The sequence below is a fragment of the Pezoporus flaviventris genome, unplaced genomic scaffold, assembly GCF_033815535.1.
Source record: "Pezoporus flaviventris isolate CSIRO_AGI_PZ_B2104156 unplaced genomic scaffold, CSIRO_AGI_Pfla_v1 ptg000002l, whole genome shotgun sequence".
Taxonomy (NCBI): Eukaryota; Metazoa; Chordata; class Aves; order Psittaciformes; family Psittacidae; genus Pezoporus; species Pezoporus flaviventris.
This window is the reverse complement of record NW_026892550.1, coordinates 50,817,829-50,875,046: the sequence shown is the minus strand read 5'-3', so window position 1 is coordinate 50,875,046 and position 57,218 is coordinate 50,817,829. Positions and strand designations below refer to the sequence as shown.

The 57,218-nt window shown below is 41.2% G+C and overlaps 1 protein-coding gene across 1 annotated transcript; it reads left to right on the top strand.

Annotated features, from left to right (window-relative positions):
- Positions 1 to 9,538: 9,538 nt before the first annotated feature.
- PPA2 (inorganic pyrophosphatase 2) lies at positions 9,539 to 48,589 on the top strand. Its single transcript, XM_061478245.1, is given in 13 exon segments — positions 9,539 to 9,595; positions 9,598 to 9,802; positions 12,038 to 12,102; positions 13,755 to 13,799; positions 24,992 to 25,045; positions 26,565 to 26,684; positions 29,060 to 29,146; positions 30,592 to 30,718; positions 38,886 to 39,013; positions 40,762 to 40,847; positions 42,337 to 42,406; positions 47,341 to 47,380; positions 48,411 to 48,589. Coding segments are annotated over 13 exon segments (1,098 nt in total). The 5' UTR covers positions 9,539 to 9,553; the 3' UTR covers positions 48,440 to 48,589.
- Positions 48,590 to 57,218: the final 8,629 nt, after the last annotated feature.

Below are 57,218 nucleotides of genomic sequence, written 5' to 3'. Positions count from 1 at the left end.
TAGGAAACGCCTGGCAGGAGCCCCGTGGTGCAGCCTAATCGGTGTCAGCCTCATGTACGCTCATTGCTGCAGCATCTGCCAGGGGACACAGCTAATGTCCCTCTGACATACACTGGCAGAGCGTATTGCTTCAGTATTGCCACGCTCTGTCCCTGAAGGACATGTAGTAAAAAATAACAAACAGGGATGCAACGTAGTAGCACAAACTTGTTTCCGACTTTTATTTTCCCTGTGATGCAAGCTCCTGATCAAAGCCCATCATTTCTACCCAATAGTGAAAGGAAAAGGTTATGAAACTGTTTAGCAATTTACTGGGTCAAACTGCAGCACCATGCCAGTGCTGCACAAAGTGTCCAGCCCAAACACAGCCTGGCAGAGGAATAAAGCGGAGAAGGGAATACTGGGAAGACTTTGTGCTCGCACAGAGAAGTCACATATTACGTAGGCAATTCATGTGTTATGTCTTGCCTCCTCTTTGGTATTCCCTAAGAAACTCTTTCTTTTGCAAGTCAGACCACAGAAGTTCCTTGAAAGAGCAGTGGTGACAGCGGGGAGAGGCGGAGGCAGGGACAGACGCAGTGATGGCCTTATGACAAGAATGAAAGCCCCAGCAACAACTACACAGATGAAGGTGGGAGTTGAGGGAAATCAGCCACACCATTTCCTTACACTGGGGACTTCCTGAGGGTTTTGTTTTTTTTTTTCCTCTAAGCAATGGCTTGGCATTCAGTGAGCATGGTAAAACTGGTTTAAACAGTCACCGCCCTGACTGCCCCCCTTCCCCAGATAAGTTTGTTCCCACTATTGCTGCAGGGTGTAAACACCTGCATTTGAGAAGAGATGGAGGAACTGATCTGTCTGGAAAATCCCCCCCTCCCCCCTTTCCCCCTGGGCTATTTTCCATCTGGGTCTGTGCTTGTATTTAGTTCATCATCCAGCTACGCAAGCAGTTGTGGCAGCATGAGGCAGGGGAAGATAGACTTTTTGGACTTGATGATCTTAAAGGTCTAGTTGATTCTATGATTCTATGATGCAGGGGCACGTGTAAGCAGCTGAGGGTAAAACTGGTGGTTGCTTAAGCCAGGAAAAGTGTAACACAGGGAAAGTGATTCCACCAGCCAGGATTGTACTGTGCTGTGCTTTTCAGAAGACAGAGGTCCCATCATTTATATGCGATTTCATTATATTTATTTAAATTAAGGTGGTTTGGGGGAGAACTGGGGAATACATTTTGGAGGCGGATGAACAAACTTCAGGAAACTCTTGGCTTTGTAGGCACTCTGCCACATATGCAGAGTTACAGCCATGATAGGATATTGTAGAGTTTGCCCAGGTGTTTATTACGACAGCAATCTACCCACATGCAAAATTTGTCTTCCTTTTCCTCCTCAACTCGGTCACAGGGTGTGAAAAGGTATGTGTTAGTTCAGCAAAGGAACAGTTGCAGGGAAAGCTGACTGCGGTTTGCTGCTGCCTTAGTACTTGCTATGGTTTACCTGGCTTTACCTGGCAGCACTATTCCTGAGGCAGTCAGGAGCCCAGAGCTAGCTTACACCACAGTTTGGAAACGTACATGGGTACTTTCTGCAACCTTAATATTTCTCCTTTGTGCCACTCAGCATGGAAGAGGCTAAAAATAGCATGTCTTCTGTAATACTCCAAGTGAGGGGGACACATGTAGGACCAGCAGCCTCCCCATCCCCTCTGGAGGTAGGGAGGTTTGAGCCATGTCCTGGTTTATCCGTCATCAGGTTAAATCCAGTGATCGTTTTACACTAGTGGGCTGTGCCACTGCAATCAGTAGGAGAAGTAGGTAAAAACAATCAGATGAGTATTTGAGTGAGATACCCCTATAAACTCTTATTACTGGGCTCCTTGACTCTAACAAATGTCACAGAGAGCACAGTCAAAACTGCATGTGAAGTACTTGAGCTCAGCTGCCCCTTGCCATGGTACCAGCAGCCTTCTTTCAATTTCCAAATCATTCGTGCTGCCTTCTGCCCCGGTAACAACTGACAGTCAAGTGGTATCAAGGTCACTAATCCATAAAACAAGAGGGAATATTTGGCATCTATGTGTACAAAATGCTCTTTTTACAATCAATGTGAAAATCTCTTTAACCACTCTATGTTGCTCTCATTTAACTCTACAAAGCTAACTGGAATCCAGTTGATGTGAGCGCTCGCATAAGAGTTATTTGCACGGAAGCCACCCTGCTTAAGAGACAGAACAGGTGCTGGTGTCAACATGGAAAATATTAGCATTGTGTTCCCAAGCAACTGTATTAGACACATATAAGAGCTTATTGTTTTATGGTCAATGCTAACCTTTATCTCGGTCCCCAGCCATAAAGGAACCAGGAGCGCCATCAAGACTGATGGCCATTAAGTAAGCAAACAGCTATTTGCTTCCTTGTAATACCTCACAGCTGTTACAGAAGATTTCTTTATAACTTAGTATCCCAGAGCATATATGAAAAATACTGGTGTGGGTTGACTTCCATGTGTGTTCCTTTTGAGTGAAGGCTGGAGTCATGCGGCAATGACACCACACTGCCATTTTCAAGTTTGTTTACTGCTATGGTCAGCACTGCCACAGAGGGAAAACAATCATAGAATCACAGAATGGTTTGGGTTGTAAGAGACCTTGAATATCACCCGATTCCAACCCCTCTGCTACGGGCAGGGACACCTTCCACTAGACCAGATTGCCCAAAGGCCTGTCCAGCCTGGCCTTGAACACTGCCAGCGATCTTGTATCTATCTAAAAGAGAGTCTCAATATACACTGAAGAGTGACTTTAAACAGCCAGCACCAATTTTGGCTGCGTGAAGCGACTACACTTGACAGGCAGTGGAGAGGCAGAAAGGTGCCATGCTACTGCTGCAGAAAGTCCTACCCTACTCACAGGTGAAGCATGACAGCAAAGAATGTAGATGTCTCTACAGCTCCCCACCTCCATACAAGGAAGACTAGGTGTGTGTAATAGTAAGCCTGTATCTCTTGTCACTCTGCCGTATGCATGAGCTGCAGCAAAGATGTCTTCTGAGGGACAAACAGTTGAGGCTTTCATAAGAACAATCATGCATAAGGCCCACTGAGGACTTTGAGCACTGGAAAGCTGCTAGTATGTACACCCTACCTGTTTGCAGCTATACTGGTAAGATAAGAACAAAGTGATTGCTGAGGATAAAAGCAATAAAAAGGGAAGGCTTAAGGACAGGTAAAACTGGAGTCTACATATTGATTTTTTTACAATGAATGAATGAAAACTACTTTGAAATATACATAGACAAAAAAACTTCAAACACCTTTCCACAGCAAAAAAGAAAAAAGCCTGTCTTGCAGGTGAAAAGTTACTTAGTGTGCCAGTGTCACTTTCACTCCTACTGTTGATCTTGCCAGACTGGTGATTCCTGTAGAGAAGCAGGTCTTTAGAAGTAAGTGCGCAGTGATAATTTCTTTTAGCTGTGTCTATGGTGTTTCTTGTCTAAATATTTGTAGGCAAAATTAATAAAACATATGACTGCTGGGGCCCAGGCAAGGCTGTGGATTTTTTAAGAAGGGATGGTTCAACCTGTCAGGCCATGCAATACACCTCGTCTGGCTGCTGTACTGCTTTCTTACTCTGAACAAAGCCCCTGCCCCAGTTTACACATACAAAAGGCTGACATATTTTCTGCCTGCAGGGAGGGACCGGCTCTCAAATGAAACACCCGCTGGAGAGAAGAGGGGATGCTGAGAGAGGGTCAGCAGCGCCTGAACTGTCCTTGCAGCGCCAGTGGATCTGCCACTGTCCAGCCAGGGCTTTGTGTTAGACTGTGAAAACAGCCTCAGAACCCATCCAGCTCCCAAAGGCACACATCTAAGTGCAGTGCCGCCTTGAAAGGGCTTGGAGGTGCAGAGGAGAGGGGAGCTCACTAAGAAAGTGAGCAGCCCTTTGATTTCTTCAGGGTTACAGCAGAGCAGTTATCTTCTAAGGAAAATAACCTGACTCTGTTGATCAAGTAGATGGCACTGTGATATCAAAGCTAATGAGAAAAGACAAGCAAGCGAGTGAGGCACAGATAAAAAGAGGGGGAGATGAATCTTCATTATTATTATGTTTCAATGTAAAATAGGGGGGTGTAGAAATTACCAAAGAGGAAATATTTTCTGTGGGATTCTTTGGAACCTTATGTCTGGCAATTCACAAATCAAGAGGGGAATGGAGCCTAAAAAAGACTATCACGAGCAATAGGCAAGATTTTCCTTCTAGATCCCTATTTAGAACAATTACATATTTGCAACTTCGCACTAAAACTTCATGCTTTCAGACAGTGTTTTTATAGCTGAACTGGAACCTTTTTTTCTCTCTCTCTTTTTGTGTATGTCATGTATGTGCAAGAACAAATGAAAGAATGAATGAACAGGAAAGATGACTGTTGGGTAACTTCTGGTTTGTAATGGGAAGTTGCTTTGGAGTAATAAAGATAAGAATCTAGAAAAAAATAACAATTTTAGCTCATACAACCAAGTTTTGGTGGGACTTACGGTTGGTTACAGGGCTTAAAGTAGAGATACTCAGGAGGGAAGAAATGGACACAACCTGCAAAGCTTGACTCAGCCACAGTGTCTCTTACTAGGCAAATGACTTTCTAGGCAGGGGTCTAGAGAAGTTCATCAGGCAAGTGAATCCTAACATACATTACAGGGAGCCTAATGAAAAGCATGGTTAAAACTGAAACTAACAGCTCAGACAAATAATTTATTCAGAAAAAAAAACCAAAACCCAGGCTGTAAACTTGACATCGTCCTATATGTGAGAGTGAATATTGCAAATAAAACTGAATTTTGCATAAATACAGAGGATCAGTCTTTTTAAAGCAATAAGGTTACTGAAGTGAGTTCAGCAATGCAAAAAAAGGTTCACAGTCTGACCTAACGTACTTCATTGGGATAGGAGCCTCTGTCTTTATTCACAGTAACATAACCTGATAAACCTAGTTCTAGTTACTGGAATACATAATTTGTTCCTCTTAGTTAGATGATGTAGTCTTTTGCTGCCATCAGGCATTCATCAGCGTGTAAAATGCAAATACATGTGTGAGTATGCTGTGTGTAGACATCCTCTCCCAAACCCAGCTGTGCCAATGAAAGAGGTTATTGACTGTAATGACTCATCATCCTCCTCTGCAGACTGTCAGTGCAAGGACCTGCAGAAGGACTTGCCCATGCTCCTTAACTTGCTTTAGCTGAAAAGCAGCCTGACTAACAGCCTAACACCCCTGAACTGCCTCAGCTAGCCTTGCCTGAAGTAGGCAGGTCTGAAGTAGGAAGCACTGATAGGAGCTGATCCATCAGCACGCTGGTGAGATGGTGATGGCTGAGCGAGTGAGCACTGTTAAACAAACACAGGCAGTGACCTTTTCCACTGAGGCGGCTGGACAGGGAGGACAGCCGTCCTGTGACTGCTGGGACTTTGCACACAAGTAGCAGCAAAACAGAAGGGTGGCAAGAATAGATTCCTTCAGATTAATGGTCTTATAAACCATGGAGATAAAAGTTATATTACAGCAAAATGTAATGATAATGATGTGATCACCAGTCAAGAGCAAATGCACTAAAATAGCACATAGTGGTACTAATGAAATTCTTCAAAGCCTTATTAGCTGAAAAGATGAAAATGATTTTCATCCAGGAGGAAGGGAAACTTTTTGTTTGTTTGTTTGTTTTTAATTATAGTATGTTTTCTGCATTTAATTTTCACAGTATTTTCATAGGAAAAATATTTAATATATATGTATGTGTATAAATATATATAAAATAAAAGTAAATATACACTGCAGAGTACAAACTTTTAAAGCAGAGATGTCCTTCAGGCTTAGGTGATTATACTGCTGCTGAGTTTTTGTTATACTCCAGTGGCATTCTGCTGGAATGAGACTGACCTCTGTGCAAAGGGCAAGCATAAAACCTAAGTACCATGTAAGTCCTACTTAAGTCTTAAGGACCTGGTTCTAATTCCATTGAAATAAATAGCAATATTTTCATTGCCTTTCAGTGAAAGCTGTTTCAAGGTCAGTAAATGGGATCAGACCTATACATGCCTTTTGTTGGCCCAATTAGAGTGATACCTCAAGGAGCTGGATGTAAATGCTTGGGAATAAAAAGAGGTGAAATAATACCCTGGTAGTAAAAGCCTTGGTAATTCTGGAGAATTTGCTAAAGTAGATACTGGGACCAAAACATTTGTTTCAAAGATTCAAGAATGCTAGGTAAATTTATTCTAACCAGGAAGCTGGTTTTACCCAAATCTGACTTGAGGATTATCGTGCATACTTCTGCATATACTGTGTAATATAATGCATATTACTGTAAAATCTATTTAAAACTTTATTATTATTTCTGTAGTACTAACAGAATTTTGGATACCTTAGAGTACTAAAACATCATGTTCTCTGCTCTGGCAGCATTAACCCATTTTCTCTGCTACATCATCCGCCCTTGCTAGGTTAACAGAGTGGCATCTATTTACACATCTAAAAAGTGCCTGCACAGAAACTTATAAATTCCAAGTGTATCACAGCTGATTTCTCATTACAGGTGAGAAAGCTTTAGATAAGACCATGTTCACAACGCAAGGCATTGGAGAACTCTGCACTCACTTTGTGCATCTTACAGGGCCTCCTGGCCACAGCAGTGTATTTCACTTCTCAGCTTGTACAGGGAAATAGATACACATTGGACTCCTTCTAGAACAACCTTACACCTAACTGCCAACTTTGCAAAGTGTAAAAACATCGTGTGTGTGCTCAGCAAGTGATTTTCAAAGGCTCTGACCTTCCATAAATAAAATCCAGATTCCTCAGAACGAAGCACAGGTGGAAGGCTAGGCTTATGGCACATGTTTATTCTTACAGAATCATAGAATAGTTAGGGCTGGAAAGGACTTTAAGATCATCAAGTTTCAACCCCCCTGCCATGGGCAGGGACACCTTACACTAAACCATGGCACCCAAGGCTCTGCCCAACCTGGCCTTGAACACTGCCAGGGATGGAGCATTCACAACTTCCCTGGGCAACCCATTCCAGTGCCTCACCACCCTAACAGTAAAGAACTTCTTCCTTATACCCAAAATTTCTTCCTTATATCTTCCTTAACCTTGCCTCTTTCAGCAGCAGGCCTACTCTAGGAAAGGGCAGAACAGAAAAGATTTTTTTTTTGTAACATAAAAAATGTCTCTACTCTTTTTGATCTGTCAGAAGAGATTGACTTAGCCTTTCTGTTGTAAACAATCATTCCCAGTAACATTTAAAATACTGTATAAAATAATCAGGGTAACATAGAGTTACCCTGCAGAAATCTGCCAGGGTAATTCAAATCAGAGCTAAAATTCAAAGCTAGTATTACCACCTTCAGAGGTGAATACACAGGATGACTGGGTTGGGATTTAAGAGTGACAACAGCAATGAAAGTTGTTCTGCCTCAGTTTTTCTGTCAGTAAGATGCAAATAGTGGTATGTGCCCCTTTTCAGTAGCTTTGAAAGGTCCATGAATAAGAAGCACTACTCCAAACTACCAACTGTATCAACAGGTGAAATTCATCTGAAATACTCCTCAAGAAGCAATGAAAAGAGAATTGAAAGGAATCAGATCATACGTAGGGGTAGTAAGCTTTAAAACCAGCACCGCCTGAATACAGGTGAGAACTGAATTTAAGCATCAGCAGGGCTCAATACAAAAATGCATCCACCATTGGGAACCAGTGTAAATAGCCCACCTGTAAGCAGTGCAGGCACAGACTGGCTCTGGTGGCTGGAGCAGTGCAGCAGGGTGGGGTCTCCATACCAACATGTGTCTTGGGTGTGCGTAACAACCCTGCCACCATCACCCCTAACCCTGCATCCACTCTTTTAGTAGTGGTGGTGGCCTGGAAGCACCTCAGCATGGGTACAGCTGAGGTACTGCCTGCCCAGGCTCACCTGGCTAACACTTGGGAACACCACTTCAAAAATGCTGGTTTTATTATTTTAAACCAGGTGGACATGTCTCTTAAGGCTGGGGCTGCATGGGGAACCTACAGCGACTCTTCCTCCGAGATGCTGACCCTGGCGTCAGGAGTGGAAGCAGTCACCTGTGGACCCCCAGGGAAAATGAGGCTGATAATCATGGCATTCAGGTGAAGTTCCTGATGACTGGAAAAAGGGAAATATAACCCCCATTTTCAAGAAGAGGAAAATGGATGACCCAGGGAACTACAGAGCAGTCAGTCTCACCTATGTGCCTGGCAAAATCTTGGAGCAGATTCTCCTGGAAGGCATGCTAAGGCACATGAAAATCAACAAGGTGCTTGGTGACAGCCAGCATGGCTTCACTAAGGGGAAATCCTCCCTGACCAATTTGGTGGCCTTCTATGATGGGGCTATGGAACTGATGGACAGGGGTAGAGCAGTTGATGTCATCTACCTGGACTTGTGCAAAGCGTTTGACACTGTCCCACATGACATCCTTGTCTCTAAATTGGAGAGACATCAATCTGATGGATGGACCACTCGGTGGATAAAGAACTGGCTGGCTGGCCACACACAAAGAGTTGTGAGGGAAGGAATGCCATCCAGAGGGACCTTGACATGCTTGTGAGGTGGGCTGATGCCAGCCTCATGAAGTTTAACCATGCCAAGTGCAAGGTCCTACACCTGGGTCGGAGCAATCCCAGGCACAGCTACAGGTTGGGCAGAGAAGAGATTCAGAGCAGCCCTGCAGAGAAGGACTTGGGGATGTTGGTTGATGAGAAAATGAACATGGGCCGGCAGTGTGTGCTGGCAGCCCAGAAAGCCAACCGTATCCTGGGCTACATCAAAAGGAGTGTGACCAGCAGGTCAAAGGAGGTGATCCTGCCCCTCTACTCTGCTCTTGTGAGACCTCACCTGGAGTATTGTGTGCAGTTCTGGTGTCCTCAATATAAAAAGGACATGGAATTGTTGGAACAAGTCCAGAGAAGGGCCACGAGGATGATCAGGGGACTGGAGCACCTCCTGTATGAAGACAGGCTGAGGAAGTTGGAGCTGTTCAGCCTGGAGAAGAGAAGGCTGCGTGGAGACCTCATAGCAGCCTTCCAGTATCTGAAGGGGGCCTATAGAGATGCTGGAGAGGGACTCTTCATTAGAGACTGTAGTGACAGGACAAGGGGTAACGAGTTAAAACTTAAACAGGGGAAGTTTAGATTGCATATAAGGAAGAAGTTCTTTCCTGTAAGGGTGGTGAGGCACTGGAATGGGTTGCCCAGGGAGGCTGTGAATGTTCCATCCCTGGCAGTGTTCAAGACCAGGCTGGACGAGGCCTTGGGTGATATGGTTTAGTGTGAGGTGCCCCTGCCCATTGCAGGGGGGTTGGAACTGGATGATCTTAAGGTTCTTTCCAACCCTAATTATTCTATGATACCGCCATTTTGGGCCTCTGGGGCTTAGCGGTCGTGCCCTTGCCCAGGTGGCAGCCGCAGCTCTCCGTCCCCGCCGGTGAAGCAGGACGCGACAGGCAGCACTCCCGAGGCCGGCAGCACCTCGGCGCCGCCATGCGAGGTTTCCCGGCGGGGCCAGGCGGGGCTGGCGCGGAGTGGAGCGGAGCAGCGCAGGCCCGGCAGCCGCAGGAAGGGGAGGGAAGGCAGCCGCCGTCGCCATCATGCGTGCGCCGCCGGGGCTGGTGCGCCTGCTGGCGGCGCGGGGTTGGGGGCGAGCGCCGCGCCGCTACCTCGGCGCCATGTCCCGGTACGTTACGGAGCAGCGGGGCCGGCCGAACTCTGCCGATTACCGCCTCTACTTTAGTAAGTAGCAGCCCCCGGGCTGTATGAATCCCTTCCTTCCCCGCCTCCCAGGGTGCACGGCGAGGAGAACGGCGGCTCCCCGCTTCCGCCGAGGCCTTTCGAGCTGCCCGCCCCTGGGCCTCCCCCTACCCCCCAGTGCCGGAGGCAGGTTCTCGTGGAGAGTGGGGTGGGGGTTTCCTGGCAGATCCGCATTTGGAGCGGATGCTGGGCCTGCTCAGCGGTGGGGGTGGTGTGCATGGCACAGCCGTACCCTTCCCAGCCCTGCGAAGGGCCCTGCAGAGGTACTGAGAAGGCCGGAGTGAAGCACAGCCGTGGTGCACTGTTGCAGTAGTCTGCCCGGGAAGGCCATGGCGTGCTTTGGTATCCCAAAGACGGCCTTGGCCACGGGGGCGTCTCCTGGCCTTGCCTCATCTCGCCTTTCAGTGTGACAGCCCGGTGGTAGCATTGGCTGTCCCCAGTGACCACACCAGCCCTCCCGCCACAAACCTCACAGTGAGGGGAGGCTGGCATCCAGACATGGGGCCTGTGGGGCCAGCAGCAGTAAGTGGCAGCGGGAGGGCGTGGGCAGCACTCCCAGGAGCACTCCAGCAAAACCCAGTGAGAGCTGGTGGTGTGCAGGCTTGGTGTTGCACGTTTTTGTAATAGTGTTGTATATTTGCCGCTTCTCCAGTAGTGGTATTGTATGGTTTTGGTTCATTGAGTTACAAGCAGTTAATTCTAATGTCTGCTGGTGTGAGAGAAGCGGAGGCGTAGCGTGCCCTGTCAGCAGTACCCTGCCAGAGCTCCCTTGTGCTCAGTCCCCAGGGGCTGCCAGCACAGGAGCTCCTCTAGAGAAACTCCCTTTAGTTAGTGGGAATAAGTAGCCTACCACTAAACTTTGTTTTATTTGGGAGGAGCATCTGGGAGGCTTCCAGGAGTTGCAAAAACCATTTACTCCTCTTTTCTGAAGTGGTCCAAGTACAGTCCAAAGCTAAATGAAGTCCTTATCTGCTTTCCCTGTTACTGTGAATAAGGGTGCTAGGAGAGAACTTCCTTGGGAGTTGTGTTAGCACCTTGGATTGTTGTTGATATTTCTGTTTTGATGCACTGCTTGGGTTTTTAGTATGTTGAAAAAATTCTGAGTAGATGGAAAAGCTTGAGCATCCACTCCAGTGAATTTTGTTCCTTTCTGCAGTGTAAGCAAGGCTGAGGGGCAGATTTGGTCACCATTGAGTTTAATGCCAGCAGGTTGCCAGGTGTGGTGTTTCATGTCTAGGGCCTGAGCAATTATCCCATCCCTCGCTTATTCTTTTGGTCAGTCTTTGGGGGCTGGAGCACCTTCCGTATGAAGACAGGTTGGGAAAGTTAGGGCTGTGCAGCCTGGAGAAGAAAAGGCTGCTTGGAGACAGACCTCATTATCAGCCTTCCAGTATCTGAAGGGGGCCTACAAGTGTGCTCGGGAGAGGGACTCTTCATCAGGGACTGTAGTGATAGGACAAGGGGGAATGGGTTTAAACTTAAACAGGGGAAGTTCAGGTTAGATATAAGGAAGAAGTTCTTTACTGTGAGGGTGATGAAGCACTGGAATAGGTTGCCCAAAGAAGTGGTGAATGCTCCATCCCTGGCAGTGTTCAAGGCCAGGTTGGACAGAGCCTTGGGCAACATGGTCTAGCGTGACGCATTCCTGCCCATGGCAGGGGGCTTGGAATTAGGTGATCTTAAGGTTCTTTCCAACCCAAACTATTCTACGATTCTCTTTGTGGTCGTGAAACTCAGTTTATTAGAAATGAGAAGTCACAGGGGCAGCATTGCTAGAAACCCAGATAAATTATCTGATTGCTTATGGAAATAAAGTTCCCTTGCTGTGGTGTTTTTGTTTTGTTTTGGTTTTTTTTTGTTTGTTTGTTTTGGTTTTTTTTTGTTGTTATTGTTTTTCTCTGTTAATGTTTTTTTATTGGTGGGGAAAAGGAGAAAAGAGAATGAAAGCATCTCATCTTCACATAGCTTGTATTGCCAGGTAGTCAGAAGAGAAGTGTTGAATAGTAAAGCAATAATTTTGATTCCGACGAATTCTTACCAGTCAAAATCCTAGTCCTGCATGTAGGTTGTTTTTTTAGTCCTTGGAATTAAACTTCAGGAAAAGTTCATCTGATGCATAATTGTGGCATATCATACATTTCTGTAATGCAGAACAGTCAGCAATACTAACGTGTCATATCTTTAGATTTGTAATGCTACTTTTTTGTTTTTTTTCAGAGAATGCAGATGGTAAATACATTTCCCCATTTCATGACATTCCACTGTTTGCTGGATCTAAAGAGGTATGTATTTATGCCTTGAAACACTATTATTTTAAAAATAACAATAGTTTTGTTGGCATTCTTTAGGGAAAAATACGGTTTTGTAGAAGCATTTTTTTAAAGCAATTAGCAGACAAATGTATAACACCAGAAAGGACCACTTTAACCGAGGCTGATTCCTTATGTAATATAGGCACAATAACCTCACCAAATTTTCTCTGCTGAGTTCAGTAACTTGCAGTGAAACAATGTGTAGACAAGCCTGGGTGTCTGTTGAAGTCTCCTAGTGACTGCAGGCTGGGGGAAAACCTCACTGTATCTTGTGTTAATTCTCCTCTGTGTTTTAAGGTTTATGTGCCCTTCAATTCATTTTCTGCTATTACTCCTTTCAAATTGGCATATTCCTACATCTGCAATTGAAAGTACATTTCCTTGCAGGAGGAGATGTACAGCACATGCTTACGTAACTTACAGTGTATTTCTGTAGATCCCAAAAGGAGCATTATAATTGGAAGCCAACAATAATGCCCAAGAGAAAAGTGGTAATCACACCTTTGGAGAATTACAAGGCTTGAGGTGCAGCTGAGCACTTTCACGTCTTGTTAGCCACACTCCCTGGAGTTTCATTATACCAATAATGAAATGCCTGGTTTGTGTGTCACCAGTGGGAACTGCCAGTCTTTGGTTTAGGCTTAGGTTTGCTTATTATGGTATGGTTGTTACACAAACAGGTTGGGAGGGTTTTGGCTGTTTTCTTGATTTCTTGCTGGATTTCTATGGATGATACAAATGGTGAGGAAGGTCAGCAGTTGTAGCATGTTCAGATTGAGACTTCTGAACTAGTGAACCAATCTCTTGAATTATTTAAACCGTGAGATTAAAAATAGCCATTAAACTTTTTGATTGGCAGCCCCTGAGCATGCTAGTCAACAAAGAGGTAAGTTTCAGTCAGAGAATCATCACTAAGATGCTCTGTTAAGTGGGTGTTGTTGCTATAAAAGTAATCCGTATTACCATCACATGTTCCCTGGGGGCCTTACTGTCTCTGCGTCTAGAGTTTAAGCTTTGGAGGCTTGGATTATTGTCTGTGATTTTTCTGTAGACTAAGTTACAGTACAGCAATGTCTGGTCAGTGTGGGGAGGCTTTCATTTAGGTGTGTGAGCAAGCAGAGAGCATTCCAAAGGATACAAGGGGCTGACAGGAGAGCAAGAAAGAGAGTCATTATGAAGATCTTTGTTAATTTTGCCTTCTTCGCAAGAGGATGACTTATGGAGTTGTTTGTTTTCTTCCTACCCTGGTCTAAGCTTTGTGGACTTCTATGACTTTGTGGACTTCTTGTTTGCTTCTTTAGTTTCTTTATCCCTTTCAACCGGCTGTATGACTGTGTTTTTGTTCAGTTGAGAACAGGCCTAAATTGCCATTTATTTTTTTCAGTAGCTGGGAGAAGTGGATGTGTCCTTGTATACTTCTGTCTTCCTCTGTTAACATCTGGAAGGTTATAATTTCACAGTAAAACAGAACTGAGTACTTTTAAAATTTACAATTTGGGTCTTTACGTTCACGAAGGGATGTTTCAATTGCATTGAAAACTACCATTGTCTGTATTTATAGGAATACAGGATTGTGCTCTAATGTTCTTTATACACTTCTTTACTTCTTTCTTTCTCTATAGGATAAAGAGATTCCTGCAAAGAGGTCAAGAACTACTGGATCTGAGGTACTGCTAATTGTTTATTTTTACTGTTTTAAAAACCCACAACAAAAATAACCCCAAGCCAACCCTATTCTTCTATTTCCATTATCAAGAAATCATACATTATTAAGAAATTCTTCTATTTCCATTATTAAGAAATCATACAAGAAACCATACGGAATGGTTTGAGTTGAGTTGGAAGGTACCTTAAAAGTTAGCTAGTTCTAACCCCCCTGCCATGGACAGGGACACCTTCCACTAGACCAGGTTGCTTCAGGCCCCATCCAGCCTGGCCTTGGACACTGCCAGGGGTGGGGCAGCCACAGCTTCTCTGGGCAACCCATGCCAGTGCCTCACTACCTTCACAGTGAAGAATTTCTTCCTAATGTCTAATCTAAATCTAGCCCCTTTCAGTTTAAAGCCATTACCCCATGTCCTATCATCTCATGCCCTTGTAAAAAGTCCCTCTCCAGCATTTTTGTAGGCCCTCTTTAGGTATTGGAAGACTGTTCCAAGGCCTCCCTGGAGCTTCTCTTCTGGCTGAATAAGCCCAACTCTCTTAGCCTGTCTTCAGAGGAGAGGTGCTCCAGCCCTCTGATCATCTTCATGCCCACCTATGGACTTCCTTGAGCAGGTTCACATCCTTATTATGTTGGTGGTCACAGAGCAGAGTGCAACACTCCAAGTGGGGTCTCACCAGAGCAGAGTAGAGGGGGAGAATGACCTCCCTGAGCCTCTTGATCGCACTTCTTTTGATGCAGCCCAGGATGTGATTGGCTTTCTGGGCTGCGAGTGCACACTGCTTGGTCATGATTTAATATTCTTGTCTTTGCATGGACCAGAAGCGTCAGCATTCTTTCATTCATCAGTATGTTTTCAAAGGGAAACACTTCCATACCACTCTTTGAAAAGTTCGTTATGACTATTGCAGCATATATATGTAATCTTTTTTGCTATTGCATTCAGAAACATTTGCAATAAAACCTTTGTTAATGAAATTTTCATTATGCTCTGAGTATTGGTATATCTACAAATCTTCAAAAATCTTAAGAATGTTAGGGCAGGAATTAGGCTTAGTATCTGCTTTTTAGATCTGAAGATACATTTTTTTCTATACTCATTTGGAAAGCCCAAGGAGAAAAATCACATCTGCTAATAGTTCAGCATTAACCAGCACTGGAGTTAAGCCTAACGGAAGCCCAGAAAAATGTGGAAGATCTACTGAGGCTTTTGCTGTGAAACAGCATTTGTTTATGCAAGTGTCTTTTCCAAAACATAGCATTTTTTGCAATACTTTCCTTGTCATAGGAAAATAAAACTTTAAAAAATAAAACTTCATAGAAGAAAGTCAAAGTGAAACAAACTGTGCTTGAAGTCTATGATGTGTGGGCGTGTGTCCCCCCCCACCCTTTGTCTTGTATCTGTTTGACCAGTCATACTGCAAAACTCTTAACTACACATCCATGTGAAAGAACTGCCCTAACTGTCTGGGTTCTCATAGTTTTGCAATTAGTTTGTGATACACTGGTGATTCTACTTTATAACAGTCCCCAAGCAATCCTGCTCTATATATTTCCTGTCGCTCTGCCCTGTGATTCATTCAAGCTACAGTGCCTGGGTACCGCTTTTCAGATTTTCTATTGCTTGATGCCCATTGAAGTACTATTTAGTAGATGTGAAATCGTGCCTGAAAGATGAATTGCTGAGGAGAAAGACTATGTGCCAGTAGACTTTCTCAAAAATCATTGTTGTGAAACATGAATTCTTAATTACTGCTTTCTGGAAGCCAAATACTGTTTCTTACCTGCTTATGAATACTGTGAAAATGCCTGCCAGTTGTGAAAATGCAAAGATTGTTTTATGCAGACTCTAAAACTGTTCAAAACTGCATTTTCTGTGTAGTGTGAAGCATTATAGCTTGTTGAAAACCATGTTTCTAGTACCTTTATTCTGATCTCTGGATCAGCCTATTGAGTGTGTGTGGGGGAAGTGCCAGTGAGGCTGAGCAGCTCTTGCTCTGTAGACTTCAGAACTGCTTCACATAACTCCTGCTGTGAGAGAGCTCTGGATTGTGGTTTAATAGAACTAGAGAAAATGAGCAAAGGCAAATGTACATTCCATTCTGATGTAAGCAAACAAATGTGTAAGCTCTAGGCTTCCCAAATAAGCTTGGTCTTTACTTAGATGGTGAAATGTGAGAGTGCAAATCATTTAGAAAAAACTTTTTTCAATGTGATCTGTGAGAGCTGGGAAGAAGAGAGAAAATAGATCTTTGTGTTCAGGAAAGCAGTTTCTTCTTACACTGGGCTCTTTAGCAGCTCTCCTCACACTGGCTTTATGAAAAATGCATCCCTGTGTGCTTGTATGTAGGGAAAGCATAGGTTAATCAGGAGATAAAAGGAAAATGAGGAATTTAATGCTATGTACTGATTTCTGAAGAACTTTGAAGCACTGCACTCCATACTCTTGTGTAGGGATGAAAAGGCTACTTTATATATATGGTGTTCAGTTGATCCTTGCACTGAATTTGGCCAGAATTCAAAGTTTCCTCTTGCCCTGGAAACACAGTGAAATATTTAAAACTTGTGCTTTTAGGGTGGCAGTTATATGTTACTCTTGACAAGGGCAAGCTCTCTTAAGTGTGCGTTAAATTATGCTGAGCTGGTGATCATCAGATGGCAGTTTAGTTATGGAAAATTAAGATAATTCTGCATGAGTCTCTTCAGTCTGTCTAATCTACTTCAAATTGTTCTTGGCATTCCTGATGCCAGAAAAGAAGGTCTGAAAATAGAGGAGCTTAAGCTTTCAGCATTCGTGGGATAGGGGAATGCACACTGTACAAGTCTCTGTGTGTTGTTTGCAGTCTTGGCTTGTAGTTCTAAGGGAAATGCTGTGGTTTTTCTGTATGAACTGTTCTCAGTAGTGCCGCCGTTTCTTGCAACATTTTAGACCTTCCCAAATCTCAGTTAAGTTTAAACCTGCAGCCACTGCTGACAGCTGACCCTTTTGCTTTCACAGATGTTTTGGCTGTTTGAAGACTAGTGAGAAGTCATTTTGAAGGAGAAACTCTGCTGAAAGGAATCATATTGAGCTTCAGTCTCAAAATCATTACCAGCTTGCAGTCTGAACTTCTGCTTTTTCTTAAGCATTGCAAGCACTCGAAGTCCACTTCTGACCAAGTAAATCTCTGTTAAAGGTATCAAAAGTTTCACAGCTCTGTCTGGAAGAGTGAATGTTCCCAGTGTGATTAGAGTCAAAACTGTCAAAGGCTGATTGTTGAATATGGTCTTCCATGTCTAGCAGGAAGGAGGTTTGAAGAAGTCATAGTTTTCTTTTCAAGAAAAATTTGACATGTTGCTTTCCTGCTGTAGTGAAAGGGTTTCTAATCTACTTGTCATTGTATGGCTCATTCAGAGGACTCAGATGTTCTTGAATATGAAGCTTTATTCCAGATGTTGGCCTTGGTAAGGAATCTCCCTTGTTATAGTCCTCTGATTTGCAGACATCCACAAGAGCATTTGGGGGAAAAAAAAACAACCAACCAACCAAAACCAACCAACCCCAAACCAGCAAACCTCAACCAAAGCAAAACCAAAAAAATCTCGTCTCAAAACCTGAACAAAGAAACTGGATGCTTTTGTTGCATCCTGTGGGTTGCACAGTGCTGGAATACCCCTGCAGATTTCAGCTGAATTGCTGTCAGGCAAAGACTTCTGGTAAATTAACCAGTTAGGTGAGATACAAGGGATCATCAAAGTGGTCATGCAGTCTGAATGGATGATCTGGTAGGGAGCCTCATGCTCAGAACAGTATTCAAAACTGGTGTCAGAGTTGTCTTGTGGAAAAGTCGGTATGTTTCATAAGAAAGGAAGAGCTGTCATCATTTCCCATGCAGTATAGGTACAGACGTTGCACTGACTTTGTATTCTGTCTTAACAACAGCCTCTGTAACCTTCTTTGGTCATGTCAGGTGTTTTTTTTTGGTTTATCTAACCTGGGCTGTAGTGTGTTCATTATGTCTGGTCAGGGACTTGTGTGTTCTGAATTTTTGATTATCAGTGAAGCTTTCATTCTAATGCTTGAACTTGCCCAGCCTTTTTCTGTGAATGGGTCCAATAGCTGTAAGCCTTGCTTGGTGTTCTTGTAGTTAAACAAATACTGAGAATAGAGGTAATTTTCACTCAGCGATCCAGTTAAAATCTATGGGAGTAGAGTTAATTTACTGAGAAAGTTGCATCATTGATTTGGTCAAGCTTAACTTCAAATTAAAGAGTCATTAAACTTGAGAAAGTCAGTGTTTTGTTTTCATTCACGTCATGGTTGTGCACTAAGTAGTTTTGCAGGTGTCTGGTTTATCAGAGTATCCCCGACACCACTTTTGAGATACCTGTGGATAAAAACAGTGTTTGTGGTTCCCTTTTCACTGTAACATCAGGGAAGTACACTATGAAGAGGCTGCAGGCACTTTGTATTTATGCTGGGCACATCATATTCCTTTTCTGCTGTGTGGCATGTTAATTTATTGGAACAGTTCCATTGACTTCTCATTTAGATACAGTATATTTGGTCTCCAGATGTTGTTGGCATCTGGTTTCTTGTTTGCATTGGCAAATACCTTGTAGCAAGTGTTACATTCGGAATGCTTATAATATAGGTAGTCATTTTGTAAGGAAGCCCCTCTCCAAGTATTTGTGGGTACGTTTTATGGCAGTCCTTATTTTCTTCCTTTTTTTTTCTTCTCTTCCTTTTTAGCTTTTAGCCATCACCCTCTGTTCACCCTGCTGCTGGATTGCAGCTCATCTTTTCGTGTTAGTCGTCAGGCGCATGCTGCCATGTTCGGTTGATGGCTAATGAGAATCCCTGCAAGACTGCAAATGAACAGACAGAAAATAAATGGAAATTATAGCTGCTTTTTCTTCTCTCTGTCTTGTGAGCTCAGCGCTTCTCAGTTGAGGAAGGGTCAGCAGCTCCCATATGCTGCCTCTAATGCCTTTGGATTTTTATTTGTATTTTTAAGCAGTCTACTGTAAAAGCCACTAAAGTAATTGTAAGTGCTAGCATTTTTCTTCTTCCTGTTATGGTGAATGGTAATCAGGCCATAAATAGTGGTGGTGTTTGTCATTTTATGAAATTATGCTGAGTTTCTGTTCCTCTCTTTATCTCTCGTTTTGTCACTTTCCTCACTGCATAGGTTGCTCCACTTCTGCTTCAAATTAGCTGAACCTCCAGGGTTGAGCGTTAAGTATTGCAGCCCCTGGGCAAAATCATACCTATTCAAAACCCATCCCTCAAATGCACCAGCTAAGGAACTTGGGAAGACTGGGTAAAGAAATAGTTGAACAAGAAAGGGAAAGTTAGGTAAGGAAGGATTGCTTCTGAGAGAGGTGTATGGGAGTCCAGAAGGGCAGGTTGCAGAAATAGTGTCAGAAATGTGCTTAATTTTGTTTTCCTTCTGGTAATACTCAGGTTTGTAATAGCAAACTCTGATAAAAATGAGTTAGCTTCTGTAAGAATCTGTACAGCCAGAGCTAGCAGTTATTTTTGGCCATCAGTCTTAGTGGAAAGAACACTGACTCACAGTTTAGCTGGGTACAGTAGTCTGTTTTCCTTGCTTTGCGCAATACATACTGTAGGAATATGTTGAAGTATATTTGTGTATCTTTTTATCTTTCCATGGTTTTCCTATTTAAAAAAAATGAAAACTGTTTCTGTCCTCTGTGAAAGACAGTTTTGCTTGTCTGATCAAAACCAATGTCATGATGCATTACAAATGATGTTGAACTGAAATGGAATGTTGTAAGTTGCCAAGCAGTGTTAAAGGAAACACCCGATAAAGCAAACACTTACATTCTCCGTCAGTTCCCATGTAATGTACTTAGTGTGTAGTTCTTAGGAAATAAAGGCTGTAATTTAGACGTACTGGTTGCTCTTTTTGATGTAATTTTCTGCTGATTTTCATATTCAGTTTTAGGGGTTAGGAAATGCAGTTTTGACTTCTCTGTGTTGAGCAAATGAATTATTTTTTCTCCCCTGTTGCCTCCTCAAGGTATAATAGATCACAAGTACAAATGTCTGACTTGTGTTCGCATTAACCCGAAGTCAAACAAGCTACGTAATACCCTGAGTTGTAAGTCCCTTGTGCTCTGTCAGGTCATTTCCCCTAGCAGATGGGTTCTGTCCCTTTTCCTGAATCTAGGAAACTGTTTCCTTTTCTTTTCTTGCATGCTCCTGGAGGCTGTCCTTCTGAAGAAGCTGTCAACCAGCAGTGTTGGCATGAGGCTAGACTGTAGGAGCTGCTCCATCTGGCCTGTTGTACAGTCTGTTGTCATGAAGTGGAGTTCCTTCTACATTAGGCACTTGTAGAATTGGATTAAATCTGGACTGCAGCAAGCAGCAGTCTCACAGGCAGACCAGTTGACTGCCCTCATACTAAGCCAGTTAGATGGCAAACTTTCCAAAGCAATACTTTTTGTTTCATGAGAGATGTTTTTTTTCCTAGCGCTGGAATGTGTGTCAAATGTTGAAAGTCTCACCATTCCTTGAAGGGTTTGGTGACGTGGAATTTTTTGTTTTACTGATCTAAAATAAAGATAAAAATATCAATTACCAGATGCATTCACCATCCAGAGCTAACCACTGAATATCTTATGCAGATGGTAATCTCTGAAGACAGGTGGTGCTTGACACTTGCTTTTCTGTTTGCAGCTGAGGCAGGGACAGTTTTGCAGCAAGCGATGGGGGAGAACAGTCAAGTGGTCGGAAGAAGTAGGTGCTTGGTCTGGAAAAATAAGAATGATGGAAAAATTCCAGGGTGACATTTAGGTAAGGAAGGAAATGAGATAAGAAAGAGGAGGAAAAAAAAAAAGAAGAGAGCCAGAGAAGTATACTTCTTCTCTCTTTCTATCTGTCAAACTATCTAGTGTTTGCTCTACTTTCCACACCAGTGAATCTGGTCTCAGCACTGTGAAAATGTGATTGCCCTATAAATAAAACTTCTTATTTTAAAATGTAAGCACTGCATGAAGTTATTAATCTCTTGTAAATGCCTGTGGCAGCTCAGTATTAGAGAGAGTACTTTCGGGGATTTTTTTTGCATACAAATTAATCTGTCAGGCTGTCACATTTAAGACTCTTGACAATTCACATTTGATTGATACCACAAATTATGAAGGCCTGGGCTTAGAGCTGTGTTAAATCCAAGTGGGTTTTTTGTTTTGAGAGCAACATTGTATTCATTTCTGTTCAGTTGTTGGCCAGCCCTGTGAGTTGTTTTGGTGAAGACCTGGAGTAACCCTTGACCATTTAAAGCTCAAACCCAAGATTTATAGGCTGTGGAAGCCATTGTAATAGACTTGGTCAGGAAAAGGTACAGTGACATCTAAACAAAAAAATTACAGGATGGTGGTAGAGGGTGTCTAACCCCAGAGTAGTTTCTAAGTTTTCTACCTGTAGCTACCAGTCAGAACAATTCTTTGACCTGGTTGGCAGTTCCTGAAGAGTTTCTTGTCAGCACTGGCTTTCATGCTGTGCACTCTTTTTTTCTAAGTGTTTCCCAGATGTGCAGACTTTATTTGGCTGTCTTCCAACCCTTCCGTTACCTGCTGCTGCACGTATGTTGCTTTGTTCTGACTGCTTCCTTAATGCTGACAGCTTTGAGTTCTCTTTCTCATTACTTGTCTGTTTCAACTGTTCTTCTGTATGTAAGGTATACCTTATGAAACTGATATGAAGCAGTTTTGTCTTTTTACTTCCCCTTCTGTCTCCCCCCCATTTTATTTGGTTATGACCTGATTGCGAAAAGTGATTCCATCTGATATGCCACTGATTGCAGTAGGGGCACAGTACTTGTGGATGGTGAATATAATTTAAATTTACTGGGAATTTGTGCAGAGCTTATGATCTCATGGGAGAAATACTGAGTAGCAGTTGGGATTTTTCCTTTGCTTTCTTGCTTTTCACATTCCAGGTTTGTTTGGGAGGAGAAGATCATAGAACCTTTGGAATCACTTTAATCAGACTGTGGTGTTGAACCCGGAAATGTTATTTGTTTGTTGCAGCTGCAGGATACAAGGAGCAAAAATACAAATATTTTAAGAGTCCTCTGGAACATTAATTGCACTGTAGTTAAAGAGTTAGTGCAAGTTTTCAGTTGGTTTAACTTTTCCTCCTACAAAACTCTGCAAACACGTATCATATTTTGTCCTTCCTGTAGTGATTTTTAATACCAGTGCAAGTTTTCTTTGGCTGTGAAGAGAAGTCCCAAACAACATGATATTTTGGGGTTATTTTAGTAATCTGGGAGAAGAGAGGTTGTAGACATTGCTGAGTGGTTTGGTCTGGTTACTCATTTCAATAAATACTCCTTGGTAGTGCTTAACTCCTTGCAGCTTCAGAAGAAACCTTATGGCAGTTACACAGTTTTTCCTTTGGAAAATGTCACTTTAACCCCCCATTAAGAAGGGCATAGATTACTTAGTTTCTTTTTCTAAAAATACATGGAAGTTTATTCCTCGCACACCCTCTTCACTTTCTTGAAACAACTTTCACTTCATTTCTATTAGGAAGAAGGCTAATGCAAACATGAGGTGTCTGTGTCCATGTCCTTCCTCTGCCATCACTTTTGGATTCAATTTGTCTAACTTCAACCAGATTTGACTGAGAATCAGAAGCGTCAATTGTTGTATTTGCATGGGGTTTTAGAAAATGAATGAGGCAAAAGAGGAGGGCCTGAAGAAATAAATCCTCACGGGAAAAAAAGCCCCAAAACATTGTCCTTTCCAGTGCTTGGGAAGCTAATGCTATCCTGTAGATATGTCCAGTCCTCCTTGGTAAATTGAACCACTGCTTTGTGGCAAACCATTCCATGGACTTTCTGAGTGTTTTGTGAGGAGTAATATTGATAGAGGAATAAATAATGTCATGTAGATTTCCACTACTTAGAGTTGTTCATACTCTCAAAGGGGCAAGGAAAGGATGAACCAAGGAGGTTGAACATAATTGTGTGTAACTAAGCAAATTGTACTTACCATAGAATAGTTAGGATTGGATAGGACCTTAAGATCATCAAGTTCCAACCCCCCTGCCATGGGCAGGAATGTGTCACACTAGACCATGTTGCCCAAGGCTCTGTCCCACCGGGCCTTGAACACCACCAGGGATGGAGCATTCACAACCTCCCTGGGCAACCCATTCCAGTGCCTCACCACCCTGACAGGAAAGAATTTCCTCCTTATATGCAATCTAAACTTCCCCTGTTTAAGTTTTAACCCGTTACCCTTTGTCCTATCACTACAGTCCCTAATGAAGAGTCCCTCCCCAGCATCCCTATAGGCCCCCTTCAGATACTGGAAGGCTGCTATGAGGTCTCCATGCAGTCTTCTCCAGGCTGAACAGCCCCAACTTCCTCAGCCTATCTTCATACGGGTGGTGCTCCAGTCCCCTGATCATCCTCGTGGCCCTTCTCTGGACTTGTTCCAACAGTTCCATGTCCTTTTTATGTTGAGGACACCAGAACTGCACACAATACTCCAGGTGACGTCTCACAAGATCAGAATAGAGGGCCAGGATCACTTCCTTCGACCTGCTGGTCACGCTCCTTTTGATGCAGCCCAGGATACGGTTGGCTTTCTAGGCTGCAAGCGCACACTGAAGCCGGCTCATGTTCAGATTCTCATCAGCCAACACCCCAAATTCTTCTCCACAGGGCTGCTCCTAATCTCTTCTCTGCCCAATCTGTAGCTGTGCCTGGGATTGCTCCGACCCAGGTGTAGGACCTTGCACTTGGCATGGTTAAACTTCATGAGGTTGGCATCAGCCCACCTCACAAGCATGTCAAGGTCCCTCTGGATGGCATTCCTTCCCTCCAGGGTATCAACCGAACCACACAGCTTGGTGTCATTGGCAAACTTGGTGAGGGCGCACTGCATCCCACTGTCCATGTCACCAACAAAGGTGTTGAACAAGACCGGTCCCAACACCGATCCCTGAGGGGCGCCACTCGTTACTGGTCTCCAGCTGGACACTGAGCCATTGACCACAACTCTTTGTGTGCAGCCATCCAGCCAGTTCTTTATCCTATGAGTGGTCCATCCATCAAATTGATGTCTCTCCAATTTAGAGACAAGGATGTCGTGTGGGACAGTGTCGAACGCTTGGCACAAGTCCAGGTATATGACATCAACTGCTCTACCCCTGTCCATCAGTTCTGTAGCCCCATCATAGAAGGCCACCAGATTGGTCAGGCAGGATTTCCCCTTAGTGAAGCCATGCTGGCTGTCACCAAGCACCTTGTTGTTTTTCATGTGCCTTAGCATGCCTTCCAGGAGAATCTGCTCCAAGATTTTGCCAGGCACAGAGGTGAGACTGACTGGTCTGTAATTCCCCGAGTCATCCATTTTCCCCTTCTTGAAAATGGGGGTTATATTTCCCTTTTTCCAGTCATTGGGAACTTCACCTGACTGCCATGATTTCTCAAATATGATGGCCAGTGGCTTAGCAGCTTCATTCGCCAGCTCCTTCAGGACCCATGGATGGATTTCATCAGGACCCATGGACTTGTGTACATTCAGATTTTTAAGATGGTCTCGAATCAGGTCCTCTCCTACAGTGGGCCCAAGGTCTTCATTCTCACAGTCCCTGCGTCTGCCTTCCAAGGCTTGGATGAGTCAGGTCAGAGCCTTTGTGAGTGAAGACTGAGGCAAAGAAGTCATTCAGAACCTCAGCCTTCTCCAAATCCTGTTTAGCCAGTTCTCCTGAGAGCTTCCTGAGGGGGCCTACGTTCTCCCTTGTCTGTTTTTTATTTGCTATATACCTGCAGAATCCCTTCCTGTTATCCTTAGCATTCCTTGCCAAGTTTAGGTCTAACTGGGCCTTAGCTTTCCTAACCTGGTCCCTAGCTTCCCGGACAACATCCCTGTACTCTTCCCAGGCCGCCTGTCCTTGCTTCCACTTATGATAAGCCTCTTTTTTCATTTGAATTTTCCTCAGGAGCTCCTTATCCATCCAAGGAGGTCTCCTGGCCCTCCTCCTGCATTTCCTTCTAGTTGTGATGCAACATTCCTGAGCTTGTAGTAGGTGATCCTTGAACATAAAAACAGCTGGAGCAGAGAGATGTGATGTATGTTGCTGCTGAATACAGAGAATAGAATTTGTCTAATTATAAAGTACTAATTGCAAAATGGATTTTATTTTCAGTCTGTCACCGTTTTTTGTTTCAGGTCGTGTTTAACATGATTGTAGAAGTGCCTCGTTGGACGAATGCAAAAATGGAGGTAATTGAGAAAACACCTTGATTAGATAGGTATTTGTGAAAGCTATGACTTCCAGTCATCAGAGTTTGATCAGAGTGTGAATTAGTTTTTGCACATAAATTTTTCTGTGTTAAAAAATGAATTTCAACTTGTGCATACAGACAATTTCCTTGCTATTATAAAAAATGTAGAGGTTCTAATTTAGTTTCCGTTCTACAGGTGAGCACTGTTTCTTGACAGTCTTCTGACTGCAGAGTGCAGCATACCTGCAACAGAGTCTAAAGCAGTGCCTTGCAGAACATTGTCCAGCATTTAGTCTTACTTTTGCTCGCTCATAGAGCGTTCCACTCAGAGGATTTAAATTCTCTCATTTCTGCTATACAGTGTGCTGTAATATAGCGTGCTAGGCCAAATCCTGACAAACGGGGCCGCAAATGAAAAGGCATTTCCTTGTGTTAAAAAAACCCAAACAAACAACTTGGGGACCTCACTGATTGAAAGTATCTGCTCCTGCAGGGGCATATTTTAAAAGAACCTAGCAGGTTGTTCCTCTGCAGTTACAGTACAGAAGCTGAGTAATAATGCTTCAGCTGTTGTGTTTGTGAAAAAAGGGATCTCACCAGATATGTCCTGTCTTTCTGAACGTTTGTATTAATTTTAGGAATGCTTCCTGGATGCTTTCAAGGAAGTTTATATTGGAGCCATTAAGTGTTTTGAGTATTAAAAATAACACCAAAGAACCTCCCCAGCCTTTTATTTCAGAATTTTGTTTTCTCCTTTCCCAGATGCTGGAAAATAATTGGAACTGTGTTTACCACACTCTGGAAACAGGGTTACCTTGGATATTTACCATGTATTTTAAGATGATACTGCAATTGTGGAAGCTTAGTTCTCTTTTGCACGTTTCCCTTTGACAACACTATTTTAACTCTGCGTAAAGCTCAGATTGCTCTCCCCCCCCTTCTCTCAGCACATTACATCAAGGGTAGAAAAGTTTGCTGTCCTGTTAGGTTCAAAAATTGGAGGGTTTAGACTTCTGTGGCTTGATAGAAGAGACCAGATGTAGTTCTCTACTGTGTAAGCTTTAATATTCTTGAAATGTCTTACTTATTAAGGAGGTTGCCTTGTTATTGTGTCCTGGCAGTTCTGCAGTCCAGACTATGGTAAGGTTGCTGCCAAAGCCCCTATTGTCAGAAGAATTTGTGCCATCATTTGCGCATCTGTTGAATTGTTCTATAAAATGCAAGAGCTTCTAACTTAAGTTCCTTTTAATATTTATGTTTGATCATGACAGTCTCTTTACAAATTTAGGACTTTCTCTTTGAGATTCGTTTTTTCTTGCATACTTCACAACGTTATTTAAAACTTTAATAAGCTGCTTTTTGAACATGACCGGTGAGATTTTGGGTGCAGCCATCACACTTTTTAAACCACAAGCACATGCTCCCAGATGGATCTTTCTAACTGGTTGTGTACAGAATGAATTGCTTTCCATTTTACCATTCTCCTTCTCTCTCTCTCTTTTTCACAATCTGCTTAGATTGCCACTGAGGAGCCGTTGAATCCCATTAAACAAGATATAGAGAAAGGCAAGCTTCGATATGTGGCAAATATCTTTCCTCACAAGGGTTATATATGGAATTATGGTGCCCTCCCACAGGTAACATTTTTGTTATAATGGTGAAAGTTTTCTGTGTTCTGTGTAAATTGCCTTGTAAATCTTGAGTACTGCCTGAATGCAAATCAGTTGCAAGAAGGATGTTTCTCTTTGATAAATTTGCAAATTAGGATTTTTTATGTTGAGCTTTATTGTTTCCATAAATTTGGATCAGTATTTAGGTAAGGGTTTATATATGTACTGTATTTCAGGAAGGAGTTAAATGATCAAGAAATCTCAAATCATTAATTAGCATCCCTGTACTGTAGTGACAGAACTGAGCTGTCTTGATCTGCCATTCAAGAATACGTTGTCAGGTAGCCCTTTTTTGCTCAAACAGGGCATTTAAAAAAAAAAACAAAACAACTGAATTTAGGAGTTTTGGGAATTGCAGCATAAATTTTAATTGTGATTTCTCAATATCTTTAACAAAGAGGAATGCAAGGGCTGTTCTTTTTTAGATTAAGCATTAACTGCCTTAGTTGACTTTTCTCTGAACTGTAAGACTTTACTGATCATGACAGATTTGAAACTTTGAGCCATGAAAAAGCCCAAGTAATGGCTGAAATTTTGAGCATAATGAAAAGTTCTGACTTTTTTTCATTTCTCTGAATAACACATTGGACTTAGATTAATACTGAAGAACGTGATGGAGTTAGAAAAGACTAATTTATTTTCTTCACACTTAACTACATAAGCAATGAGAGTTTACTCCTGAAAATGTGCTTTTGATGTGTGTGATCCCTGAAGAGGAGATACCAGGCAGATGCCGGAGTATAGCAATGAAGTTCTTATCCAGTCAGCAGTCTCAGTAGGCAAGGTTTCCAAGTAGGTATAGTCAGGAACCTGAAATTCCATTTAATATTTTGAAATTCATGTGTGCCTTAGTATAAAGCCAAAATTAAACATTGAGTATTTTCCTGCACAAAGTGCATCATTTTGGACTGGTGACAGTTTCCCCAGGAGAAATGTTCAGCTTCACTTGTTACCTTGTGAGTCGGAGAGAGCTGGAGATAGTTGTCACTTTCATTTTCTGTAATTACTTTAAAATACCAGTTGGATCATTGCATCTCCAGTTGCTGAAGTCTAGATGATACTCCAGATTCTGACCAGCAACTGTAGCAAACAAAATCCAATTTAGTGTCTCCATTATCATAAAAGGATTCTTCATGAGGATCAGCAATTGGTAGAAGTTCAACCCTAGTATATGGCTTAAAGATACGTGTTTGTGTCTGCTTTTTTATGCTGTGGAACAGAGAAGAAAAAAAATGACAGCAGGATTCTCATTGCAGGAGTTGCTGTACTGTCCAGAGATCATACCCTTCCTAGCGAGCTTTCCTGCTAACCTGCAGGTAGAGGGATGCAGTTGGCAGGAGAGTACTACTGGTATAATGCAGCCTTAGATAAAAAACACTTTGGAAGAGTGTTGGAAAAATAGGTTTTTAAGTTGAAATTCTCTCTTGACTCCATTTCAACATTTTTTTTTAGTAATGATTCTGCTACTTAAACACCTGAGAGTTTAGGTTTCACTGGTTTGCCTTTTAGTATCAGTCATGTTCTCAAGAACAAGTTTGAGGTGGGGGTGTGACCATGGACAGCAGGAGCTAACAGTACAAATCCTTGGAAAAAGTTTTCTAACACCTTTTCAACAAAATTTCATTGGACTCCAGGAGAACTTCCCGACTTGAGAATGAGTTACTCATTACTAACCAGTAGGAGACAAAGCAAGCACTAGTCTAGTAATTGAGTTAGTATAACTTGGCTATGATTCCTTGGTTGTACAGAGCTTGGAGCAGGGATTTGAACTTGCCTCCTGGAGAAACTGCTTTGGTTTTAAGATGTTGGCTGTTCTTGGGAATGTGCACATCTCAAAATAATCAGAAATATTTTGTACCTAATATAAAAACTTAAAAAAGCTAATTAAGTGCTGACAAATCCAAACCCAGGAGTTTGGTTAGTTCAAAGTCTAGATATTTTTTGAAGGCAACTTATGTTAGTGCCATGGTATTTAAAGAGCATAAGAATGTAATTATAGGGTGTCTTAGTTTAATCCCATAACCACTTGTAACCAGAAAAATACATATTCAGGGTCCTCTGATGCCTTAATCACTGCCATTTGGAAAAGTGTATCTCTTGAGTAGGAATGCAGTTGATATGTTTGTTACCATGTCCTCAGTAATTCCCATTGTCCTGAGTATGAGGATGAATTACTCAACATCAGTCCACTGCCTGTTTGGTTTTTCTTTTCCCATTGAGCAAGCCTGTTCTCAGAAAACTGATGTTCTTATTGTTGTTTTTGTTAGTCTTAATAATTTAGTGGTTAGTTGAATTGTAATTGCAGATCAGCTGGTAACTGATAATTCTCTTTCCTTTAACAGACCTGGGAAGATCCAAACCATACAGACAACAATACAGGATGCTGTGGGGATAATGATCCTATTGATGTTTGTGAAATAGGTTCAAAGGTTTGTCTTTATCCCCATGAGTTTAACTTACCACAGTTAAGTTAATAATATGGTAACAACTTTAGGAAGAGATGGACAGATGATAAGAGTCTCAGGGAATGACAAAAGTAGGATTAGAGAGTCTGAGGAGGGGATAGGTAAGAAAATGGTGAATTTTTAAAAAGGAGAAAACAGGATTTGGTAAAGTCTGTAAAGTCTCTTTGGTAAAAGTTTGTAAAGTCTCTTTGGTAAAGAGAAGAGGCCTGAAGTTCTATGGCTGGACAGTGAATTTTATGTGAAGGAGAACGGGGTTACATTTTTGAAGATTTCTCTTTTTTTTTTGTCCTCTTAGAGGTACTGAAGCTAGAAGTAAGTTTCTGAAAGATGAAGAGGTATGTCAGCATCTGCACATAAAATTACAAGGTCAGGCACACAAAGGAGGTAGATGAGTTTTCTCATGGGTGCAAACAGAAGTAGATCCCATTTCTGTAGAGAAGAAGACAGGAACCTATTGTAGTGTTGCAAAGTTATGATACATGGAGTGGATGGATGACAAAGAGGTGCAGCTAATACCATTAGTAGGTATAGGGGTATTGTGGTTTAAGCCCAGGCCATAAGTCAGCCAGCAGCCCTCTTGCTCACTCCCCCCCTTTCTTCCCCCCTTTTTCTTCCCCCCCCCCCCCCCCCCCCACTAAGAAGGAGAAAAAATGACTGCTACTGCTGAGCCCAAGACAAGGGGAAAGGTGTAGCTCACTGAAAGAAAATTCTACATACCTGGAGGCAGCAAGGGAGGAAGCAGTTCTCTGTGGTATCAAAGATGGGGCTATGAAATGGATGAGTTTGGAAGAGGGGGATCCTTTGGGATATTTTAAGTAAGGGTAAATTTAATTGGTGACCTTGATGAAGGTGGCTCTATTTGTAGAAAGGAACATAAAGCTGAATCTCAGGGGTTCCAGAAACAATTATAAAGGGAATATTAGCTGGCAGGGAGAAGGTTCCCAAGAAAATACAAAAGAAAGTTGTGCTGATATTCCTGGGGACAGAGTGTGTGTTTATATGTGTATATTGGAGTCTAGAGGAAGAAACAGCGACAGGTAGATTAAGACCAAGAGTTAAGAAAGGAGAGAGTCAAGAGGCAGGAAGGAGTTAAAAAATAAGTATGAGATACTTTTGACTTGCAGTTTTGGGTGACGATCATGAAGGTTTGGAGGAAGTAGGGTAGAAGAGAAGGAAAAAAATTCTAGCTTGTCTACTTAAATAAATGCTGATTGAAGAATTGAGGGTTGAAGAATAGCAGTGGTGGAAGAAAAGCTAGTAATGTTAAATAGGTGTGTACTGGCTTTATAGATCTGTCTTGCAATTCTATTAGCACCTGGTCAAAAATAAAGTAAAACTGGTTTGTCTGTAAGGTAAAAGAAAAATTCTGTATCGTATTTTCCAAATCTTTGTGAACTGTTCTGTTTCAGATTCGTTCTTCTGGTGAGATTGTTCAGGTGAAGGTCTTGGGTGTTTTAGCTCTTGTTGATGAAGGAGAGACAGATTGGAAGATAATTGCTATCAGTGTGGATGACCCAGATGCTCACAAAATCCATGGCAAGTATTTTTTGTCTTTCTTAACGTAAGTTATGTTAGCAATTTGCACAGTAGAATGGTACCTGAGTTCAGGCCACCCAGGACAGGAAGAGGCAGATAGCAGAAAGGCAAAGACTTTTCTGGGTGTTTTTGTCGTTTAAAACAGGTACTTCTTTCAAGGAGGGCATATATGCTTTCACGCTAAGCTTTTTAAAAGCTTCACTTGGCTTTTCAAGAGGACCTGTCATGCAGAAAATCTTCTGACTTCTGAAACACAACTGCCTTAGAAAGTGAACTCTTAAAATTACTGTGTAATAGTGCATATTTACCCACTCAGATTACGTAGCACACTGTTGTTTTCCTTGTTGAAAGTGCTTGTTCCTTTTTGATTCGCAGGCGTTGTGTTGCATTCTGAAAAGGGCTGTACATTTCCAATGCTTTGTCACTTGTAACTGGGTTGCTTCCAGGGTTTGTTGCCTAGTATGAACCTAAATAGGTTTCACCTTTTAGCTTGAAAATATGCAAAGTAAACTGCTAATGCAGCTTACCTAGTATCAGCTTTGATGATGACTAGCTGTGCAGGAGGAAGGAGCTTGTCTGGACTTGACCTCCTTGTCACCATGTCTGGAAGACACATTTTAGTACCTGAATTCCATTTGGATATGTGACTAGCACATGAGGTGTAATTCTGCTTGCACACAGTTTGGTGGTACAGATATGTTAAAGCTGCAGGGAGTTAGGTTTTTGCAGCACAGGTGAAGTACAGCTTTTCACTGGATAAATGGAGGTTCACTTCCTGAAATGCAGTGTTACAAGAGAATTAAGTGAGCAGGTTTGTCTGAAAGTTAGTCGTTGTTATTGTCCTGGGTTCAGCAGTAGCAGTCATGTTTCTCCTTCGTGGTAGCTGGTGCAGTGCTGTGTTTTGACTTCCAGCCTGGGAACAGTGCTGGTGATACCGATGTTTTTGGTTGTTGCTAAGTGATGTTTACCCTGACCAGGGACTTTGTGAGGCTCATGCTCTGCCAGGGAGGAAGGGAAGCCATGAGGAAGCAGAGACGGGGCGCCTGACCCAGGCTAGCCAAAGAGGTATTCCATACCACAGCACGTCATGCCCGGGGTAGGGGGTAACTGGGAGTTACCTGGAAGGACAGGGGCTTCCAGGTGGGACTCGTTTCTTGGCCGGTGGTATTATAGTCTCTTCCCTTGTTATTTTCTCTTATCATTGTTGTCGTTGGTGGTAGCGGTGGTGATTTGTGTTGTACATTGGTTGCTGGACTGTTCTTGTCTCAACCCGTGAGAGTTGCACTCTTTCGATCCTCCTCCCTGTTGCTCCGGGAGTGGGGAAGGGGAGAGCCCCAGGGATGGGGGGGAGGGGGGGGGGGGGCTCAAATTGCTCTCAGCCCGGCACCACTCACTGGGAGTGAGTGAACAAGCTGTCTGGCTAGGGTTTAAACCACGACAGTTGCGATACAAAAAAACATATATACCATCAGGTTATGTGCGATCAGAGCCTGTTCTTTGTTAGCAAGGATCACCAAGGCACAGAGTGGTCTTTCTGTAGGCTATTCAGTAGCTTTTTGAGGAATTGTGTTTCTCAGCCATTGAGGCTTTTTCCTGGTTTCTGAATGTAAAGTAAATATATCACTGGTCTGGCCCTTCATTCTCAGTTTTCTTGCAAGTTGCTTTCAAATGGAGAATACTTGGCTTGTGAGGAAAGAAAGGGAGAAGAGGAAAGGAGGAAAAGGGTATGGGGGTTGATGCTTATTAAACTCATTGGGCAGATGAATTACTAAATAGTGTTTATGACTTACTACTTTGACAGAGATTAAGAAGTTCAACTTAAGGAAATAGTAAGTAATGGTTTGCTGTTAATGTTGGTCTTGGTAATCTCTGTAATGTGCAGTGAAATGGTATGTGCCAGTAGTTAAAAGACAAGTAATTTAGCGCTTTATTTCTATACACTGTTGTGTTTAACTCTTTACCTTTTGTCCTTAAAGATTTCTATGAGAGTTTAATCAGAAAAGCAGGTGAGAGAATTTAAATGGAGTCCATTAAGTAAGTCAAGACTGGGACAGTTTATGCCACTGGGTTAAGTAGCTCTATTTAGAAGTCTCTGTTTTGTTTTTTCAGGTAATGACTGATTTCTGACAGCTCTGTTACAGCTTCAGTTTGTTTGGGATGGAAGTAAGAGTTTTAGTCTTGTTTAAACAAACACCGAAAGGTGGGGCGGGGAATGGGCAGACTATTGCCTTGTAGCTTGTGTGTGTATCCTTTCTTAGCAGTGAGTAGGTGCAAACCTTTGAGAAGAGAACTGTCCTGAAGTTCAGAGAAGTGCAGAAATATTTATCCAGTTTAATATGCTTTCCCTTTGGGGATTAGGGATGCAGTCCAGGATTTACAGAAGGAAAGAAAAAGGGGGAAAAAGAAAACCCCCATCTGTTTTCACAAAACATGACTAGCTTTCAGTGCTTAGCAGCAATCCGTCTTCAGTCTGAAAACAAACAAATCTGTTGGAGTAGGCAGTACAATATGTCCTTTTATACTTGTTATTCCCCTTCCCAAGGATGTTAATTATTTCAGCATAAAGGGATTGCAGCTACAGATAAAACCAGTATCTCCCTCGATAATTGACATGCTGCTGTGTTACAGTGGTGGCCTCCTAGTAAGAGATGAGGCTAAGTGTTGCCTTCTAAGTCTGTCCAGTCGTTTTTGTGTCATTTGTTGAACATTTCGAATTGGACTAAGAATCATCACATTTGCTTTCAGCTCAGTATGTGCACAGCCCCCAGTGAACATTTGGAAAAGATAATTCCAAGACACCAGAGTGGTGATTACTTGCAAACCCCATCCTGAGCCTGCGCAGTGTGTTAACTCCTCTTGCTGCTTTAAGCACACCCCAGGTACTCTGTATATTCTCCTTCTGGGATTGTGATTGTTCTCGTAAGTGCAATTGATTTTTCTGAGACTTCACAGAACTTAAAACTGAACAGTTCCAACTTCTGAGCAGTTCTCATTGTTTATTCATAGCACTCCACTGTGCTATGTCCTGCAGGCATTTATTGATAAATACTGGTTTAAATTGGGAACCCTGCCTAGAACTCTTTCTTTCACACAGAGAAATGAGAAACTAATTTATAGCGACAGTCCCAGGAATGATAAGCAATCCTTTGCACCCATTCAAGCAGGAACTGTCTCATCAGTGGGAATAGCAAGGACTTAGTGTCTTTTTGGACTGACTTTAGAAGGTAATTTGTTTGAAATTACAGCACTTATACTGGTGGATATGGGGACAGTCTCACTCCAAACACAAGCTATACCTCAGATGCGTGTATCTGTATGCGAAAGTTTCTTTTAGACTAAAACTGGACATCTTGAGATTTATCTATTTCAGTAAAATCTGTCTTTGTGGCTACCTGAAAACCACTGTGTTGTCTTTCTGCTCTGCCTGTTAGGCAGATGGCCATTAGCAGACCAACAAAGCAACTCCAGACCAAGCAAGTCTGGGAAAGGGCCTAAAATCTCTCTGCACAATGAAACATTAAATCTTGATGGTATAATAGACCTGGCTGCTTTTGTTGTTGTTGCTTTTTGTTTGTTTTTTGTAAAATCCTGTCCAGAAGAAGCAGCAAGTTCTTGGAGTAGAAAGGCTGCTTGTGTGCTTATCTCATAATTGGGATTGAATTTAATATATTGGAATTCCCATACATATCTAATGTGCTTTACAAGGTTGGACTCAGAAAGGGTGAGCGATATTTTCATGCTGTAATTTGGTCATCTTCATGTTGGACAAGAGTTTTTGAAAATCACTGGCAGTTGAAGCAGGAAGTGTTTGAGGCAGCTTGAGAAAAGTCTGACCCTCGAAAGGTCATCTTTACCTTCCTTGAGCACATAGGACAACTCAGGTATGCTGGATGGAGGTGATTTACTGGCCGGGAAACCCAGCAGTAATTTTCTTGTCGTTGCTGACTGAAAAGATGCCTGGATATATTTAACAGCAGTTGATGGTGTCTGCTGGCTTTGTTGCACTACTGTTTGCTGGTACTGGTGTAGTTCACTGTGCTGTTGCCACACTTCTTTTCTGATGTGCAACTTAAGATTGGCCTTTATTTGTTAAGTGATCAAACCCTAAATGGCAAAACCAAAGCATATTGCATACTTTGTACCATATATTGTTATAGACCCTTGCATGTGAGTATATTTATATGCAGAGAAGCAGCAGAGGCCCTAAAAAACCTTTGTTGTGGATTTGTGTAAGCATTCAATATAGAGAAATTAATTATCTGTACTGAGACTCCGCTCCTACTCCCTCACACCATGCTGCACAAAACACACCAAATGCCTTTATATGGAATATAGCTGCTGCTTCCTGTAAATGTTTATAAGATGTTATTAAAAACATATGTCCTCTCTTCCCACAGACCTTGTTTAGAAAGCTTGCTGCAAGCATGTTGTTTTAGCTTTGCTTGCAAGAAGCAGCATCTGTTGTACTAAAAATGGTAGTTTTGTACAAATGCTTTTGTTGTTCTTTTTTGGAAAGCTGGATAGAACTGGGAATCACGTTTGCATTGGTGCGCTCCCTTCACAGAGACCTAGCAGCGGTTGGTTGTACCATCCTCAAGAGATTTTCCTCATTGAGACTAAACTGCATCTGTTAATGTGATTACCCATCTCTTTTTAACCCTTGGTGCTTAATTTTGTTTCCAAGAGAAATGGGACCTGTGGTGGTATGTAGGCAGTATAAAGAAATTGCTGCCTAGAGCCCAGTGAGTACATGCTGATAATTTACCTGCAGGAGCCTGACTTTCTGCTCTGTCACTCTGAGCAGGACTTGCTTGCAGAACAGAAACCACATTAAGCCAGGTGCATGTTTGCTATTCCCATACTTGCTTAGCCCCTTTTGACATCAGTGTGAGTACATAGCTCTAAGGGACGGTAAGCGGCCAGGGTCAGATAGAAGTGCCTAACAGTGTCTGCTTCAGAAAAGACATCTAAATATTTTTTTAAAATCATAATATGCAGCTAATCTCTGTAGATATTAGTGCAGTAAATCACTGTACTGCTTATTGTGATCTTTTCTTTTACCTTTCTTGGCTTATTCTTCTGTTTTCTGAGTGTATATTTCTCTTTCTTTCCCTGATGTCCCAAAGATGCTGTTTGGGTTTCAAAAAGGAGGAGAAGCTAGCTGTATTTCAAGCTTTTCTATGGTGCCTTTTAATGAACTGAAGAGGTGGCTGTTGAGTGATGCGAGAGCTCATATTTTGTGCCATGTGCTGACTCCACAGCAACGGGATTGATTTTTATTCTTTTTTTTTTCTTTTTGTTACACTGTTGCATTTTTTCTAGCTGCTTGCTGCCAACTCCCATCATAACACCTGTGTTTTGGTTGGTTTATTTTTTTTCCTTCAACCATTTAAGCTTCATTTGCTGCTCAGTAGCTGTCCTTCATAATAAAGAATAATGAAGTGAAGCATGGGGATGAAGAAGAATAACTTGCAAGGAACCAAGGAAATAAAGCAGCCACTGTCCCCCTTCTTAAGTCCTCAAAACCAGAATATGTAACAGCCAGGACTTTAGGGGCCATGTAAAAAAGTCATTTTACCTAGACAAGATATTTTCCAGTAGAGAGAGTGTGAAATTCAGAGAGATGAAGCCCATAAAGATGATCATCCCATCCAGGTAATGAAAGCCTGCCCCAAAGCCTGTTCTAATATTTGAATTCTTTAGACAAATACAAATAAAGTCTATAAACAACAGATGGGGAAGGGCCCAAGTGTCAGTTAGCAAACAGCAAAGAACTTCTGATGAACAGTTTTTGTGGGAATAGGAGGCAAATAACCAAGTAGGAAGAGTGGAGAAGCAGAGTTAGGGGAGACGTTTGCTGGAACAGGACCCAGAAGAAAGGAGCAGCAGTCTGAGAAAGTATGCTTGAACTTAAGTAGTGTCTGGAGATGGAGATTTGGAGTTCATTCACTACTAGGAGCCAAGGAAATTGCTGTCGCAGCCTGGTTTGCTTTACAGACTTGGCGAGATACAATTTCTACTACATGATGAAGACACAGTGAGTTCAAACCTTACAAGAGGAGGAGGTGATAAGGGCTCAAGATGGAGGAGGGATGTTCCCTTGCTTGAAAGAACAGGATGATACACTTGGAACCCTGAAACTGATTTGAATTGGAGACGCAGTTTTATTAGTTTTATTAGTGCCCAAATGAAGCATCCTGCCTCCAACCAGGACTTTTTCCTCTTCTAAATCATTCCTTCTTGTTTGGTCTCACCTACCTACCCTAGTGAAAGGCTTATACTCTTAAACATCCTTTCCAGCTAGAAAACCTGCCTCTAGCACAGCCTTATGTGCCCTTGCTTTTTTTCTGGGATTCTGCCAATGCAACTCCCTAATCTTCTACAGGCAGATGGCCAGCAGCCAAGTGCAAAAGTGTGTGTTGCTCTGAGTCCATAAACACGTAGCCCTATTACGTGCGTGCTGAAGCAAAAATTTACATAGGGTTCTTCAAAGCTTTATGTTTTATTCTTTGAGTAGAGTATGATCCAGTGGAATTTGGGAGTGGCATCTATCAGACGTCTGTGAACGCTCAGCATATGTTCTCACATAGGTTTGATTTCACAGTTCAGTCCACTTGTCATCTGTCTTGGTGGTCTACAGAGAATTGAATGGTCTATAGCACAAGACTTTTTCCCTTCCCTTAACACTTCTCTTTAAAGATATTCAAATGTCTTTGTTCAGGTTCACAGACTAGATTTTTGAAAGACATATAGGCACCTGAAGATGGAAATCACATGACTATGTGTCCGTTCTGTGGACTAAGCAGTTCTGAAAATCTGTTTTATAGGACTGGATAGACAGAAGAGTTTCAGCAGGAATCACTGCTAACCAGGAGATGTCAGTCATATCTATGGGAGAAGAGAATGAAGTAGCCAAGCAGTATTGAGAGAGAGCAAGAGAGAATTGGGAAGGGAGAATGAGCAAATGGCTTGCAAAACACTGGAAGAAAGTAGCACCATGGAAGGTGGCCTGGACAGAGTAAGGTTAAACAGCTGGAAGCCTGCATGCGAAGTACAGCAATAAGAAGTCAGCTCTTGTTTTCATCAGAAGTGACTATAGGAGGGACAGAGATCAAAGGAGAAGGATTACACCAACTACAAAAAGTACTTGGCTTCTGGAAAGGACAAAATCCTTTGTTGTACCAAAATCAACTAAAATTGTCAACATACTGCTGGGGAATTAATTTACCAAGGGGCTGATGGGACCAACTCATTGCAGGTAACAGGAGTGATGGTAGTGGCACAGGGCAAGCAGGTGACATTGGATATGCATAACAGAAGTAAGCATTTAAGATCCTGAACTGCATCTTTGCTAAAGCAGTATAGCCCTCAAGCAGAATTACTGCGTGGCTGTTTAATCTATCTGTACCCACTGTGGCAGCGTTCATCTCTGCCTCCCAGGGGTATCCTGCAGATGGCTTGCATTCCTTTTTGTGTCCTGTTCCATCTTTGCATAGTAAGATAATATGGGTAAAGGTAGAATTGGCTTATCACTGTGAGTGTGCAGATATCACGAGGTTATCAGTAGAGTTAGTGTTTAGTGCTCCTGGCACGTACCTGTTTTCTATGTAAGGGGCTGAATTTGAAGGTAATGTGAGGAAGGGATGCCTTTAACACAACTTGGAGAAGTCAAGCCTATGTTTTGTTTTGAGATGCTGGTTTAAAAATCCATGTGTTGAAATTGTTTTTACTAGGTAGTCTTTCATTAGCAAACAAATGCTTGTAGTCCCTGCAGTTGCTGGGGAAAAAAATCACCTCACTGAATAATCTAAGTATTATTGAAAGAGATACCCACTGAGATGAAAGCCTATAAATACGGAATTTTCTTCCTCTCCTGTCATCAAGTATGGTCCTTTTATTCATTGTCCCTTTGGGTCTTAATTAACGAAGGGCAGGAGGCAACTGGTTTACCTGTTTGTGTGGTTGTGAAATCATAAGGTATCAACTATGGGCAGCTAATATAATAAAATGAAGTTCCCCAGTGACTTTGAAAGTGCTTAGTGAAATCAGATTGCTTTCAGATCCTTTATGAGACTTTAAAAAATGAATGTTACAATGAATGTTACAAAAAACTGTGACTAAAAATGAGTAGTCCTTTTTTTTTTTTCTCCTTCTTTTTAACCTACAGATATTGATGATGTCAGGAAGCACAAACCAGGTTACCTCGAGGCTACAGTTGACTGGTTCCAAGCGTATAAACTCCCTGATGGTAAACCACAAAATCACTTCGCTTTTAATGGAGAATTTAAAAACAAGGTGAAGATAATCCAAAATTAAAGATGCATCATTCTGTCATGTGGTCTCTTTAATACATCCTAGAGTTTTTGGAATTGTAAAAAGAGGAGGTTTAGCTAAAAGAATTTTTATGAGGGACCTTTGAATACAATTTATTACGCTAGGAATAAATACTGTTTGCTGTCTTCCATTTTATCGGGAGAAAATGCATAGGTTATTAAAGGAAGTTATAATCCTGACAAGACTTAAACACACATCTGTGTGTTTGTAGGTTGGTTTTTTCCCCACAGCATTTTTGTTCTCCCTGTCAGAGGAATGAACAGATTGTCTTTTCAGGTATTTTTTTCAGTCCTGAATGATAATTTATCCTGACTGTTTTTAAGTGTGTGCAGTTTAAGACAGACAGTGGGCTGCAGATTTTTTCATATTTGGTATTTGCTCAAGATATACTTTTTCCTGATAATCCTATGTGAAAACATTTGAACTGGTTTTGTCTTGAAGGCTAACCTTCAAGAGAGACCTGGGCAGCACCTGGGAATAGACCTTGCTGAAGAAAACACCTGGATTTTTCCAGTGCAAATTGGGCGTGATTTGAGTAGAAGTGCTTTGAAAACTGTGTATTGCACGGTTCCTGTAGACTATTTTTGGTGAAGAATCACAGGTTCCCAATGAATGATGTCCATGTGTCAGCTAGTTCGGCCTTGTAGTGTGCTATCAAAGTTATAAAATGCCTTCTAACCAGCACAGGCAACTTTACATGTTTTGTCTGGTTAAAGAGATGTCCTGAACTCCCCTCTGCACTAAACCTGACTTTTAAATCAATCAAATGTAGAGTTGTAAGGCTTGATAACTTGATCTCTGCCCTGTTCTCCCAGGAACTGCTCTTAGAGATTTTCCTGCTCTATACAGCAGTGTGTTGCTCTGTAGTGACAGTTTAATGGGTATATCCCTGTCAGGCCATTGGAGTTCAGGCTTGAGGCACTAAATGCCCTCTGAGATAGCTAGTTTGGAGCAGTTGAATGATTCTCAAGCATTTCTAGAGACCCAGGATGTGGTGAGGCAGCTGTGGCTGTGCTCCAGCAGCTCTGGTGAAATTCACAATGTTCCAGTGGCATTTTGCCAACTCACTCCTTGTTAGGAAATGTGAATGTTCTCTTGGCAGCTTTTTGCAAGCCAGTCTTAGATATCATCTGGACACCAAGGGCTTATTTTACTGTATTTTTTGAAGCTTTTTCATCACCACTCCCTTCCCAATATTATTTTTGTTTTAAACGAACACAAACTGCCTGGCAGCTGACATGTTACGTTGGTCTAAATGCTTAAGTGTATGATTGGGCAATTAATGAAGTAAATGCAAATTTTGCCACTAGAGAGGAAACCTAAACTCTGACCCTGATGTGCATGTGTAACAAGGAGTCATAGTTCACGCACTTTGTCCCATTTAGGACTTGGTACAGTTTTCTCCAACTGTAGGTGTCTGTGTGGTATCTAGTACTGATTTCTTGGGGTTATTTTTATATGCAGCCTTTGTGTTTTCTGGCTGCAGTTTGAGGGAAAGTCCTGAATGTGTTACCAGTATCTTTGACATATAGTGAAGTTTGTTTCTTCTCATAGAACGGGTGTTATATTTTCCAGAAATTTAATAAGGCCTCAAAGGAGGCTCCTTAAAATGACACATGAAACATTCTGTTTTAATAAACTAGTTCTATGGCTTTTTTTTCTGTTTAATAACTTTTTAATTCATGAAACTTTTCCTTGATGCAAACTAGGATTTTGCTGTTGAAATTATCAAATCCACCCATGAATACTGGAAAGCTTTGCTTCATAAAAAAGCTGATGGAGGTAATGTTAAGTGGTAAGTATCCAGTCTTTTCCTCTTTCTATTGTGCTACTACTGGTGGTGGTCAGTATATGGCAGATGTGCATTAACTGCTTAGTTGTTTTTTTTTAACTTTGAGGTGACAGGAATATTCATGGTTTTAATTGATAATAGACTCCAATTGGCTAATTGCACCTTCTATGGCAATGATTTAGTGGTAAATGATTACAAAAATAGGCTGATAAAGTGATACAAATTACTTCAGCTTCTGAGAAATGGACCCACAGTGTTCACTCAGGACCATTTTGGGAAAATCTTGGTATCTGATGCAGATCCTCTTGTCACTGTTTATTCCATGCTTCAGTGCTGCACTGCTGTGTTGCAGAATTCTTTTGCAGCTTATCATTCCATATTTTTCAGTTGTTCTCTGGAATGAGAGAACTGAATTGGTGTTCTTCACTAGCCTTTGGCCTGATCCAAATTAAAATGGACTTTACTGTGCTCTATGGACTGGTTTGCTTTGGCAGTTCTGGCACCAGAGGCCCTGAAGAGCAGGCAGGTATCTGCCTGGTGCTTTCCAAGGGCTGTAAGTTGCCATTAGCTAAACCAGAGGGAAAGGGCTGTGGAGGAAGCTGTGCTCAGAGAGTCACTGTCATCTTCTACTTTATTGGGAAAATGTGACTTTCTCTTTCTTGGAGCTGATTCAACACCTTACCAGTTGGACAGATTGGTCATTCTGCTTTAGCATGTAGACCATCAAATGTCAGTCTTGATCATTTCAGAGGCACTTTGAGCTTCACATTGGTGAAATTAAAAAATAATTAGAATTGCACCATTCCTTTGAGGAGTTGAACTTTTTGCTGTTTACTCTTTAGGATCTTAAAAACTCGTGACCAAACTCACTTTTGGTATGAAAGAATATATATGAATGAGGAAACATTTCTGACAAATACTTGGTCCCAGAGTTTGTCTGCTCTCTGGAAGCAGCACGGGTATCTGCTGCCGTATATAGGAGAGAATTTTGACCTGTTTTTTCCTTCTTGTTAGATACTGCAGGCAGGCTACTAGAAACCACAGCATCTGCCACAGAGTCTGGCCATCCTGCAGGTTACAAGAGACAGGGGGATATTCAGACCATCTGTGCTAGCCATCCATATAGGTCTTCAAGTACCTCAGGAAGTGGTAGTTTATCTCTGGTAACTTTTTTTGGGGAGGTTAGTTTCTTAACTATAGTCCTCTGAAATGTACCTAAGTTAGCTGCTAGCAGCACTGAGTGTGATCACCGCTTGCATTAATATAGAATGTATATTACGGAAGTCCCTCAAACCCATAGAAATAAAAAAAAGCTCCTCCACACCCCCTTCCCTTCCAGCATCATTGGTTACTTCGTGTTTTTCCAGATACACATTTCTTGCAAGAACACATTCCTGAGCTCTATGTGAAGGTGTTTTTCCCCATAAGTGTTTAACTGTGTGTGTGTCTCTTCCAGTGATTGATAGAACATGTTTTTAATTCTATTTTTCAGCACAAATGTTTTGGTGAGGGACAGCCCGTTTTGTTGCAGCGAGGAGGATGCCCGATCAATTGTGCAGTCGGTAAGGATACTTACTTTTTTGTCCTGCCCTTTTTTAAAAAGTAATGAATAGGAAAAGAAGATTCAGAGCTCCAAAACTGAAATCACATATCTCAACTGAAATGGTCCTTAAACAAAAATCTAAGGCATAAAGTAAAAGAGCACAAAGCTTGTGGGGGAAATGTAAGTCTTATAATATAAACCTTTCATTACAGTGGTCCAATTGTTGCTTTCTGGCAGGTTTATTACTGTTCTGGTGGGTTTTTTTGTTTTGTTGTTGTTTTTTTTTCCTTTGGGTTTTCTTTTTTCTTCTTTTTTTCCCTTCTGTAGTGCTGTTTCTTGTGATCCTGAATAGCAAGATGGACTGCTATTTGTATCTTGCCGGCTGTCTTCTCTGTCTCCCCTGTTGCCATGAGTTACCACCCAGTGTTAGAACTCATTGACTAGCTGACTGTAGTGGCTAATCACTAAAGGGATCCTTTGTTTGTCTACTTGCATAATTAAATACATTGCTGTAAGAGAGAGGCATGTTTTTTTGAATGTTTCTTAGAGAATGCTTGTCATATTGTGAGAATTAACATAAAATTAAAACATGTAGGTTTCCTGTTCAGGCAAGAAAAATGTCCCGCAGGTCTGATGCTTTCATGTGCAAATACTACTGGAGGAGAATTTCTTTCATTTTAAAATGCTAGTTTGGATGCCAGAAATTAAGCAAGGCTACCAGAAATTACATGGAGAAAAGTACCCGCAAGTATTACTTTTCTTTCTTTTTAAACATGTGCCACGACTGAGCCTGTGCTCATGACCACATGAGCATGGCAGGTATTTTGCATGTGTGCGTGGCTGCCTGGGCAGTCAGTGTTTTGCTTCACTAGTCCCAGTAATTATGCAAGTTCAGGTATCAAAGGAGACACCATCCACTGTCTGTGAAGTTAACATTCCAACAGCATTTCTAGTAAGTGTGTTGTCCTGAGTGGTGTTTTGTCACAAATAAATAAGACTGTCAGTTTCAAAGAAAAGTTGGTTTAAGTGATAAAGAAGTCTCAAACCTAACTGGTTTTCTTACTCAGGTCTCTGGCTTTCAGCGCTTCTTTAAAAGTACCTATATGACTGCACTTGTGAATGTTGATTAATGGGACCGTAAGATTTAAATGAAAGAAAAACTCATTTTGAAATTCAGATATGGTTTTAGATATGTCAGCAAATACTTCCTCCTTACTTTGAAATTTACAATAACTTTTAGTGAGTGTTTGAATGCAACTAAAATTTAAAGTCAAACGCATTTGGATGGTGACAAAACTGCAAAGAAGTATTTCCTTTTGTGTTATGTGCTGTTTGTACTTTGAAGCATGTAGGGTAAATAATTATCTGTTTAAATCAGCAGTCTCTGTTGTTTTGTCTCTTAATAACAAACCAGATCTTTTCCTGCAATTTGGGAGAAAGGTTAGTAAAAACAGTTAATAAAATAGGTACCTTATATCAGACTTCAATGTCTATTTTATCGTGAACACTTTAATAACAATATTACTGCTTCCTGTCTTTTTTGTGCCTCACATGGTTTTCTTTTAAGTGATAACTCTTTTTGTGAAGTTGTCATCATGTATTCATTTCTCTCATTCTGTACCAGTTCAGTCTAAGTATTTTAACACTGTCTTTGTAAGGTACTTGGTACTTTTCAGACAGGGAAAAGATGCATTACTCTTCCAAATACTGTTCATACTCCGTGCAATTTCCAATCTACAATAACTAAAAAAAAGTAAAACCTTCTTGAAATATGAATGGTGGACAGTCAGGCTCTAAATGTGCAAGTCAACCTCCATGCTTATATTTAAGGCAGGTATCTTTTTGTCTAGTACACTACACTGCTCACTTTGGTTGTCAGGCATTCATGTCTTTCAGACTGAAGTGAAAGTACGTGAGTGTTGGCCATAGAATTTTAATGTCTGTGGTAATTTTAAATGAAAGCTGCCTGTGTCTGTTTGGAGTTTGTTTTGTTTTGTTTGTGTGTTTTGTGTTTCTAAACTAAACGCAAATACATTTTCTTCTAATTTATGTCCATCTATTAACTTTTGGATACAGAAGAGTGAAGGCTGAGGTAGAGATTTTGTGTGCAAATACAGTGAGAAACATATTTCAGCTACAGCAAAATTTCTGAGCTACTTGTGCAGTGAGAGGTGGTTCCCCACAATTTGGTGTCCTAGGTCAGACTCCAGTTATGGAATTTTTAAGTGGGTGATAATTGCCATAGATCAGGTATCTTGAGTTCTCAAAAATACCCAACAAACCAAACCAGCAAAAACCCCACCAAAATCCAAAAGGCAACACTCAATGTTGTTACGAAACAGTTTTTATGGTGAGCAAAGGAACTTAAGTAAGAGCCAAATGGAAACCAATCAAATACTTACCAAATGCTTACCAAAATTCTTCACTAATCAGAATTTCATACAGATTTTGATTGGGTAGTTCCCAAGAAAGTCCTGTTGATTTCAGTAGGATTTATTGTTCTATTATTTGACCTTTCATTTTTTTAGAGGTGTGGGATTAGAGTGGTTTGGCTGTGTTGAGGAATTTCCACTCCCCTGAGTTAATTCTAGATGGTGGGCATGTGTACTGTCATCTGTATTGGTGGCAAACTAGGAATGATTTCCTGGTCAAGTTGCCATGTCCAGTCAGTCCCAAAGAGATAGAACATAATCTATGTACTGACTATCTGAACCAGCCAGCATTACATCAGCCCCCTGCAACTAGGTTTTAACACTAGGTGGGGAAAATTTCTAGTGTTCTATAGCATCTGAAAACTGTTTCATCTCTTTCTTGGCTCCAATGTTAGTATATGTTGAAAACTAAACCCAGGAGGAATAGAGCTTTGTAGCTCAATGTGTTAGTGCTAAGATGTACTGTTTATTTCAGGCTTTTAAGTGTTGCCATCTGTAAAACTGTCCAGGACAGCCAAACCTTTGTTTAACATTAATCCTAAGAACTGCTTGCTCACTTGCTCTGTGAAGAAGCTGCTGAGGACTTTGCAAGTTGGAAAATCTCCAGGACAATCTATATATAGTTAGTAGAGCAGCATTTCTCAGACTTATCACATAATTCTTCGCTTATAATACTGGAAAGACTGGAAAGTGAACTAGGAAGGCTTTTCTCGATGACATTTCTTTTGATAAAATACAGAACAATTTCTTACAAGGGAAAATACTTGGCTTTGGCTTTTCCTGCTATTTCAAAGAAAAGCCCAACAAAATTTGAATCTGTGTATTTACAAATGTGTATCAAATAATTCAGATCTAAGCAGGGAAGTCAGTTAGCTGCCTTTCTCCCTACATGTTTTCTGTGAGGACATTTCCATTTGGGACTAGCAGAGGCAAAATTTTCTCTTCAATGGCTAGTTGTGAAACAAAAGATTGATGAGGTTTTAACCTGGAGTTTGTTTTGTTTGGTTTGTGTTTGGGGGGTTGTTTTTATACATTTTATTTGTTTGTTTGGTTTTTAACTAGTGTTCAAGGTGTAAGGGCTGCATAGCGAAGAGACTTCTGGTTCAGTGGGATGAGGTTTGATCTGGTCCTGGAGGGAAGGTGCTGAGTCCTTATCTCAAACTTTCGGAGCAATTACCCCAGAAGTGGCAGGTATCTGCTTGTATGCAGTGACCACTGGTTCTCCCTGCCTTATGTGATAAAGCTTTGGTTTTGCTGAAAAGAGAGGGGATGCTCTGGTGATAAAGACTGGAAGACCTGTGTTACGTGTGTCATGCTGGCACGTCCTTTCAGACCAGTCACATAACCCCCATGTGCAGGTAGTTATCCTGGGTAAATTGGGGAAAAAGTATACTGTTTTCCCCTTCCTTCCTTCTAGGCTTCAACTGGCTCTTGAGTGGATTGAGCCCCATGCCTGCTTGGACACAGGGAGACTGGCAAGGGAATTTCACACCAGTGCAGCTCAGTCTGAGTGCTGCGCTGTGCTCAGCCTGCCTGCCTGCAGGGTACTGCAAAGTTTTCATTCATGTGGTCACTGTGCAGTTCTGTTCTCCTGAAGCTTCAAACAGCTGTGAACACTGCCTTTGAGGCAGTTTCTTTTCTTGCATGGGTTACCCAAGTGGTTTATTCCTGGGTTTATCTGCTGGGTAAGCGTAGTTGGTGTGGGCTTGTCTCATAACAAAGGCCAACATCCACCTGTTTTTTGCGCTTGATTTGTGCATGTGGGTGAGCGTTGCAGGATTCCTTGTGCCAGGATATCTCTGTTTCTTTTTCATTGGTTATGTCAGTTGGAAATGTTGTCGGAAGGGCAGTGGAAGATTGTTGCTATGCAGTAACCGGCATCCTCATCGTGAGGCAGGTTTCTTCCAGCCGGTATTAAAACTGGCTTTAATTTTTGTCCTTTAAGTTACAGCATGTCCTTTAAGACATACTGTGTAATACTGGAATTGGATAATGGTGTATCCAGCTTTGAAATGTCAGACCTACATTTTAAAACAATTTGTCACTTTCTACAGAACTGAATCCTACCCTGTCAAAATGTAATTGTAAGAGAGTATGATTCCACATTGATTTAAAAATGCATATATGTAATGTAAATTGTGTGTGTGTGTGTATATTCACATGCATGCCTTATACTGAAACATGTATAGTTATGTAAAGACATTTTTACTCTTTAGTATGCAAACAGCAGATCCTGTTTCCTCAGAGACAATACAGTAGGAAAATCCCCTTTACGTTAGGTAAGGTGTTTATCACTCATAATTAGTGTGTTTGTTATGTCATTTATGAGCAACAAAGAAATTTGCACAGTAGCTGGCAGGGGAAACTGTAAGGTAGGATATTGTCCTGAGGGGCAACAGAAAGTTTTTTCTTAGTATCTCTTGACTTCAGCAGTAAAACAGCTTTCAGTTTGGGTGCTCTCTGTGAAACTGATTACTGATATGTTATTTCTATTGGTTTTCTTTTTTTTGTCTTTCTTTAGGCACCAGTGCATGTGAATGGAGATTCTGTTTCCCCAGAAGGTATTTTTCCCCAAATGCAATACAGTTTTTCTAATCATTTGCTTTAAAAGTTGACATAAAAACTGTCATTGTAAAAAGGTATTTTGTGCACATGAGAATGATAAGTTACATCCTGTCAGACTGTAGTGCCTGTCCCCTGTTAAATAGAACATGAATAGAAATTCATAGGTGGTTAGTGGAAGGAGATTATTTTTGAGTAGGAGCAAAAGCATAGACCATATAAAAAGATGAGAAGATTAAATTTTTCTGTCACTGGTCATGGAAGGCAAACGCATGACATTTATCCTTTTTTTCAAGGAGAAATGTTGCTTTGCCATAAGTTTTTGTCATTCCTCACAGTAGCTAACTAATCAAATAAACAGCTCCTTTTCCTAAAATTGACATAACTGTACTTTTCAAGTGTAAGTTCTAAAGACAGAATTCTCTTTTCACTGTTACAACTGTTTTTCATGTGAATGGAACATGTGTTTTTCTTCAAGAAGAATGTATCCTACATTTTCATTTTCGTTAACTACTTCTAAAAGAAGATATTTTTCTACTGGCAGGAACGCTAGAGAAGATATACGTGCTTTTTGAGATGGAGGGAGTGACAGAAACACTAAGAGAAACTTAGTCATGAGTCAAGTTCCAGATTGTTTGCAAAGTAACATCTGTGTAATCCATGTCATGGGAAAGCAAGTTGCATTCCATTTGCCCTTATATGGCATGCCAATAAATAGCATTTATTTACTGAAGTATTACATCTCAGACCTCTGACAGGGAGCTGATCTGCCTGATCTTTGATGTTTTCCAGGGATGGTCACATCAGTGTTCTAACTTGTTGCAGGATTGTTCAGCCAAACTGTTAAAGTGAACAAGTACTATTTTGAGGCCATGCTTTGCATGGGCTGGCGATGGAGCTTACCCGGAAGTATTGTTATGGGAGGGGAGATAGCTGAAAGGGCAGAATATTGCTTTTTCAAGTGTTTGGGTATGGATAGTTGTATAGAACTAATGTCATTCTTGATGTGTTTGGGTTTTTTTTTTGTAGTCGATTCCTGGTACTTTTTCCCCAAGTGATTGTCAAAGTGTTCTGAAGCTGCATCTTCAAATCTTGAAGTTGTCCCTTTTTTGAAGACTGGCAAAAGCACTAACTGTTGGGTTCCTGTTGAAACAACTTTCCAACGTGTGTAAACCTTCTCTCATGTAAATAAACATTGACATTATAAATGAATGTTTCCTTTCTGTGTCTGTCTTTGTGCAGGGTGGAGCAGAGGGAAGAGGAGGGCTTACTTGCTTGTTTGTTTCTGAATCTCAGAACTCCAGAATTCCTCTTATCCACTAAGGAAGTGTAGTATCAAATGAGATGGTTTTCAGCCTTCTTCTTTAGATTTTTGATTAATCTGTCTATCAGGTGCATAGAAGCCTGTTAATTTATGTTTTAGAACTTGTTTGGCCACCCTGACTGTAATCCATTTCAAGTAGACAATAATCTTTATGTAATAGGCTTAGCAGTTTACCATGTTCTTTAATATACAACTGTGTGCCATTTCCTGAGTTGTATTCACTTTTGTACCCGGTTGTCTCTGCATGCTTCATAGAGTTAGGAGCAGAGCGTATGTGCTTTAGAAAAACAAGTACAGCTTCACCCCAAAGACTAGTTCAACTAGGAAGGGCTGATGCTGTAACAATTGAACTAAGGATGCACGTGTGCTTTCTGTACTACATCCTGTTTTGTTAACTTGTGTATTTCATCACGCAGGAAAGTCTCTCCTTCTGGAAAGCTTCCATTTTTAGAATTGTGTATGCATGAAGATTTTTGACAGGTCCTCATTCAGTGAGGCAAGATTAATAAAGTGTATGGAACTGAACTTTGTGCTTTCATAGTAAAAATAATCTGCCATTTTTTTCTAGTGCAGGATTGTATCTGGCCTGGCTATACTTAAAGTGCTCATGAAAAACAAAACCAAAAAAAAGCCAGCTGTTAAGTAAAAAGAGAGGAAATGGTAATATAGACAGACAGCTTTATCTCAGCTTGTTACTGAGTCCAGAGGTGAGCAAAACAAAAGGTTAATATTGCTGGCACATGATGGAAATGGAGGATAAAGAACAGAAAAAGTTAGGTTGTGGCTTACAATAGAGGACTAACTTTTCCTTACAAATAGTAAGTTATTAGTGAGAAAGCTTTTGTCTTTGGGAATGTTTCTTTGATTTTTTTTTAGGCAATGATTTTCCTGGTTTAGAGACTTTCCTCTAGTGTACTGTCTAGTGTAGAAGCACCGGTCACTCCAGAGGTCTCAGTTTGGGCCTCAGCACTTGGAAGTAGATGGAGTACTCGCCTCTGCATAGAGTTTTGCATTCTTTTATACATAGAGTTTAGGTGTGGTATGAAAAATGCAACAGAAATCTCAGATGTCAAGGACTACTTTTTTTTTTTTTTAGTCAAGAGATACATTACATCCAACATACATTTACAGTACTGATTTCCCATGCTTCAGAAATCTGAGTACATGTAGCATTATGCCTAAGGATATAATGGCTAAATGTTTCCCTGGCATCTTGGGTTCACGTGCAGCCTCTCTAAGATATTACTTTGGTTAGAGCTGAGCTCTTGTGGAGGGCAGAACAGCTGCTGTATTTACCCCTATGGTGTAAATCTAGGAGGCTTACTCTTTTGTAGAGTGCTTAGGGACAGCTGCACAATGAAGGGCACTATGTAAAATCAAATTATCTTCCCTATACAGTGGTCACTGCTGTCCTGTTTTTTCTTTTTTTGGGGGCATAGAATGGAAAGCTGTATGCATTTGAAAAAGTATTGACTACAAATGTACCCATGCTGAACTATCATGAGCAGGCCAGATCAGATGAGACTTTGTGCAAGAAAATAACAAATAGTACTTGGGAAAGCTGAAAATTGGAGTGATTGGAAATGCCTACTACTATCGTAAATTGAAAACTGTGAAAATATTTCTCACCTCATGGAGTATATAAACAGATGACTCTTGTCTTTAAAAGGCAAGAGCTACTTTCAGCGTGTGTTTATGTACATTTTCTAAAGACTTCTCCCAGGTGGAATAAAAAGATGTACTGCTGTGTGTAGCCTTGCTGCTAAAATATACTGAATGCGACTGACGTGGATTTCAGAAATGAAGCGTAATAAAATATCTGTGGAGAGAATATCTGCAAATAAGAGGATTAGGGGGATGGGACAGAGAGAGTAGAATATATTTTTCAGATCTCCTCAGGAAAAAGAAGTCTGTGCAATAAACACTTTTTATTTTATTCTGGCTTTTCTTTTTCGCAGACTAGCTCTTCTGTTTGTATTATATGCCTATATTGGTTTTAAAATTGGTTTCATTTTAGTGGGAAGCTTAGTGTAGCAGTGTCCACTTCTCAATAGTTTTCTGAAAAGAACTTTTTTATATCTGATACTAATATTTCCTGGGAAGATGTTTTGAAGAGAAATATTTTTATTTCCCTGCCGAGGAAAGAATTCCATCTTAACTGTATTTGCTGTGTTGAATATGTAATACACATTTCTTTCAGGGGTAACTCTGCATCTCTGCTTCCTCTTTGTCTGCTTTGGAGTGAAAGGAGAGGTTACTTCCCTCTTCCTCCTCCCTCTATTGTGATGGTAAAGGCTATTTTTACATGCATAAATCATTAGCTGCTGCTCAAAATAGTACCTTTTATTGACAAGGAGTCTTCACTTCAGTCCCCCAGTTGGGGTTTGAGTTTTACTTATGTGGAAATAATGTTCATTATTCTTTCAAGGGTGGAAATAAAAGGACTGTGAAAATAGTATGCTGTTGTCACTGTTGGGATGTTATTTTCATGCTGTTAGTAACAACAGACATCCTCCGAAACCCCCCAAAAGAATATAAAGTAATTGTGAAGTGTGTTTGAGAGAATTGTTCATAGATGTCATGCAAGGAGAGTGCCTTATGATAACTAGCCTGTGGTTGACACTTCTATTAACACTTGAGAACTATGGCATGAAGCAGTTGTAAACTGACCAAAGTATTATTTCATCATGATTCTCTTTGCTTTTACTGGGATTGAATCTTTTTAATGTGTTGTAGTTCAATTTTAGTCAAGTTAAAAGGCAAAACTAATGTTGAGTCAGTAGGGTGCACAATTTTTTCTGCCCTTGCTGTGAAGGTGATTTCTTAGCCAGGTTTAGTAACCTGGGTACTTTCTGCCCCCTGAGGATAAGAGATCTGGGATTTAGAGAACAAAAAAGTGAAAAGTTAGCTGGAAGAGAAAAGAAAGAATGGAAGACATCTCGGTGGTCCAGTCCAATAAAAGTAATGAATAGAATATGAAATAGGAGTGTCTTAAATACTTCAAAACAAAGTTGCCTAAATATTTCAGCAATATGTAACAATGCTGATTTCATGTGTCCATAGAGGTCAATGGGATGCATTTGCCAAGGAAGAACGTTTACCTACCACACAGCAGTTGGAATTGTAAGCATCTGTCTTGGGCTGAAGAGGCTTAAGTGTAGTCACCGAAAAGGCTGCACTTTATAGCTGTTACTAGCTTTATGCTCATTTATTGCTAGATATATCAGGACAGCAATATTGGAATGTTATGAAACTGGTTTGTCTACTCTGTATATCTGACTGCTGCTCTTACAGCTACATGTTCGGGGTGTTCTTTAAACATTTTGTATTTAACATTGCAAATATACTGAAGAGTAAACATCTACCTGGTGTCAAAAGCCCTAGGTTGGAATACAAAGAATTAACTTTAAATTCTACTTTCACATAGTGTACCTTGCAGGCTTAGGCCGTGTACTCTTTATTCTACCTGTAACATCGGTAGAAAAGTTTCTTCTGTGAGTGGTCTGATTTCTTCCAGAGACCTGACACTTTCCCAACACTGAGAAGGGAGCTCCTTTCAGTGTCTAGGAAAATGTAGGATACATTCAGCTTTGTTTACAGTAAGAAAGTTAGCTATACTGACAGGCTTTCTGAAGGATTTGACTGAAGATGCAGGCTTGCTAGTCAGACTGAGGGTTGTCTGATGGTGTAATTGTCTTATGAGTAAAAAGAGCATTGGCGGTGAAAGTTCAAGGTGTAAATTGGCATCTTCATCCTTGTGGGTTCTGCAGGAGACTAGACTCAATTCTTAAGCAGGTCTTTAGGTCCCCTAATGGCCTTTGTGTGTTGTTTTTGGAGTGCAGAAAAGCCAATTTCAAAGCATAACTCATGACGACCTGGGAGTTCTGAGCATCTTAACTCTAAATTGTAGAAGGCTTGGGAACAAAGCTGGTTTAAGAGTTCAGGTGAAAATGTCCTGCTATTTAGAAAGTCTACTATGTGCTAAAGAGTCATGTCTAGCTGAGCAGTATTTGGTAGCCTGCTGCCCCTGGAGAGCTGGCATGAGAGGGAAGCCACAGTCAGGTGAGGACAGAATTCCCCTGACGGCTGTCCACTGAAATACACTTTTGTTTCGTTATTGTTTTGCTTTAACTAGATTATTTATTCATTGTATGTGATGATTTGGGAATCAGGTATTCACAAGCCTTTACTTGGGCAGTTTTCTGACTTGGACAAACCATGTAAACCTCTCTCTTGCCTCTTTTGTATCTATAAATAGGGACAGTATGTTTATGTTACAGTAATGTTGTGGGCATTAGCTGATCAAAAACTTTATACATCAGGGAAGCCTCATTACTAACACACATCTCTCTAGGCAGCACAAAGCTTCTGAGTGTTCAGATGAGGAGTTCTGGAATTCTGTCAAAGTTCTATAGCTATGTGTGTGTGTAAGGGAAATCCTGCAAGAGAAAAGGAGTCAGGGTAAGAGCAGGGCAGCTGAGCAAGGGTCATTGTGAAGTGCATATGTAAGAAAGAAAACTGTAGCTTGTTGTGAGACTAACTGGGAGAACAAGAGGACACAAATGTGGAAAAGGAAATGGCATTGCCTTATCCTAATACGAGAGGAGATTTGAGTTTCATGTTTCTGTGAACCTAAGTTTCATCAGAACATCTTTGTTACCTACCAATCATGTAATGGTGTTGCTCCCAATTATGATAATCTGCTTTGTAAAAGTAGCTCTCTGATTCACTTAGCTCTCTATCTTGAGCTGGAATGGTTTGTGGGACCTCCAACTGAAATGCAAGTAAGCCCAACATGTGTCTTCAACTCACGCTTCTTGGAAGAAGTGACACAATTCTTGAAGATTTCACAACAACGTTTCTGTGACGTGCAAGCTCTTTGTTAGATACGTAGTATAGCTAATCTGAATCATACCAGTGTGCTTATGGGCTGCCTGAAAGTGCAATGTATGCAAGTTGCACAGCATGTGATCATTTTTCATAGAGTGTGTGATCTGGTGATCTCATGTAAAAACAAAAGTTGGGTTTTTTTTAAGATAAAGGAGAAAAAAAGGGGTATGCGGAAGTGCCCTTTACCAGGAAGGGAGAAGGCAAACTACAGCTGCTAATGAACATATGCATACCAGCTCCTAAAACTTGCAGATTTTATTCCTTTTAATTTAAAAGCCTAATCCCTTTCTAAATATAGGATTATTAAAATAAGTTTAGCGAGATGGTTTCTTTGTGTTAATTAGTTGTATAGTGAATAGAGGTAGCTGACTCATTTCCAGTTCTCTTCTGTAATAATTGGGTTTTGTTTTCTGAATGTTCAGATTGTAAATTTTCTTATTTAAAAAATGCCTATTTTAAAATTCTTCATCTTGAAACAATGTTGCATTGAAATGTTCTGACCCATCAAATGAAAGAGTATCCACAAAAATGGAATGCTTATTCTGCATAACAACTAGGAAGCTTTTTTTTTTTTCTGATTTTAAAGATGCTATTTACAAGAATGTGAATGAAAAAAACCCATCATTTTGCAGCCGTAACCATTTCTGCATCTATTAGAATTTGTAATCATGATTAAAAGCATTTTAGTAGGTATGTCGAAATACGCGTAGCACTTCAAAGAGCTAACATTCTGAAGAGAGTGTGTGTGTGTGTATATATATGTAAAAGAACTGGTAGAAGGATTTAATGCTATTCCTGTTCTGCTTTTGAGAGAACTTGTGGAGTCGTGAATGTTAGGGGATAGTCGGGGGCAGTGTATATGTGAAGGAAGTGAACTCTGCAGAGACTTATCCTGACCCCTCAACCTCTATACTGTAATATCATAGTGTTATTGTTTAACATTTATATATGGTATTGAGTGATAGTGGCTGCTTGTAACAAAAAACAGTCATGTAAGCAGGACTAAAGTTTAGGTGATAAATTTAGCATACCCTAAATAGTAAAGATACAGGATGTTGGGCCCTTAGATTCACACTGTTGTATCTCAGTGTCTTGCTGGCCTATGTTGCTGAGGCCCAGAAAAGAAAGCCTTGTGTTCACAAAGGAGATAAAAGTAAATGAAGTGCGACTTGCCTTGAGGAAGTACTTTTCCTTGGGCTGAAACCTGTCTGTTGTGTCCTTTTGCCAGATGAATCCTAGAGCTTCCTTGAATGACACCAACCAACATGTGTTTCTCTAATGTGCAACCAAACTGTAAAGAGTTATCAAGCTAATAATCACTTGAAAGGTTTTTCACAAATGCTTTGAGCTGGCATTTAGAGATTATTGACCTATGCTATATTACAGTAAAATACTTCTACAGCACTGGCAGAGAACTGCCATTTCACACCAGGTGGAGGAGCTTAAAATCTTTTATTGCATCAAGAAGCTTCTGCATTTAATGCAGGCCTACTGAGATGTCATCTTTCTTTTTACTTTCAATCTTGTCATGCTGATGAAAGTGTAAACTAAGGGCAAGTCCTTTAGCAGAGTGACTGAAAATATTCGTGTGATAGGACTGCAGTTGAACTATTCATATTCCCAGTAATTAACTATATTTGTTAGTCGTTTTCCATTAATAAGACATTCTGGTGTAGGAGTCTGTGTATTTGACTTTTTATTCAAGCTGATGATGTTTGTTTCAGTAAAAGTGTAGTGTTTCTACCATATGCTCAAATGTTAATGTGTTTAATGCCAGCAGCAGAATATTTACATGAAAGGACATGGAGCCAAGTTAAACTCAATTGCAGATTTATTAATTGGATTACAGTATTATTGGCAAAACCCAGCTGTGATAATCAATTGAGTGATCTCTTGCTTTTTTTCCTCTAATTTTCTGAACAGGCTGAGGCAGATCTGCCCTTGTTGGAAGTTGTGCTCTAATTACTGTCTTAAGTCCTAGTGCAGCAGAGTAGAGGGTTCAAGAGGCATTCTGCTTGGATCTGAAACCCTTGAGAGGGAGGGATAGGAAGGTAAGCATAACCAGGGTTTTATTCCGTAATTCCTCCATGGTGTCAGGGGACAAGAAAATGTTACATGCTTTGTTTTAACAATGCACAATTTAGCTATGTTAAATTAAGCAGTAGCTCTGGAAGAGAGATTTTACAGGTAGGACTGAGGCAGTTGAGTAGATTGTGCCCAAGATACTGTGCATGCACGATATCTAACTGTAGCAAATGCTCCATGAGTTTTCCATCTCTCAGATCAGGCTTGCAAAGATTTACAGTTTTGATTGTATAACTGAACCAAGGGCATTTTGATAGAGACAAAGGATAACCAGACTAAAGAAGTCAGCAGATTAGAGGAAATGATAACTCTGAGCAAGGCATGGTGTGAGAAGAGATGGACATCTCTTCTGCTCTGCTGCAGCCAGGGGAAATGGTCTGTTCGTAGATGGTGTCAGCACTGGGACTGCAATGCAGGAATGAAATCTCTGTGCTTTGTTTTAAACAGTAAAGAGCAAGTTGTTGCCTAGTGGAGTCACAGCTAGTGGTAGGATGATGTGACCATGAAGCTCAGAATTTGAATAAACATTCAGTCTTCAAAAAATCCCCCAACCAAACCCCTAAGAACAACCTCAAACCCTGGATGTTCATCATGCCAGTTTGGAAAGAGGATGAGAAGTCTTTCTTTTTGCAGTTCCCTTTTCCATCTGAAAAAGAGAACCATCTGAGGAGCACAGAAAGAAGTGCAACAACACTTTTATGGCTTGTTTGTTGGCAAACACTAGGCCATTTTCTCCCCTTTCTTTCTTTTCCCCTGCCTCCCCTTTCGCATTCCAAAGTTGTTAATTCTAGGTAGGCTCATTCCAGATGATCTTGGAGACAGCTGACAGGGACTTAGCATCATAGCATGATCCAACCATAAGTGATATCTGCAGAAGATGGACCTTTGGCACTCTTGTGTGTATTTTGTATGCAATATGGCTGCCCTCGGAGAACTTCTGCCTTTTTGTTGAGACAAGAAGGCAGCAGAAGGGGCGCACAGTGGAGAATGAAAAGCTGAGGGACTCACATAGAGGAAAAATTGATTGCCACAAGGGATTAGGCAGCAGTAGAGCTGTAAAGAGTTTTCTCCTTGCTGAGCTGATGTCTCTGAGGCTGGGGTTGGTGAGTGTTCAGGTGAGGTGGGGGCTTGTGCACTTGTTTTTGGAGAGCACAGATTTGTAAGAGTTCTGGAACTGGAGTTGTCTGGGTGCTCAAGGTGAGAGGTGATAGCACTGTGGGATAGATGAAAATGAGACATCAGGGTTCCAAGATGACTGTGGAGATGAAAGAAGTAAGTGGGATTTTTTTTGAGGGATCTTTTTCCTACCTGTTGTGTTACTGCTCTAGTTTTATACTTGTGAGCAGATGAGAGTAGACCCCTCTTCCCTTATTTGTTTCTCAGTGCTCATCAGTTTTTCTGTATCACTCACAAACCCCTGTGATGCACACTTTGACTACAGCAGCTTTTTTCTCATTCTGAGAACACGGTCAGACTCTGGTGATGCTTAGAAAGGGGCTGTGCAGGTGGTAGCTTCAACTTCCCCAGTTATTTTAGGC